The sequence below is a fragment of the Metopolophium dirhodum genome, chromosome 1 (assembly GCF_019925205.1).
Source record: "Metopolophium dirhodum isolate CAU chromosome 1, ASM1992520v1, whole genome shotgun sequence".
In the NCBI taxonomy this organism is placed as follows: Eukaryota; Metazoa; Arthropoda; class Insecta; order Hemiptera; family Aphididae; genus Metopolophium; species Metopolophium dirhodum.
The window spans coordinates 16,492,218-16,564,306 of NC_083560.1; the positions used below are offsets into that span (position 1 = coordinate 16,492,218).

The window sequence follows — 72,089 nt, forward strand, 5'->3', positions numbered from 1 at the left end:
TGTTAAATTTGAATGCAATGATATAATATCATTGTAAAAGAAAAACGATTCTAAGCGAAAACGGTCAGTCAGCCTATGATATTACCAAGTATATTTGATGATATTACTGCGTATTAAGTAATTTATATATTAACCTATTTACGTGGAACCTTGTTTCAAATTATCAATCTTTAGCTATAAAAGTTGAACATTTGATAAATTTTTAACTACAAAATAATTATTAAAATTAAAATTTGATAAATTTTGTCAAAAATCGAACTTTAAATGTCGATAAAAAAAAATTGTGTGTATGAATTTTTAATATTTTTCAACTGCTTTTGTAACAATATATCAAGAGCCTTGCATTAAATGTTCATGAAAATTTACCCAACAAATACAATTTTATTGACAATTATAGAAAAAAAAACTAAAAAAAATTGAAAACTGACAATATCCGTAAACAGCTCAAAATGAGTCAAAATATTTTCAAAATTGTATGGTGTAAATAGAAAATGAAAATATAAACATTGTATCTACAGTTATTCGTTTTTGAATAAAAATAAAATTACAAAACTGCTACATGAAAAATCGAGTGAACATCAAATATTGTAAAAATATGAATTTCAAACGCTTATAAAAATTTAATTTGATTTGCTTGTAGACAAACTTATGAGCAGTGCCGCAATAACCGGGTGTGTTGTGTGTGTTAAACACACGGGTCCTGGGCTCCAACCCATAATGGGGGGGGGGGGGGGGGGGGCAATGATAAAAATGTAAAAGTATATAGAAAGAAAAAAATAAAACCATTTTGTTATAATAATAATTATTAATAAAGATTGAACAATAGATCGGTTTTGTTTTATACACAACATTATCAGACATCAACGTTTCTTTTGCGGACTGTATAACTGAAATTAAAAAAATTTGGTTGCAATTGATAAAAGTGCGTCACACGAAGGAACGCGCATTTTGACCGGTTTAGTGTGAGTGTGTTTACGCGTTTCAATTATTGGTGCCTATTTTCGTTATGCGAGAAAAACGCATTTTATATTGCACGTTTAAAAGGCGGGTCTTCTACGGTCGGTGTTTTGTTGGTCGGTCAATAAGCTATCCATTTTGATAACGTATGTGAAAACTTCGTTGCGATATTTATTTGAATAATTAAATTTATAAAATAATAAATAAATTATGGCCATGATTTTTTAAAGTGAGTACAGTATTTATTTTTTAGTTTCTAATTGACTGTTAATGTATGGTATATGTTCAATTTATTTGTTATTTGATAATTATTTATATTTAAAATGAATAAAAAAGGCTACAAATTATTACATTTATTTATTTGTAAATACATAAATACCTACGCGTTTTAATTATGTTAACCTTATTTTGTACGAGTAAAAACTCAAAATTCCAAAGTATGTTTTCAAATTTGGAAAAATTAATTTTACAACAGTCGATAGATTAATTTTTCAATTTTAAAAAGTAAGGGAGGGGGCCCATTCATTTTATTTACACACGGGCCCAAATTGGCGTAGTTGCGGCACTGCTTATGAGGTATCTTGTATATTACATTTTCAAATCTTAGATTTAAAAAGAAAAATTTTGATGAATTCTCAACTCAAAATAATATGCTAATTTTCGTGATTTTTCCGTATTTAGTCAAGATTTGAACTTTAAATGCTTATAAAAAAAAATCGTGACTATGGATACTATGGAGCATTTAGCTTATAAATAAGAACTAAGGACTGAGGATTTTTAATATTTTTCAAAAATGTCATTGTAACAATAATGTAGGAGCCTTGTATTAAATTTTCAAGCTGTTTTACCCAACAAATAACGTTTTATTGACATTCATAGAAAAAATTCTAATAAAATTGGAAACTAAAAGTGTTCCTAAACAGTTCAAAACAAATCAAAATATTTTGAAAATTTTATAGTGTACAGAAAATGTAAATATAAACAACGCACTAACTAGTCTTACCCACTTTCCCATCGAACAAGATACTGTTGAAGAAAATCGAAGCAGTTTTGCTGTGCCAAACAACCGTGACGACAGACACAAAAATGAAAATAAAAAAATAAAAACACCATCACTGTAAAATCAACACATCGATCGATTCGCTCGGAATCTAAAAATATCAAATCAAATATAATATTATTTCGCGCCACTACTGTGTATAATATAATATAGGAATACCGTGTTTCACTAACTTACTTATCTATTAAAGACGACCAGAGATCGGAATTATTTATTGTAAATAAGAAGCCGAAATATTTTGTAAAAATACTTTTACTTGTAACCCGTTGGCCGTTACTTACTAGACATCACACGGCAGACCGGTACGTAGCCAGAGCTCGCCGAAAACAATAAATAACTATGCGTGTGTAGTGTGTGTACCGTGTGTCGGGCAATAAATTGTGGATTATCGATTTACGCCACTTGGCGGTATTTTCGATGTAAGGTCCGGAACGGATTTCACCGCCTCGGTGTTTCCAGCGAATCTAGACGTTAACGGTCTATATATAGTTGTATGGATTTATTTATAAATCGGTAGATATTAGGTATCACGGTACCGATGCACTGTTTTATTAATACGAATTATGATGGTTGTCGCCGATCTATGTTCGATTAAAACGAAATTAGATAGTGAATATTTCAAACTGTACAGATTGTCGATGCGCATTGAAAAGATAGATAAAAATAATTTTCAGTTCGGCGCCCCGGGCCGTCCATAGCTCTCGCCGACCCCGACCATAGCGCACTTCGAAAATTATTTCTATACGCGCCACTGCCGGTTATGGAATAAAAACAGACACACACACACACACACACACACACACACACGTCATTGTCAAATCGATACGCCGTCAATATTCTAAAATGTACAAAAATAAACACGGTTCGGGTTTGCCGATAACGCGTTCACGCAGACGCGCCTTCGACCGCCTAACAATATTATAGGTCCACGGGAAACGTTGGTTTCCGGACGGGTCGCAGGAGACGACTTTGTGCCCCGAGGCAGAAGCTTACGGGACGCGACTATTATTGTGCGGCGATACGAATGGCGAACGTAAACAATCGTTAGGTCAGATTAATATCCGGTAATTCCGCGGAGAAGGAATATCATTCGCTATCATCGTCCCGCCAAGAATATCAGACGCATATTATTATTATTATTATTATTATAGAATATTATTGTAAATTCTATTATAACGTTTATTTGTGTACGACGTGAACGGGTGAAGACGGCGGCGGCCGGCGCGCATTGATAATCGCGGCAATCGCGCGATCGGTGCACGCGGACAAACACAATTACTGTTTACTTCGCGGCCTCACGCGTTAAAGTCTCAAATCTCTTTCATATTACTTTTCGTCGTCGTTTGAAGTCGAAACGCCGTCCGTATTTACTTCGCGCGGCCACACGCGTTAAAGTCTCAAATCTCTTTCGTATTACTTTTCGCCGTCGTCGTCGTCGTCGTTTAAAGTCCAAACGCCGTGCGGAAATCGCCGTTCCGCTATAAGTATCGCTGGGTACTTACTCTTTGGTGTTTCCATCGTACCCGCTGCTGCGAGCCGATCGCGTTATTTATGTAAGTATACGAACTTTGTATGTTGTGCACGATCAGTATTCGGATAGGTACTTGGTTTCGACTTGTTAATTGTTATTGCTTAAGTTTTACGGAGACTAAGACACTCAAGTACCTTTGGAAATTAATTTACTTCACTTTTTAAAGCCCTTGACTGTTGTAGGTATTTACTGTAGTGATAAGTTTACGTACCTACCTAATTACTGTATTGAGTTACACCCAAATGTCGATTATTGTTATTGTAACTGTTGTGTATTAGTTTTGTCAGATTGAAATAAAAAAACAATTATTTTTTTTGTAATTATTATGAATTTTGACATACAAAATATCAGCTATAAAAAATTTAAATTTTTTCATCTTATAACTGAAAGCTTTGACTAATAATTAGATATTAATAGAATAAAATAAATAAAGCATGCGAATCGTATTTTCCTAATGCCGTACCATAGGTAACGTCATAACTAAAGACTGGATTTAATATGTTTTTACACATCGTTACTGTCTATGCAGTCTTATGAGAGTAAAAAATGTGGATGATTTGTTTAATTCTGAATGCTTAGAAAAAAGTTTCTTTAGCATATTTTGGAATATTTTGTAAATTGTGAGAACAAATTTGTATTTATTTTTAAATTTAATATTACGGTAGGTACCAAGAAAAATTTTTTTTGAACATTTACAATTTTTTTTTACTATTTCCAACTCTTACTAAAGTGCAATAGTATTCCATTAGAATACCCAACTTTTAATACCTAATTAATACCTCACTATTAAAATAATATTGAAAAAAAAAAATTTTAAAATGCATATTAAAGCGAATAATGATGTTTGTTGATTATTTTTGCATATTTTTGCTTTTTTTTGTATATTTTGCATATTTTAGCATATTTTTTTAAATTTTTAAGAGAATATAATGAGAATACTAGCATCATATTTTAAGTATTTTAAGAGAATATAAATCCGGTCTTTACACATAACAATATCCAGTGATATTATTATTTCTGTCAACACAGCCATAAATTATTCTAGCTGTTATACCTATTTGTGCCTTTTATCGAATTACCGCCAACCTGCAAACTGTTTGCTTCCAACCCAGTACAATAATGTTGTGTTCTTAAACAATGTTAATTAGTAGTTAGGTGCCTACTAATTAATTACACGTCCACGACATGCATACCGTATACCTTCATGGCTTATGGTATGATAATTTAATATATATAAATATAATATACTAATTTCTTATTGTGAACAAACACTGGGTAACATATTTTGTAGGTCTTGTGTTTTACCATATCTACTATGATTCACTTTATGATGTAATCTATCAGTTGGTAGTTTGTTGTGAGGATAAGATGTATCCTCACAACAAGAATATAATATAACTGTAATATAATAATATTTATTTGGCACCAAAATACTAATATAGCACCTATACACTATACAGGTATACAAATAATAGATAATATACATTAGTCATTAGTTCTCTTTTTATAAGCAGAGCTTGTGTTTAAAATTGAGTTATAATGCAGTATTTTATTTTTTAGATTACGAAAATTTAAAATAGAATAAACTACTGGGCAGTAGGTACCAACAAAAGTAAATAATTATAGGTATAATAGAAAAATTAGTATTTAAAACAGTTGTTACTTGTTATAAGGTACTGGATGGTTATATAAACTATAAAGCTTAAGTATTGACATGAACTTTAAACCTCTTTAAAAGATTTCCAAAGTTTTATACCCACATTAATTAATTTGCCAAAAGTAGAAGAACACAAAGTTTTCTCTACTCCTAGTACCTACTATACTTATGATTAAACATAATGCCTTTAAAGTTAATAGAGTACCTACATAAAAAATAGAATTTATATTATCCAACAATAAGTTCAGAATAGAGTAAACTGACAGAGTAAAGTCTAGGTTAACCTATTTAAAATTATTCTTAATAGATTATATTAATTTAATGTTATATTCACTGGGGAGAGATATTATTTAAAATCTGTGCCCCAAACATAAAATTAACAACTGAGCTAATGCAACGTAAATAATTTTAATATTGTGATTAAGAATGTTTCTTAATATTCTAAATTTAGACAATAATTTCCTAATAACACTACAAATATAATATTTACCTATGATCTTTCCATTCAATATTATGATTGATGATCAAAGATATTGACTGAATATTTTATTTAACCGTATAACCTTATAGAGACAATTTTATTTACAAGCTAGCTGATCCCGTGCACTTAGTTGCCCATTATTTGTTGTTTTTCCGTTGTTTTTTTTATGATATAACAGTTAATCATAAAAATTGTTATCATAACAACAATTTTAAACCAATGGCAACCAATAATTATTATTATTATAGCTTTGAAACCCATGGCAACCATTTATAAACAAAAATTTCCATCGGAAATTTTCAAAATCCCTGTTTGAGCACTTCCCAGGGTTGGTCCTCTCCCTTTTTAAATTAGCCTATCTTCTGCCCAAAGGTATAATCTATATCTATAATCAACCAATAATGATCCCGTACACTTCATTGCTCATTAAAATTGCCAACTCTATATGAATAATATGTTTTACATATCACCATGGCAACCATTTATATACAAAACATTCCATCAGAAATTTCAAAATAATATATAATTGGTTGCCATGGAAATATGGAGACACACACAGACGGAAATCTCAAAATAATATATAACTGGTTGCCATGGTAATATGGACACACATACATTCATTTTTATATATACATAGATAACATTATTAACTTAATAATTTTTCATTATTAACTTAAATATTGAAACTATACAGTGTACTGTACAGTGATATTTTTAACTGGATTTTAGAATTATTAATGCAATTATAATATAAGAATTGATTAGAAAAAACTTAGTATTTTTTGAGCACATTCCATATGCCTAATATTAATTTATATAATACATTTTTGTATTTTTAAAGTAAATATATTTTACTTTGATTGAACACTACTTTAAATGATTGAAAAATATGTATTTAGATTGCGTATGAATTATATGTAGGGAAAGGATATTAATTCAGTATAAAATTAAACATATTTATATATTTAAATTGAAAATTAGATAGAACTTAATAAAAATAATACATAAAACAAATTAAAAATTAAAAACCAATTTTATAAATAAATATTATCTTTTGTTGGAGGCATTTTTGTCAGATTATTTAATTTAGTAGAAAAATCTTTGATTTTTGATGAGCAAAAATAATAAGATACAACATTTATTTATACAATATTACTCAACTGTACAAACATATTTTTATCCTTGATTCGTACTTGTGAGTTGTACCACATTGTGTTGCTATCTGCTGTTATTTGTATTACCTAGTTTTAAAATTAAAATAATATTAATATACAGTTGGTTGTTTAAATTTTAAGTATGTTTATTTTCTTTTATAGATTAAAATTAAAAGTTACGTGATATGTTAATAACAACATTTTAAATGGACATTTAGAAACTTGGGAATGATTTGATATATTATTTTTAAGTTGGAATGCATATTATACATATTATACTACTAATTCCTCGACTAATTCACTATTTAGATTTTGAATAATATTTATTTATTTTTTATCTTTATGTTTAGATAATATTATTTTCAAACAAAATCAAAAATAATGTCCAGGACTACTGCGTATGATAAATACATCAAACATAATAAAAGGTAATTTGTATTACAATGTATATGATACTTAAGTATTTTATTACTAAGTCCAAGGGCAGTCTTAAATGATTGCCAGTTGCTTATTTTATTTTATGTTTTCCCTTTATTTTGAACTGACCATCATTAAGTAAATTTTCCATAACAATATTTTGCTTGTTATCTTGGTTAATATGAGATCAGTATTTCTTAAAATGGATAGAACTTAGCTGGTCAAAATTAACTAATTTTGTTAACTTGTTAAGTTAAAAGTTATTTAGAAAACAAAAGTAACTTAACTTAGTTAAAAAGCCGTTACTTTTTATTTTTCATATACAATTAATAATTATGCCTATTTTTAAAACTAACAAATAACTGAAATAACCCTAATTTAATTAAGGTCTTACAGTTTTAAATAAATGGAAGCATTAAATTGAAATGTTGTAAGTACTTATATACTTTGATACTTTATTCAATGCTAAAGTCCAGCAAAATAATTAAATTATTCAAAATGTCACATTGGCCCTTCTTGCACCTAAACACAGATTTATAAATAGAATATCTGATATTTGTGAATATTAATATATTTTTTTTTATATAAAAATAATTAAGTAGGTATTCCATAATAGAATATATTTTAAATCTGTGGTTATAGAAAAAAAATAACTTTATGTGACAGTAAAATTAATTAACTCATAAGTCATAAGTTACTGCATAACATGGAAAAAAAATTAACTCGTTATGTAACTTAACTTTTGAACTCGTTACCAGTTAATTAACCAGTTATCGACAAAGTAATCGTTCACAAAAAATTTAATAACCTCTTTAATTACTCCTATAGTTTTTTGTATATTTATCACTGCATTAAAGCCATTTACAATCAGATTAAGTCTATGCCAAGCACAGTTAATAGTTATTTCAAAAAAGAATTTGTCTTGGTAATTAGGTATTATCATGGTAATATTTATTAAATTACAAGTTCATATTATTTTACAGGGGGTGACAAGTGCCCTATCTTGCCCTACCCCAATGGGCAGTGACTGTAGGTAGTGACCTATTGTATTGTTTTATCACACTAAGAATTCATATACTATCTGTAACATATATAAATTATTTATTAATAGTTTATTCCCGCGAAGGGCAAGGTTATAGTTCACACAATTTTAAACATTTCAATACATAATTAATCAACACCTACATTTAAGGCATAATTTTAATATTGCCTTATCTTCAATAAAAAAGTCAAAATACAGAAATTTAACTTTCGACAAACTGCCGGTGTACGAAAACGGTGTGCACTCTATAACTCAGTTACCTACAATATTCATTTACTCAGTACCTACTCTATAATTTTTTTAGAATTCTGTCTGTGGGAGATTGATGATCCAATTGTCTAGTTTCATGTCTCGTAAACAGAATTTAAAATTTAATATCTCATTAAATAGATTAGATCATGAATTATATTATATTATGAATTAGATCATGTTAAACTGGTGCTCCACTTTCAAAATATAATTGTAATTGATTTTTAATTGTCAGTTTTTGTTTACTGTGATCAGTAACTAAAACATAGTGAGAAAAATTATCCAATTTGTGAAATAATAACAATATTATTTATGCTCATTCATTCAATATTAAATGTATTATAAATTATAATATTATGTACAGGATGATATAAATATTCAAATATATGAATTTATAAAATTATCATAGCTAGGTAACATAATTTGCATAATAAATATGCTTTGGTAACATGAAAAAAGAATTCTAAGAAATTTTCACGATGCAACTAATGAATTATTAAAAAATACATCACTGAATATGTTTGTTGGTTAGCACTTAGTACTATTATTAAAGAAATTTGCTGTCGTGCATTTTTTCGAAACAATCTTGACTATCAGTTGTTCTATGGAATACATTTATTAACCTAATAATTTATCTTATCTATGAGTACAGTCAAGATGTAAGTATAATTTAACCTGTATGAGATAATAACTATACAGACTACCGTGTATAGTATTACTGAATTGTTTTGTAGTAAGATCATTATTTATTATAAAAAGTAATTAATTTTATATTTTGGAATTAGGTATTTATTTTAACAATCTAAGAAAAAAACCATATGAAGTTGCTCCTTAAATTTATTCCTTTTATAATAATAATATTAACGACCATACATTTATCAAATAAGAATCGGGCTAAACTTTCAATTCATTTTTGGTTACACATCTAGAATTAGTCATCCGTAATGATAACTATGTTTCTTATAGCAAGCTATGTAATAAATTAAATATTAAAGTCAATTATAATGTTTAAGCAGTTAGTTATTATAGCCAAGTATATTCAAATATAAATTATTGTTTCAGTTACACAAAAGATTCTAAATATACAATATCAAGTATAAGAGCTCAGATAATAACTGAAGATAATGTAATTGCATCAACACCAACTAAACAAAAAGTCAAGACAAAAAAATCTTATATTTGTGATATTTGTGATGGACAGTTTTTACATAAAGACGGCTTAATATCTCACATTAAGAATCATATGCAAGAAAGAAAAATTGAATGTTCTACTTGTAATAAACGGTTTTTAAGAAAAGCACATCTCGAACTTCACATTAGGATTCATACTGGTGTAAAAAAATTCAAATGCAATGTTTGTAATAAATCATTTGCACGGTTGGATAATTTAGAAACACACAGTAATAAGCATACGGGAGAAAAACAATTCAAGTGTGGTATTTGTAATGTATCAATTTCACATATAACGCTCTTGAAACGTCACAATAAGACGCATACTGGGTATAGACCATATAAATGCGATTTTTGTTCTAAATCATTTGCACGAGTGGATAATTTAAAAGATCACATGAACACTCATACGAGAGAAAATCAATTTAAATGTAACGTTTGTGATAAATATTTTACATACAAAGCACTCTTAAAACGTCACAATATGACTCATACAGGGTATAAACCGCATAAATGCAATTTTTGCAATGAATCATATTCACGGACGGATAATTTAAAGCGTCACATAAAGAGGGTTCATTCGAAAAAAAAACAATTTTAAATATAATATTCGTAATAAATGGCTTCTATGTGAAGGACACAAAACTTCACATCACATACATCGAATACAACATTTTTATACAAGTTTTTCTCTTGTAATATCATTAGGTAGTCACCAAATTATTCATAACGTTCATTAACCTTTTAATTGGGATACAGGTAAAAAATATTTAAAACAGAAAGCACATACAAAAAGTTTGGTGAAAAATCATAACAATTATTATTTAATTTAATAGATTAAAGATAAAGCAGAAGGAATTATGGGAGTTCCACCTTCCTTTCTGAAAAACATATTGTTATATGTATTAATTTTTGTTATTTTATTATATTTGAGTTAAAAACATAGCCTAGTTTATAAGACATGTGTTGAGAAATGTTATTTTAATTAAACATATGTCATCAACTTTCATTATATTATATTATTTAATTTAATAGATTAAAGATAAAGCAGAAGGAATCATGGGAGTTCCGCCTTCCTTTCTGAAGAACATATTGTTATATGTATTAATTTGTATGTTATTGTACCAAGTTTATTTTATTATATTTGAGTTAAAAACAAAGCCTAGTTTATATAACATATGTTTAGAAGTGTTATTTTAATTAAACATGTCATCAACTTTAATTATATTGTACTATATATCTTACCATACAATAATTTGTTATTTTCTAAAATATTTTTTAAAATTACATTGTCTTGATTAAACAAATGGTGGTTTATCTTTTTATTTTGTAATACCTTGACATTTAGTAGAAATTAAGCACATATACATAATATTACATACTACAGCTTAAATATAATATATTATATAAAGTGATTCTTTAACATAGCACCCTTTTATTTCAGTATAATATTTCTTAATGATGTTCGTTCACTGACATCTGCTGCAACCTAATCAAAATAGGTTTTGGCTTAATAGACTATGGGCAGGTAGTTAATATACAAAATATTGGTATACTGCATCCAGCGAGAGAACACAACTCGTTTGTGCATGTCTAGGTGAATTTCTCCCACCACGCGAGAATGCTAGTAAGTAGCAATAAGTTTTATTTTATTTTGAGGGAAGACGGTACCATGGTGAACATGTTATGATAAATAATGATTCAGCCCATTGATATATTTTTTATAACCTGCCCACCGCATCACCAATGAAATTTGTCTGTAAACACAAATTGAAAAAAACTGATAAAGTGATAATTGCATTCCTTACCATAAAAGTTACCCTTACCCACCTAAAAAAATTTCACCACGATGCCTAGGAGTCAGGAAACAGTTTTGATTCACCTGTGTAAGTAAATCTGTAGCTGAATGAGTTACTGTATATGATATGTATGATTATATATATATCATACTATCACACCATCATGTTAAAGGAAAAGAATAAAACCATTACTCTCGTTTTTATGAATTAAAATATTATTGAATAATATTGATAATGCTATTACTGGACTGTAAAAATTTTATTAATTTTCTTGACTTCTAGAGATTAGTGCTTGCTAAATAAATACAACTGTTTCACTAACATTGGGATTGCCATATTGATATACCCTGAATCCTCTAAAACTTACATGTTTTGATCAATTTATGTTTAGATTGAATTTTTTCTTTTTATAAAATATAAAGTAGTTGTTCCACCATAAGACCTAAAAATAAAACTAACTATCTTAATTTCATTAAATATTTATTGAATCCTATTTTTTTATCATTATAAATGATTCCAAGTTCAACCGTAAAATTTATAATGGATTCAATATCGCTGAAGCTTTATTGGCACATAGTTAATTATGGTAATCCTTCATACTTTTATGATAATTACCTATTTAAAATACTACGAAAACACATGTAAATTAATTTGATTATTAGGTATAAGTTATAAATTATTATGTATTTTAAAAGTTAACAAAGTTACTATTAAACTCAATTTATAAAGACTAAACTATTTCAAAGAAAGTTTATTATTTAAAAAAAATTATATATTTGTGTTTTGCTTAACTATTATTTAAGCATACATTTTTATTATATTTAATTAAATTATCGTCTCCAAAAGCTTAGGATTGTGGAGGAGAGAACAGTTCTTATTTATAAGGTAAATTGTACAAATTTTAGAGAACTGCGTAAATATAGGTATCCTTATTAAATGAATGAATTTATTAATGTTGAATCAAATAAATAAATTAATAATAATAAAGACAAAACATTGTTTGAGTACAGTGCAATTGATAGATATAGGTTTTTACAAACAATTTTCTAACATAACATACTTTGGAAATGATCATAATTATTATAAAAATGATTAATAGGAATATCATATTGCATACATAAATGTATACCTAGGTATATTAAATACATTATTTATTTTTTACAAATAGAATAATTATTGTTGAACACTTGAGGCTACCTATCCTTAGTAATGAATGTGTAGAAGTTCTGAGCAAACTTAAATATTTCTCAAAGATACCACTCCATACACCAATTGTGTATGTATTTACTGACTTTGCAATAGCACAGAAATCTATTTTCATGTTGTTAGGTGATAAATATTATTTAATGTTTTAAACCTGCTGAACATACTCGTTAATTTTATAATCGCTAAATCAATATTGTTAAACATGTACTTCAAAATGTTTCATTACCTATGTTTAATTGTTTTTAATAATAATTTACTACTTTGACATGATTAAAACAATGCTTACTTGTTATAATTTACACAATACATTATTATCAAGAAATAATAACCTCATACAAACAAATATTTAGTATTCTTAAAGATAGGTATATTAAGTTAAATACATTTTATTATTTGAATTGTGACATATAATCAGTAATTACGAATTTCAAAGTACCTACCTACCTATATTGTATTTTGTAACTAGATAGGTAAGACTGTAGCCAATTTGTAGGAATACAATTAGTTATTAATGTAACATAATTCACTGACCTATCTAAGTTTCAACTAATCGTGTAATGTGCGACGTGCTCATCTCAGGAAAAGAGTTTAGTATGGCTTATATTTTATTTAATGTTAACAGATATAATATAGATAATACTACAGTATATTATATTTACTAAATTGAAATTACAACATTAAATATAATATATAAAGACAAACAATATTTAATCATATTAAAAGATGAAAATAGTAAAAATATTGGTACGTAGGTATACCTACTAGGTAGTAATATAATATAGGTAACAATCAAATATTATGTTAACATGCATTTTTTTACATTACTGATCAGCTATTTTTTCAACTCGCATTTAAATAATGGAGAGAATGGCTCTTTTTGATTTCAAAAAATTATTTAGAATTGATTGATGAAAATTTAGTGCTTGATCACCTATTTCAGGAAATATGATACTCAAACTTTAAATTCAAAAGACGTTAAAAAAATATATCAAAATTAAATAATGAACAGACAATTTGTTCAATTTATACCATACCAATAAATTCAGCCTTTTACTTATAAATTAAAAAATATAATATAGGTAATCGGTAATATAATGTAATTAAATTCACTCAGATCAATTCTCCACTTTTAGTTATATAAATACATTGCCAGGCCTGTTGATTTATATCAAACAAATTTATTGTACTGAGCGACTAGTTTTTATTCATTAAGGTTACATACTTTAACTGTTCAAGTATTTTTAGGTAGTTTTATATAGTTATTAGAATTAACAATGATCAGTATTATTATCATACCAGCTTATGAATTTTAAATGTTGTGTTTTGATTTAATCAAAATCATTTGTAAATATTTCCGAATAATTCTAATATAGTTTTTAACTATTATTCTGTTAACCATGTTTCATATAAAATATTATATATTATTAGTAATTCATGTATTTTTATTTGTATCTAATAAAAAGTTAAAATATTAAATTATTGTTGTTTTTGCCAAAATATTTAATAAAAAGCATTAAGTATTAAACAAAATTTTAATTCAACATCTATTTTCAAAATTGTTATTATAAAAAAGAAAAGTTTAAAGTAGTTAAGTACTCGATATAAAACAAACAAATTAACGAGAACAACAGCTAGTTGCTAGAGTAATAGATGGGATAACAGATATGGTGGTATCAAAAATTGTAAACCTATTTTATCTTATTTATTAGTTACCTACAACCACGATGTAGAGAAAATATCTCTCTCTAGGTACATCGTGCCTACAACATTTTCCATTAAGGTTTACAACAGATTGAACATATTTCCTACTTAATAATGATTATCGTCAATAATCCTGTAAATAGGTAGGTAATTATAAAAATACAAAATATGTAAAAAATAAAAATGAATACATACGTTTTATTTTTAATCGGATTAAGAAATCTGCATTCAATAAAATGACGTATTTAGATGAAAATCCACGTCCCGATTATTAGTTTCAATGTGAATGCGTATGTTCAAGCCATAGAAGGGTTCTTCAGCAGCTTATTGGATTTGCGTCTAGTCACGACTCACTATCGACGAATTGGTAAACACGATTAAAAACCGAATTATTAGATTTATATTATATTTATTTGACCAACTAGCCCAAAAACGGAAAAATCAAAATACGGAACTGGGTGGGCCAAAGGACAGGTAACATACAGCGAAATCTCTAAATACCGGCATTCTCGGTTTTAATAAAACCTGAAATTTTGTCAGATATCTACAGGTGTTTGATAGGTGAGGTTTCACAGTACATAATATAATATCTTATAAGTCTAGTGACTACATAATATTGTAGTCCATACTACGTTACTATTTACCACGATAAATTTGTCATGATATTTACTACAGAGACGAGAGTAAACAGCACAGTACGACTCGTTACGAATGTCGAATACTCGAATGTTCCGACCGGTGATCGCGCGAATCGAGAGATAGTGTTATCTTATCATCTTAAATACTGATCGGTCGGCAAAGGTACGATCCGCGGCGTTCGTAACTTCACGTCAGACGGTAATATTTGTGATTTTGTGTTTACTGATAGCAGTGGTGTGATAAGACGCACGTGATTCCGAACGGTGTTATTCGGCAAGACGTCAGTCAGCGTCCCGTTCGTTGTTGGTTAATATTTCAATTGCTATGATTTTCACTCCTTCGCTGCACATCATTTCAGGTAAATCAATCGTGGTTTTAAGGTCGTTTCACACGAAACGAATGTCCCCTCGGCGAACGCGATTTGAAATCGCCGCGAACATTCGCTCAAAATTAAACGAGACCGATTTCTTGCGATTGTTCGCCACTTCGTATCCAAGCGATTATTTTCGTGTGAATACCGTGACTTAAGTATAGCTGTTTAATTTTTAGCGAATGTTCGCGGCGGTTTAAAATCGCGTTCGCCGAGCGAATATTCGCTTCGTGTGAAACCACCTTTACGACTCGACGAGTGATAATGTACGCAAGCTACGACGGTCAACGATCGTTGCAACCCGTCAAAACACTATCGTCGCAGAGTTGGAAATCTCTTTCGTTTCAGTCTGCGTAAATTATACCGCGGCGGTGATCACGAATCGGCGGACTCGTCATCGTGGAAATGTACGGTCTAGGAAATTTGTTGTTATTATTATTATTATTTTTTTTTTAGTTTGAAAACATTAAATATGGGTATAACCAAGCAGTACTTGCGTTACGTTCCGTGGAAAAATTTCAACATCGTTTGCCATCCAGACTGTAACGTAGTCTTTGTCACGCTAGACGGTATTTCTGACAGATATGTTGCTGTTGGTGCTTGCGAAAATGTTATCATTTGGGACTTGCGATTGGAAAAATTGGTAAACATGACATGTTATAGTTAGCTAAGTCATTCTTTTAGTGTCACTATATATATATTTGTATAATATGATATATATGTATATAATATATATATATGTTCATTGTCAATCAGGTTATGACAATCGAAGATGAAGACATGAAAAATAATACATCGAAAAAGATTTCTGTCGTTAAATTGGCCACTACATCGGAGGGTAAACATATTGCTGTAGGTTATTCTGATGGTTTAGTGAATACTTTTAATTTGGCGACTGGCGAACTTATTGGAACATTCCAAGGTCATCGTTCTGCCATTACTGCACTAACATATGACACTCATGGACACATGCTCGCTTCAGGTTCCAAAGTAAGTTTTTTTTGTTTGAGACTATAAACTATATTATTACGCATGGTCTATTCATTTTTCAGGATACTGAAGCAGTAATTTGGGATGTCATAGCTGAAAAAGGATTACATAGGTTGTCTGGTCATAAGGGTGTAGTGACAGGAGTCCAATTTATAAACAAGTATAACCTTGTGGTGACATCATCAAAAGATACTTATATCAAATTTTGGGATTTAACCACTGGGCACTGTTTCAAGACATTGGCAGGTCACATAACTGAAGTAAGATTTATTTATGAATAGAGTTCAAATTTTAATGCAGAAAAACAAGTTTGAAAGCTCACTGCGATCCTGCTAATTTTTTTGGTTTTAAAACAAATATTAATACAAAGCAATAAACTATAGCTCCAAATACTATTTAAAAAGAATTTGGTAACCTTAATATTTTGGATGGTTCGAATCTATATTAAATACTTATACAATAAGTGATTACTTAACTATCGTAATTAAATAATAATAATAATAATTTATTTTATATCAAAAACAATAATAATAACACATTAATTAATTAAAATATTAAATTATTGTAAATATATTTATAGGTATATGTAAATTATTCGGTTTTTGATTTTTTTCTATTAAAAGCTATGCTTGTGCTTAAAATAGAGAGAATTCAAAAACAATTTTGAGTAAAAAAGCGATATTAAATAAAGCTTCAATAAAATTAATATAATAGCAATGAAAGAGAAAAAATGGGGAAAAATGAAATAAAATTTTATAAATACATAACATCCTAGTAAAATAAAAAATAATATTTGATGAATTTGAATTTTAACTAAACTACACTGAATAATCGTAATGTGAAGTATTCTGAATTTATGTTAAGAAAACATACTTAATATTAATTAGAGCCATGTTTAGTTTTTAATATCTAAACATTGCTTTTTTCATATTAATAATTGTATACAAAAACAGTATATGATTCATATTAAAATTATTGCGCAAATTTAACAATAAATCAGAATGACAAAAGAATTCAATTTTAAAATGCATATTATATAAAATGATGAGATAGACTACTTAAATATGAAGTACTGAATTCTGTGTTCTGTGTTATCTTATTGAACCTTATTACTTAATAACCAAGATATATCTTGTGTGAGTGTGTGAAGTACTTAACAAATATATTTTTAATCATGGATTTATTTTTGGATAATCAACATTATATGGAATTAGGTCGGGAGTTAGATTTAAGATTGAACAATTGTTGAAAAATACTATCACGCAATAACTTAAAATTAAATTTCAGTATTTAAGAAGTACGCAACTAGTGCAATTATCCAAAAACATGCAATAGTTTTATGCATTTTCACTCAAATATGCAAAAATAGAAACTTTTATGACATGTCTGAAATATGTTCCATTTCTAATCAGAATAATTATTCTAGGTGAAATATATAAAAATTTGCATAATTTCTATCTGGGTCTTATTTATGAGTATAAAAACATTAAACATATTAACTAGATATATTGTTATTTTTATTAATATTATTACGCTTTAACATATATTTTTATAAGAATGAATTTGAAAAGTTTATCTAATTAGATTATAATAATTTTTTTAATTTCTTATATTTTTAAATATTTTATTTAGGTATGGACTTTGTCTATTTTACGTGATGACGATTTTGTTGTTGCCGGAAGCAATGACGCAGAACTACGTACATGGAAGATATCAAAAATGAATGAAGAAGAATCAGAGATTAAAATGTCTGAGCTTTTGCACTCAGATAACTTACTAGATTTTGCTGTTAGTGTTTATTTCACTAGTTTGTAATTATTATGACTATATACAAAATAGAAAAATAATGATTTATATAATTTTTAGTCTTCAATAAAATGTGAAAAAAGTGGATCTTTAATGAGAGAAGGTCCTGGTCGTGTCGTATCTTCAGCTACAAATAGTACAAACCATGTTCTTTGTGTTCATGGCCATGGGAAATTGCTGGAGTTGTTTATTTTTAGTGGAGAAGGTGAAGCATTAGAACGTTTGCGTAATCGTCAAAGAAAATTTAGGAAAAAGGCTTCTAAGTAAGTTAAATATATAATATAATAGTACAGTGGTTTCTTTGGAATATGGTAATTTAATAAACTAGCATAACAGTAAAATACACGTCTAATACGACGGGGATTATATTTATGTAATATATAGCTTATAAAATTGATTATGTTCCAAAGATTTGCTTAGATATTTTGTTCACATTTAGTTAAATGACAATCGCGTTCTCATTTCATATTTAACTATATTATTTTTGTTCTCAGTGTCAATTGTATAAAAAATGTCCTAACAGGAAAAACGAAAACATACCACTTATCTCCTTTTGTAAAATATTGCCCTTAATTATTATAAATCATCAGTGTTGGGTAAATTACTTTTAAAAAGTAATGGAATTACGTTACTCGTTACTTCACATATTTTTATTTAAATTACATTTGCGTTACCTAAAATTATTTTTATCACGTTACGTTACTTTTTCATAAATAAAGTAGTGCGAAGTAGTGCGTTACAAATAACATTACTTTTTTTTTATCTCTAATAACAGTTATCATTTTCTTTGAACCATATTCAATTCATAATATGATATATTTTACAATATATTTTAGACCTACTACCTAGTGATACACTGATACCTAGTATACAAAATTTAAAATAATATGTAAATGTACAATCATCATTCATCTCACCTATTAATTATTATTTATTGTATGGCAATAGTAAAGTAGTTACCTACTACCTAGTTAAATTTAATTGTATACATTTAAACTCAAACTACACATGTTTCTAATACTAAATACAACAATAAGGCAAGTTATTTTCTAATAAACAAGTGAAACTAAATGATACAGTGTAATAATGCTATAAATCATAATACCCAATTTTATTAATACAAAAATACAATTTCATTTATTTTTAATTTTAAAATTAATTTTGACCAACAAACAATTTTCGAAGTTTTGGTCACTTATTTTACCACGGTTTTTTGTACAAATATCACTAGCAACACTAAATATTCGCTCTACCGAAGCACTTGATGGCAATGCGGTATTATTTTTTATGGTTGGCATGGTATTTAAAATTAGCAAGACTCCAGAGAATGGTGTTGTCAAATATCGATCAATTTCTGTGTTGGGCTGTTCTATATCTACATCATCACCATCGAAAAGAAAATCATCTTCGGTTGCAGGTTGCACATTGTCATTGACAATACCTGTTATTAAAGTTTATAGTTTAATAACATTTATCTTAAATATCAAATTTTAATTAATCACCTGTAATTGACTGTAGCTGCTCTACTTCAGCCTTAAAGAATTCTATACCTTCATCTCTTTCAAAAGGTGACATACCTTTAAATTTAAATTTTGGATGGGAGACCGATGATAGTATAATTGGTATTTTTTTAGTCATACTTGTGAATTGTAAATTGATACCGTCTAAACAAGCTTTTGCTAAGCTTTTGCATTTACCTGCCAATGATAAATCTGTTAGTTTCCTTTTCAGCCAACTGATAGTTGGTATTAGATAGCCCATAGCCATATATTTATCTCCTTGGAGAATATCCAATGCCCTCGATAAAGGCTCCATAATCTAAATATAAAAAATAAATAATAATTAATATAAAATGTTAAAAAAAAATTTTTTTTATTTAAGACTTCAATATTTACTTTGCAATAATCCATCATGAAAGCTAGATCATTTTTATCAAATCTTGGTATACCAGATTCATCGTACATGTTGAACCTTAGGTTCAGATTTTTGTAACTCATCACTCAAACATTTGACGGCAATGTATGTTGAATTCCATCGAGTTGTGTTTGGTACATTTATATACACATTTAATGCGTCATGAATAGTATCTGCAACTATAGATGTCCTGCTTTGCTTGTTCCACAAGCCTTGCATTTTTGCAAACGATGATCTCATTTGCTTTTTATAAATGACATCAGATAATGCTTTTTCACTGTCTCTTGTTGCAACTAAGTTCAAAGTATGACTTGCACAGCGATGATGAGGTGGAAGCGAATATTCGGGATTCTGTTCAAGACCATTAGCTAAAATTTCATATATTTCTATCATATCTATTTCATCGTCATTGTCATCTTCACCATCTTTATCATCGTTTTATCATCGTTTTATCATCGTTTTCAACTCTTGATCCAGTATTTCTTGTTTCTGATGACTGTGTATGAACACTTATTTATAAAAAAAAATTAGAATTAATAACAAGGTAAACATAGATTTTTATTTACATTCTTTAAATTGGTTAGTATAATAGTATAAATAAATAATAATTGACATTTTATCTCATAAATAAAATCTTACTTTTTGTAGACAGACCAACAATCAGCAGTGGCACAAACATATTTAAGTTCAATAGACATCAGTTGCTCTTTAAGTTCTATTTTTAACTCCTGTGAAATATTAGATATTCTACTTATCAACGTTTTTCTTGTTAGACATTTCCTTTTAGGAAAACCCATATTCATTAAGTATTTAAATTTTTCTTCTTCGACAATCGAAAATGTGTGATTACCCAGGACTACAAACTCAGTGATCATAGAATCTAACTTTTCTGAAAAATAAAATAAACTATAGATGTACCTTTTTTTCTACATATTATATAATATATTAATAATTTATTTCTCATACAAAATTAGCCATCTATTTTGAAAATAGTAACTGCTATCAAATTATGTAAGTTATATAATTTGATAGTAGTTTATATTGAACCGACGGCGTGGCGAAGCTGTCCCCGCGACGCCGTCGGTTCAAACAAAAAAAAAAAAAAAAAAGTAGTTTAATATAATATAATATGTACATTTTTTTATTTAATTTAATGCCTTTTAGTAAATATGAATACTTACAATAGTGGATTATAAAACTTTAATAATAAGTATAAATGTATAATATAAATTCAAATTCAAAAAATTAAAAAAAAATTCAGTTTGAGATTTTAATTTACTTTGGCTAACATATTGTGGTCGAGAAAATGATTCAGATAATGTTAGTTGCTTTTTAGTTTTGCAACTGTCATCAGTCTCATCTTGTTTGCGCTTACCAAAAGTTTTTTCATTTTTTAGTTGCTCTTCAAGTTCTTTAAGTTTTGAACCATGCTTTATCTATATAATTTAGAAGAGAAAATATTAATTATATTATTAGAAAATTATAATCTAGGTTAGGTTGGTATGCATTAAAAAACTGTGTACACTTTTTAGTAATATTTTTGTCAAATATAGATCTAAAATATCCAAAAAACAAGTACCTACTTAAAATTCAAAAATAATAGTCCATTTTTTTTTTAGATTAATTAAATAAAAACGTATAAATTAACTTAGCAGCTGATTTTTTATGAAGAAACCAAAATATTTAAACAAATTTGAGGAAATTAATATCATAACAATTAAAACCTGTAGGTAACAAAACATTGGCTGTCAGCATAAAAATAATAAAATAATAAAATACTTAATATGTAATAATTATATTTTATTTCATGTAATTGAGTAATTTGCATTGCTTGAATAGGTATCTCAATAACAATTTTTTTAAATGAACTCATGCTATATTAAAATAAGTAGGTAGGTACTACTGTACTAGCCACTAGGTAGTACTTAGATAAAACAATATTCAGTATTTTACGACCCCTTGGTATACCTCTTTATTCTTTAATAATTATGAATTCTACTTACTGTTATGTGTTTTTTCTAATTTGAACTACTTCTTATGGCAGTAGAATATGTTTTGGATTTGATACATAATTTGCATTTCACGAAAAATCTTTTACTATCCGTAGATGTAACTTCAAAATATTTATTATATGTTGGCCACGGTAGTTCGGTGGTATTTGCCACACTTGCTGATACTTCAGTCTCAATAATTTCACTCATTATTTTAATTTAGAGTTAATATAATTAAACTCAAACTAATATTTTATTATAACTATTCACTAGACACTAGAATATTATTTTATAAACGATGTCGTAAGTAATAAGGTATCTAGTCAACTGTTGAACTGTAACTACATATTATCTATTTACTAGAACTTTTGGGTTGTGCGAAGTCCGACGACAATAATTCGGCGTATACTGGGAGATGCGGGTAGTTAATTGTTAAATAACAAAATCAGTCCTTAACGACTAGACCTAATAAGTAATAGTAATACCTATGGTATTCGTAAATCGTATTAATATAATATGTATAATATTTAAACTATATGTCTATATAGTATATAGTATTAATTGGAAATAGTGACTGCAGTCTGGTAAGGTATTAACATCGAGGTATATCAGTTTTAAATTCGTACCTATAGCCATATAGGCATATAGCCATATAGGTTGATAGCCGATAGGTGGTTTATTCATAAGTCGTAAATCATAATTCGTTTTAATTAAATTTTATTTTTAAGCCGAACTCTTTTCTTTCTGATAATGAAAGTAATAGCATTAATTCCTGGAATGTTTAATAATATTGTTAACTATTATCAGAATCCAAAGTAAATAAAATTGATTTTTAATTTTCCTGGAATATCTTATTAGCTTATTTTTGTACTAGGTACATTCAAAACTATTATTTTAATAAGTAACGTGAAAAATAACGCATTAGTGCGTTACTTTATAGAAATTACTTTAAAAAAGTAATAGCGTTACAATTGCGTTACTGTAAGTAAAATGTAATGAAATTACTGCTGCGTTACTGAAAAAGTAATTGCGTTACTGAAAAAGTAATTGCGTTACAGTAATTTGTAATTTGCGTTACGTTACTACCCAACACTGTAAATCATAATCATAAACATTTTTTGTAAGAGTGATTATTTTCTATAAATAAGTTTTCATTGGTTTTACGTCTTTATTAATTGTTAATTGATTATGTTTAATAGGCGCGAAGAAAATGATGAAGATACAGCATTTTTAAATGAAAAAAATCCTGCATTACAAGATGTGGTTCGACGATTACCTCCTATTTTAACAGATTACAAAATAAGGTCTGCCGATTTGGTTGTAAACCAGACTCACGTTAAGGTAATATCAAATCAATTAAAGTTTAGAGATCATGGTCAAATATTTAATGTCTATTCTGTTGTTTCAACAGGTTGTTGTAAGTATGGCCAATAACACTTTGGCGTTTTATTCTTTATCATTAGAAGTTGGTAAAGAAGTAAAATTAATTCGCAAGATTTCGTTACACGGCCATAGATCAAATGTTAGAGTTATATCATTTAGTTCAGATAATTTAGCAATGTTCACTGGAGGTTCAGAGTCTATCAAAATGTGGAGCAGGAAAACTCTTAACTGTATTCGAACTGTTGAGACATCTAGTGCTGTTCAGTGTTTATGTGTACTTCCTGGTGACCGACACATTTTAGCTGGACTTGAAGATGGTAAATTGTTGGTAATTGACATAGCTGCAGGAGACATTATTGAAAGCATTTCTGCTCATCAAAAAGATTTGAAGTCAATTTATATGTTACCAGATGAGGTAAAAAATAATTATATTTATTTTTATTTTTATTTTTCTGATACAATTTTTTTTTTTTGACAAACAACAGTTGGGTTGTGTAACAGGTGGTGGAGATAGTACAGTTAAACTATGGCAATTAGAACTAGTAACTTTGCCGAGTTCTGATAGAAAAGTGTTATCGTTGTTACACTTGAAGACATTAGAGTTAGATGAAAACGTACAGTGCGCACGAGTAAGCCCAGATAACAAATTGCTAGCAGTTGCTCTTTTAGATAACACAGTCAAAATATTTTTTATGGACACATTTAAGGTGAGTGTTATTATTGTACTCTCAGTCTAAATTTATAAGCAAAACTTTTTATGTCAGAAGAACAATGAAAATAATATTTTTTTAGCACTTTATTGATCTTTATGGACACACATTACCAGTAAATGATATGGACATAAGTTACGATTCATCAATCATTATAACTGCAAGTGGTGATAAGACAATCAGAATTTGGGGCTTAGATTACGGAGATTGTCATAGGCGCTTAACAACAGAGTCTACATTGACTAGTATTAAATTTATTCCTATGACCCATCAGTTTTTCACTACAGACAAAAATGGAAACATTAAACATTGGGACGCTGATGTCTTTGAGAGAGTTTTAACACTTCAAGTAATTAAGGAATTTATTATTATTATTTTTCTTTGTTACTATGTATTATATTATGTATTTAATTTGGTTTAGGGTCACCGAGGTGAATGCCGTAATATGTCTGTGAGCGGAAATGGTTATTATGTTGTGAGTTGTGGCCAAGACAATGTTATACGCTTATATGAAAAAACAGAAGAGCCCCTTGTATTAGAAGATGAACGTGAAGAAGAAAGAGCACAAGAAGATGATAAAGAATTAGCCACTGGCGAAGAAACCAATGTATATGGAGGGCCGTCTGTTCTCGCATTACCAACAAAAAAAACCATTTCATCAGAGAAAGCTGTAATACAATTATTTCGATCCATTAATATTGTTCTTAAATATTTTTAATTTTATAATTTTTTAGGCTGAATTATTGTTGGAATGTTTAAATGTAATCAAAGAATACAAAGACAACCTATTGGAAAGTGAAAATAAAGGTGTAGACAAACCAACATTACCAATAATAATGACCGCGTTTAATGTAAAGACCACTGACGATTATTTATTGGAAATAATTAAAAGGATACGCTCTAGGCAAGTCTAATTTACTAGAACAATAATATTTTATCATTTTTATAATTTGTACAACAGCTAATTAAAAATTAAACTAATATAATTTTCATAATTTCTAGTGAGTTGGAAGAGGTTTTATTACTTATGCCTTTTTCAAGCGTATGTTATTTTATGGAAGCGTTAATACCATTGTTAAATCATATGCACCACGGTATTGAGCCAGTTGTCCGGTCACTCATATTCTTAGTACAAACATTGCACAAACCAATATCATCCGTCAATGATATGTTGCCTATTCTAAGGCAATTAAATGTACTCGCTACAAAGAAAACAAATGAATTTAGAGTATGTAACAAATTTACAGTAGTTAAATTAGTGAACAATATTTATTAATCGAAAAACAATTATTTATTATTTAATTTGTGTATTAAATAGGATTTAGTGGGAGAAAATTTGCACTCTTTGATGTTCATAAATAATAGTCAGGAAGAGGAAGAATTAGTATTCAACATAACACAAAATGTTCAAAAGAAAAGAAAACGACAAAAGCAAAAACTATTGAAAACTGTGATTGTTAATATCTAATATTTTTTTTAAATTATTAAAAACGAAATGCATTGTCACATAATTACAAGTTTTCATTATATCATAAGTAGTGAGTTGTGTACAACGTTAATGTTTCATCCAAATTGAGAAAGTAAAATATGGGTTATTGTAATTCTCCCCTTTAATATTTTAAGAAAAAAAATATAAAATATATATACTTAATATGTTTGTTGTTGCACTGGTTAAAATTATTGTTCTATTAACTAATCATCTGTTATGAATTTATGATGCTTCTTGAAAGTCTTAATGCAATTATTGTTCATAAAATAAGTAAATTTATTAATTTTTATAAATTATTATATTGCATCTTGCCTACGTATTATAACACACTATAAAAAATAACATTTAAACTCTATTATATATACTAATAATGTACACAATTTATATATAAATATTTAGTTTTTTATAACTTTAGGAGCTAAAGTAGCGTGATCAATGTCAACTATAGTTGGGATCAGGATAAATGAACACTGACCCTTGCAGCTCGTTGCTCATGCCAACTGTTGTAATCATTGATTCTCATAATTTTACTGTAACTCTACTGTTACGTTAATTTACATCATCATAAAAATAAAGGCAGCCTTACAATATAAAAAAAAAATAAAAATAAAATAACATCCATATTATAAATAATTTGTTATTTTAAAAAACTATTTGAATTTATGATTTGGATACCACTATAAAAAAAATTATGCTTGACGCATAACGAGCAGCGTTTATTCTTTGTGCCCCTGACTATAACTGCGTAACTAAATGGGGCTAAGCAATTAAGTCAAATATAAATATGCTCTGTTCCGAATTGTGATTGGAACATGTCAACTTTACTGCATACATCAACTCTTGGGCGTGTAAAAAATACTTTAAAAATTGCAATTAAATAAAATATAAATAAAAATATAAATATTTACATTAATATATCTATTTAGAAAGTACTAAAAATATAATATAAGAAAAATGTAATTAAGAATAATAACTTGGCAGTCAATTGTATCAAGTAAGTAAGAATGTTAATTTTGTAATACCTACTTCATTTTATACTGAAAAATGAAAAATTGTTTTGAAGAAAAATTACGAATAAAGACCAACTTGAGACTGATCAGTGATATTAATTATTTTTTTAAAATAAATAATAATGCAAATTACACACACTTTTAAATAAAAATATACTAATCCATATAATACAATAATTTATAAATTATAATACATTTTTTGAAATAAATATTCAACAATTTGTTTCTCTGTTTTCTACAAAGATTTAAATCTGTATTGCGATTGTTATCAGCCAATAATGATTGGTCTTACTAATTATCAATTTCTTCAACATCATGCATAGTAATATTGTTTGTTATATTATATTACGTCGTAGGCATATAGTCAAATCAGGCATTTAACTAAATGTCTATTTCATGTCAGGCAAATAATAAAAAAACGTTTTGTATTATTTTAAAAATTTAAATATATTTTCTATCAGTTATTTATTGCTATTTTATTAATATGAAAAACACGTTGGTATGTGAAATAATATGTTTAATTTCATGTTCATTATTACTACTTTTTTTGAAAATGAAACCATAAAATATATGTACAGGTAATAACTAATTAGATGTGATAGACGTATATTATGATAGTACGAGTATAATGTACCTATACCCTATCGTCGCAGTTTAGTCTATATAGTACGAGTAGTGAGTACTATAATATATTCTTATTAAATGAAAATAAAAGTTCCATTGGTGTTTACCTTGGTTGTACGAGAATCTCATCTATACCGTGGGACAAATAATTATAATCTTATCGATTATAACGACAAAAATATGAGGTAACGGAAAAAAATACAGAACATGCGATTGAATTGTACGATAATTTAGTTTAGTACGTGTAGTACTGTTAGTTTAGTACCTACTCATTACGTTTGCGTAAATCGTATGTAGTGTGATCGTGATTGCATGTAATTACCTATTGACATTTTTTGTATATATTTTGATTGTTTTTATTTGTATTTTAAAATATAATATAATGTCACACAGTTGTTTTATGAAAAATTAATATCAATTTACGACAACCATGATAAAAAAAAAAAACAGTGGAGTCAGGAAGACTACCACAAAATATAAGCTCTAAACGAAATCAACGATGCGAAATTGAATCCAGGTAAAACTGAAACTCAAAACCAATATTATTTATATCGTATAATTCGTAAATATGATCTGATTGAAGTAGGAAATGATAAAAATATTAATTTTAAACTAGAAACTAAAACTGAAAATATTAATATTGTACCGTATGAAAACTATTTTGAAAAAATCGAAGAAAGTCATAAAGCAACTGGTCATGGAGGAAGGGATAAGGTTGAGCAGTATTTAAAAAATAAATACAATATTCATCGAATAGTCGAAGTAGGTCTTAGTTCTACAAACTTACCTGCCGAAATTATTCAAAAATAATCAAATGAAGAAGACACTGAAAATATTTTACAAGACAATTCAGAACATAATGTTGACAATATACCTGCAAAGAAAAAAGAAGGTGGGTAAGTGGATGTCGCTCTGCTGTACAGTAGGTGACAAGTGAGTCACTGTAATGGATGGTGTTAAATTTGAATTCAATGATATAATATTGTATAAGAAAGACGATTCCGAGCGAAAACTGTCAGTCAGCCTATGATATTACCAAGTATATTTGATGATATTATTGTGAATAAAGTAATTTATATATTTACTTATTTACGTGGAACCTTGTTTAAAATTTTCAATCCTTACTTACAAAAGTTGAACATTTTATAAATTTTTAACTACCTACAAAATAATTATTACATTTTAAATTTGATAAATTTTGTCAAAATTTGAACTTTAAATACTTATAAAAAAAAATTGTACCTATGTATTTTTAATATTTTTCAACTGCTATTGTAACATTATATCAGGAGCTTTGCATTAAATTTTCACGCTTTTTTACCCAACAAATAAAATTTTATTGATATTTATAGGAAAAAAAACTAAAAAAATTGAAAACTGACAATGTCCGTAAACAGCTTAAAGAGAGTCAAATTATTTTATAAATTTTATCATGTATAGAAAATGCTAATATAAACATTCAGTGAAATTTTCAAGTATCAGCAGTCATTCGTTTTTTGATTACAACAAAATAAAAAAATCGTTACATGAAAAATTGAGTGAATATCAAATGTTGTAAAAATATGAGTTTCAAACGCTCATAAAAATTCAATTTGACTTTCTTGTAGACATTTTTTTTTTGATAAAGGTAGATAAACTTATGAGAAATCTTGTATTATATTTTCAAATCTTAGATTTAAAAAGAAAATTTTTTATGAATTTCTAACTCAAGATAATTTGCTTAATTTTCGTCATTTTTACGTATTTGGTCAATATTTGAACTTTAAATGCTTATGAAAAAAATTGTAACTATGGATTTTAAATTTTTTTCATCTGCCTTTGAAACAATAAGGCCTAGGAGCCTTTTTCAAGCTTTTTTTAATAGGTAACAAAAACTTGTAATTATAATATGACTTTTTTATTTATTTTTTATGATTTCATTTTTAAAACAATAGTAATAGTGGACACGAAATCAAACATATTATTTCACATAATTATTATATTATTATTATTTTATTTTATACGTGTTTTCATATTAATAAATAATACATTTTTTATACCGTGTGTCCGCGGAAACAGGGTACACTTTACCACTCATTACCCTGTACATATATTTCAATTCTGTTTTCGGGACATTAAACTAGACTAATGGATCGTATATTTCTATGACTTACAATGTTTTTAACTCATGTATCTTGCGCATGCGCAATAAAACTTACATTTTTTTAAATGGCAACCTGTAATTTAAATACCATATTCGGGTTAATCGATTTTTTTCAAGCCATTTTGATGTATCAACTTGTGTCTTAAACCCAAAATTGACTAAACTCTAGAGCTAAGTAGAATTAAAAAATTTAAAAATTTAATTTAATTAATTTTTTTTCTAAACACCATGAAACAAACAATCAAAATTATTATTATTAAACTAATTAACTATTTACTATTTATCTTATTTTATTATTGCACATTATGAAACTGCATAATATGGTCTTAATTGGCTGAAACCAAAAGAGAAGAAGTGTATTTTTGTTTCCATCAGAATTATAATTAAGTACCCATCTATTAAAATAATAAAGAGCATTGGTGTTTCTAGTTTTGTTATCTACCTATAACTATTAAAATGTCATTAGCTATTTTTATATTAGGTATTATGGAACTCATTATCAGAGTCATGTGTCAATAGTAAATAGTTAATTAGTTTAATAATAATAATTTTGATTGTTTGTTTCATGGTGTTTAGAATAAAAAAATAAGTACATACAGTTAGAAAAAAAAATTAATTAAATTAAATTTTTAAATTTTTTTAATTCTACTTAGCTCTAGTTTAGTCAATCTTGGGTTTAGGACACAAGTTGAAACATCAAAATGGCTTGAAAAAAATCGGTGAACCCGAATATGGTATTTAAATTACAGGTTGCCATTTAAAAAAATGTAAGTTTTATTGCGCATGCGCAAGATACACGAGTTAAAAACATTGTAAGTCATAGAAATTTACGATACATTAGTCTAGTTTAATGTCCCGCAAACAGAATTGAAAAATATTTACAGGGTAATGAGTGGTAAAGTGTACCCTGTTTCTGCGGTATATAAAATAGCAAAAAATAACTGAGAGAAAATAAATTTAAATTTTTAAAATAATACAAAATGTTTTTTTATTATTTGCCTGACATGTAATAGAAATTTAGGTAAATGCCTAGTCATTTAATTGAATGACTTGGTGGATAGTGAGATTGCATAAACATTAAATTCTTTAACGGGCATAGCTGTTTTCGACCAAAAACGTACCCTTCCCTTTTCGGCCGATTCACTTTTCGACCAAAACAATACGTTTTGTAATATGATATGTAAAATAAATAAAATAATTGATATATAATTTTTGTAAAATTGTGGCAATTATAATTTTAAAAATTATTTAAAGTATAAGTTACATAAAATGTTGTAAAATAAAGTATTGTAAAATAAAATATTAAAAAAAATTTAAATATAAAAACACCTATTATATTATTAACATTAGTTTTGTGTTAATATGTCACACTGTGCATAATATTTTATAAAAAGAATAACATAATAATATACAATTGTTGTCAATAATTATTAAGTCTAATAATAATGTATATCATATAATAGAAAGATATAGTGACTCTCTACAATACGTATAACGATCAGTCTTGCAGGTACATAGTACATACTACATATTATACTGATATAACTATATATTATGGTAGTAACCATCACAGTCGACGATCACCGATCGTATATAATAAATCGTAATAATCGTAATAAAAAAAAAAAAGTTAATATATGGGTATTCTATTTTACAAAAATTATATATAAATTATTTATTCTACATATTATCATATTACAAAACTTTTTGTTTTGGTCGAAAAGTGAATCGGCCGAAAAGGGAAGGGTACGATTTTGGTCGAAAAGGGAATCGACGTTTTTTAAATTTGGTCGAAAAGTGAATCGGCCGAAAAGGGAAGGGTACGTTTTTGGTCAAAAACGGTCTCGCCCTCTTTAACTATATGCCTACGACATATACATATTTTGCAAGACTGTATACAAGGCGATTGTTTTATCATGAACAACTTATTATTTCAAAAAAAAACACTATGTTGTCATATAAAAAAATAAAAACTTAAAGAATTATAAGGAAAAAAATATTTAAAAATATAAACATTAATACTTTTTGAAATAATGAGTGTTTCATTAAAAAATAACCACACTATATATTATGCATATAATGGCAGTTGACTTTTCAGGCTCATAATGTAATGTCCTATCTTTTAATAAGCATCCAAAACAAAATTATTTATTTTATTAGCAATTTCTATTCACCATAACATTTTCGAAATTATTGCAACTCTTTTTTGGGCTATTTAAAGGCTTATAAAATGTCTAGTTTTATTGGTTTTTTTTTTTATATTGTCAATACAAATTATTTTGGCAATCAAAAATGTATGTTATACAACGTTTCTCATAAGTTGATGTTAGTGGAAATTAAAAAAAATCTTGACACAATTCATCAAAATCATGAAAATTGACAAATTATTTCGAATAATATTCATAAAAAATTTTCTATTTATATCTAAGCTTGGAAAATTTTATATAAGATTCCCTTTACGTTTTCCTACGTTCAACAAAAAAAAAGTTTACTGGAAAGTCAAAAGCATTGGACCCGTAAATGAATAAATGATGTTCATTTACTTTTCACACATTGACACAGCCAAAATGTACATTTAATATTAAATGCCTGAACACTACTCCTTAAAATATGGTATGCTTCAACCCCCTTAATATTTATTTAAATAATGTACCTAACTAATTTTCTTATATGTACAATATTAATACATTATATTTGAAATTGATTACTATTCCTTATACTTATGATACTTTTTTACAGTTAACAACATATATTATAATTACATATACAAATTTAAAATAATGATCGATATATAAAAGTAAGATCAAAAATATATAAGAAAAAATCTAAGCCTTTTTTAAAATAAGTTATGTCAATTCAACATCGATCACTATACAGTAATAATTTATATTATATTTGTATAAATTAATTTAACAATATATAATTTCATCCAAATTTAAACTTAAAATACTGTATAAAATAACGTTTATATATTTTTGAAATTTTACATTGTCCGTACAGTACAAACTATTTATAAGAATCGTTGTTTTGAATTTTCAATCCTTAGCTATAAAAATTAAACATTTTATAATTTTTTTTATAATTATAAAATTCCCGAAGGATTTGTTAGAGTTGACGCTGTTGTTGAAAGTTGAAACACGTTTTAACATTTAAGACTTGGCTTTTTCGACTATTTCTAAATTCTCACCAGCATGCGAATATTCAGCCTCAATTATTGGACTTTTATAATATTATTAAACGTGTTATATTAAAAATATAAAATGTATGTTTTAAAATTTTGGAAGCTTGCCTTTGGAAGTTACTAAAACTCCCGGACATTTTTTTCAAAACTCTACTAGAACATTTCCATCGAGATCGAATACCTACTCGAAACAAGATTATGATGAATCGTATATGAATATCCGTTAAAAACAATTATTTTATTACAATAACCTCCATATCAACCTAGATCTCAACTAAATAGCGTCTCGGGGTCAACACTGGCCAAGTGACGAGGTAAATTTATAATTCACGTCCGGGACGTCTAGATAGGATATCTAGGATTTCTAGATTTATATAATAATCGCGGTCATAGGCGGATCTACAGGGTGTGCCGGGTGTGCCAAGGCACACCCTAATGTAAAAAAAAAAAAATCAATAACAATTAATTATAAAGAATATACATACACGCATAACATAATATTATTAATTGAATTTCAGTTTTTTGTAAATTAAACTACAAGTGTTCATAATAAGTCTCTAAAACAATAACTATATATATTTTTACCAATCGTTGTTTTACATTACTAACGAAGCCTGGATGTTTGGATTTTAAATCACTATATCGTGCTTGTTAAATTAGATTCAATGTTATTGTCGTCGACACCAAAACTTAGACTAATAGACATAGTGGAAACCAATAGACCGGTAACTATTTTTAGCTCATAAATATTGCTATTTCTCGGATACCGACACCACGCTGATAACGACGGTCGACGATTAACAAATAAATAATAATACCTACTTTGATCAAACAACTCACATACACAAGGTAACATTTTAATATCATCCTTAACTTTGTATACAACAACGTCGGACGACGGACTTTTGAAAATTAAATAAAGAGGAAGCAGCTGTTTTAGAAGAAAAATTCAACATTTCTCAAGATGAATTAATGGCAGAAATAAGATTGTTAAAAACAGATCAGACTGTACTAACTGGAAATTCAGCAACAACATTAAGTGGATGGATCCAGTGGATGCAAGAAAATGAAAAATATAAAATGTACACTGCTTTTAATGCAGCAATTCAAACATTTTCTGTCATCCCCGTGACAAGTTGCTCATGCGAAAGAGCATTTTCTAAATTGACTCACGTGAAAACGAAGTTAAGGTCAACTCAGTGCCGGCGCTAGGGGAGGACAAATGGGACATAATATGTCCAGGGCCCCGCGCTTGTTAAAGGGCCCCGCAATTTTTAATTATCATCTTAATACCGCGAAACACATTGATATTTTATATAAACAAATTATAAATCCATACATTTATTGACTTATTGTTATATACTACACATAACACATGTATAATATTAATATTATTTCTATCATTAGCTATTTGGAAAATGATATCTAAATTTAGCCATAGTACAAAGTAAATCGTTATCGATACGATGAAGGAGTAATATTTTGAGGATACTCGAGGATTGTAGGACTATAATACTATAATTAATAATATAAATATTTATTATCTCTATAGTTATTGTTTTTTCTGTTCTTTGTTTGGAAAAGCTCTCCGCGTATTGTCGTATGACCGTATTATAGAAGCGGCAAGAGCTATATTCTCAAAACATTTATTTGATTATATTATGTTCAACATTTGAGTATTTGACTGCAATCCGCTTTGCACCTTACTGTATTTTTTCAACAATTTCTGCATAACATCATAAAATTAAGTTTTCATTTTATAAAATTATTATTACAATTTAGTTTAGGTATAGTAGGTATAGCTGTATTAAATAATATGTACCTACTGCGTGCGTATCTAGTGTATCAGGATTAGTTTTAATGTAGTTTATTGTCTACCGCCGCCGCGTCCTTAGATATTAAACAATTTATTATATCATTCAAACATTTTGATGATTTTATTTATTTTTTATTGATGTTTTTATAAGTTGTAATTATTAAAATAAATATAAATTAATTAAATAATAGGCCCACCACGAATTTATTAACTTATAATTTTCAACACATGCATATTATTTTATTATTTGTAAATAATTTTTTGTTAACATATTATAATTAAAAAAAGAATAACTTGATAATATTATTTTTAATGTTTGAAATTCAAAAAAAAACCGCATTAATTTTAAATAATCCTGATTTAAAAAAAGCTAGAATTTTGCCTTCCTCTGGGTACCTATTACCTATGTCCTATATCCCCACAATACCTAGTGCCGGCACTGGGTCAACTACAAAACAAGATCGGTTGGAATCACTCATGTTATTATATGTCGAACAGGAATTAACGGCCAATGTTGAGCCTTTATAAGTTAATACAAAAAATTATACTAGTGTTGTTTTAATTTATTTATTAACTACTTATGACTTATGAACTAATTTACTATAAAATTAAACAATAAATTATTATAATCAATACTTACATATTACATAGTAAAATAGTTAGCTTACAGGAGGAGGAGGTAGGTAATTAAAACTGTATTTGTTTTGTCGTATATTGCAGACAGTCGTCAAAATAATATTATTTTATATATATGCAATATAGGTGGGGGAATATTTTAAATTGTAAATTATTGACATAGGTCAGGCCAGCGAAGCAATAATGTGCTGAGGCGACAATAATATTTTCTATATAACACCGCCGTACGCGCAGGCACGGCCCCCCGGTTGTCGCTGAGTGATTCGGCGAGGACGTAGTTACGACGTGCGTGTGAAACGCCGATCGTAGTACGGGTGTAGTAAACCCAAAAGCCATTATATTATTTTAAATAAAATAAGTAAAATAATAAATTATACATAGTATAATTTAGGAGTAGAAACGTAGGTATTTAATATAATCCTAAATAACAGGAAACATAGAGCAAAGGTGAAAACAACAAGTTGTTTTACCTAGTCACAAAATAGTGCAATTCAACAATATTAGGGATGTATTAATACCCACAGCTATAATACGATATTAAACAATATCACGTAGAATAAATTATACATTAGTATAATTTATAATGGGTAATGTAGGTAGTAATATGCAATGTAAAATAGGCCTAAATAACAGGAAGCGTGGATCAGAGGTGAAAACAACAAGTTGTTTTACCTAGTCCCATCATAATGCAATTTGACATTACTAGGGAAGTAATATTAGAATATAGATATCACGCCACCAATACGTCATTGTTAGAACCCGCATAAATACGGGTAGAGCACCTACTATTACTTAGAAGATAGTCAGCCCTCGTCGTAGGTCTATCAAGCTTACGACAGTGCTTATAGTTATTTTGTAATTCAAACTTGTAATAATAAAGTGTTATGTAATTGTCATATTTTAAAAGTATAAAAAAGTGTTATTAATTATTTACCTATCTTTCTCAACCACGACTCAAGACGACAACGAACGTGCTACGTCGTTTAAATAATTATTGTATTAGTGTTCAACGTGTCCTTCACGGCGATCACTACACGGGCTAGGCGATCTGAATTTGCTAAGTGTTTTATTTATGTTTGTTTTAATACAATAAAAGTGTTTCCGACCTGAAAACCCGAGTTAAACATTATATTTAGTCGTTCTTACGTTCTTACCTTTTATAGGAACAGCGCCGGGATATACGTATTATGTGTCAATGAAGTTTTATTAAACTGAATAGTGCCAAGGTATATGTAATCTTTGAGTCATTTCAACTTTCAACTAGATAGGAACGAACTATGAATTGACAAGCGCATACCATCGTACCTCAACGAGTTAACAGTGCCATTCTAATTGACTTTAGAGAGTGTCATTAACTAGAGAATACGAGGGTAAGGCGTATAGTTGGTTTACCACGTATTGTCTAATACGGGTGATACCACAGTTTAAACTTGTAAATTTGTAACCATTTCTTTTGATTTTTTTAATAAAAAAAAAAAAAAGTTCATTGTTATCACCAATAAGCTACCAATAGGTAAATATTATACAATAAGTTATAGTATTGGTTAGTAAACAAGTGTCGCATACTTGAAATTTAAAATATTTTATTTTTAGATTAATTTATATATATATAATATAGATAAAAAAAATAACTACGCCGGGCACACTCAGATGTAAAACTCTGGGTCCGCCTATGATCGCGGTAATAATATTGATCATCGCTTGTAAGTTGTACGGTAAATAAACTGTGGACATACTGCCGCGATAAACATCTGATAGCTTATAGATGAAGGTACGAAACTACTAAACTATAGTGGATTTCCGTTATATTTCTGTTAGATATAAGAAATAACAAGAATAAGAAGATACAAAAAAAAATATAATATATTATTTACAAAAATTAGCAATAATGAATTGCAAAACGCGTTACTTATTTTAAATTATTTTGTAAGTTCCTATATATTAATAAGTAGGTATAAGGAATAGGTAATGAAATTCAAATATAATATAATACTAGCCGAATAACGGAAATACTAGCGGAAAAAAATTGTGATTAATCAACTCCTTGTGGGTGTAATTCGCTGTGCATACTGCATAGCCGACATAGGTATGGAAGTAAAATCATATCATATTTTAATTTTCAGCCATTCCGCGTGGCGTTGCCCGTGAGTTTCGCTCATGGTTATTTGCGAACAGTATATGTTATCGGGTAGGAAATTAGTTTGCGGACACGGCGAATACATATTGTACATAGCTTGTGAAATAATTCGCAAAATATATAACCTGCAACCAAAGGCAACCATTAAAAAAAACAAAAATAGAGTTTCGATTTCCACCGTGAATCTTAAGTCCCCTGTTTTACCTGCACCTCTTTAAAAAGCGAATAGAGGAACCACACTAAGTATTCCAAACATCAAGTTCGTACGTTTTGTATTTCAAAACCAATACTGGCAATACTGTGTATTCAATTAAGATATTGCTTACAACCCTTTAATTTCTTCTTTAGGCATTGAATTTCCAAATATCCGTTCTTAGCGGACGCTTACGTCATAATAGCTACATCTATATGCCAAATTTCAGCCAGATCTGTCCGGTGCTTCCGGCTAGGCGATGATGAATCACTCAGGACAAGTCATTTATATATATAGATTAATATTGTATAAGAAAACTAATTACATTTTTTAAATAAATACTAATTACGGGTATATAATATTATATGTATATAGGTATATAATAATATTATAATCATAGGCGTGCGCAGAAATTTGTGGCAGAGTGGGCCAAGTCAATAAAGATTAAGAATAACCTGAACTCTGATGATGGAAGAAACAATTAAAATGTTACATACTTTAATTTACTCACTCATAATCACCCACTATTTAAGGTACAAATCATTCATATGATAAAAACAGATACATATTTTTTTTAAAATTAAATAAAAAATGTTTTAATTGTCGACGAAGTTTTAAATTTTAATTAAATACTATTTCGCAATCTGCAATGGTAATATGCTATCAATTTTATTTTTAAAGACATTTAATTTATTACTATTTATTATCATTGAATACCAATGTTATTTTTCAGCTACCTATTTAATGTTTTATGATTTAAAAATTCAAAAATCGTGATGTTTAGATCATCATGTATTACTATGTATACAAATTTCGGTACGTCTCGCGGCCTCCCCTGTGCGCACGCTTATGAATATAATTATAAATGAAAATTGAATAGACAATTTTGTATTTTCGGACTTTTTGTCCGGGATTCCTAAAAAATAGACCACTTTATGTGGTGTCAAGTGACCGCAGGCATTTGATTTTCATTAAAAACCATTTAGATTGATTCTAGTTTTGAAGTGGACCACTGAATTACATTTTTAAACACGTTTTGGGCATAACAGTTATTTTTCCCTATAATAATATTTGCAATTAGCTACATTTATAAATATAAAATTGTAATTAAATAATTTTCGTAGAGAAATTTGATTTTATTTCACAGATTCAACTCCCTGTGTTAAATTTTTTTCAGTGTATTTCAAATCATTGCAACCAGTATAATTTTTTCTGAAGCTACTATTGGCGTTTTGAAAGAGCTCGCTTCACCCGACGTTTTTAAAATTTCCTTCAAATTGTTGAACCAAAAGCTAAATAACAACAAATTTACAATTTATTACAATTGTAGTAATTAATTCATAGTAATATGAACGTATTGATGAGATTATTAAGTATGAAAATTTTTAATTTGGTTATTTACTTTTGACTTTTGAGATATTAATGACTTTTTGAAGACCTCGAAAAAAAACAACAAAAAAAATAGTACCTAATACAAAATTTTTTTGGTGACATATTTTGTCACAGACTCGAGACTTCTATACTATGTTATAAAAATTTGTATTCTGTGTATGTTACGTATTGTACCTACGTATTGTTATCATTAGTATCAACCATTGTTCGTTATCATACTGCTATGGAGGCATGGCCATGGCCGGACTGGAAGGGTTTCGGCCCACTACTCCCTGTAAGCAAACGGTTAGGTTAAGTAGACATAATATTATGTAAATTAAGCGAATGAAGTAAATAAAAACACAAACCGACAATTTATTCTCTCAGGCATGACGTATACCTCTGTCATCATGGTTAGAACCAATAGTGTTCACTTTCAGATTTAAAAAAAAAATGTTTTCATATAAGTATTGTTAACACGAATATTATAATAATAATACCAATAGTGTAAACTTGAATAAAAAGTGTTGCAGCAACTATAGCAAATACTTCTAATAATCTATATTAATAATATTTTTATGCATTGCAGAAAACGCAAGTGGCCGAAAACAATGTTTATGTTTTTTGGTACTCGAGAACTTCCTTTACAATATTTTTGTACGTCCGCGTGACGTCAAAGCCTTACTTGTACCACAAGAGATGCTAATAGTACCTGGTAATAAAGACATCAATATAAATAATTTTTTTTACAGAAATTAATACTTATTCAACGGAATTGTAATTATTTAAAATACACACAATTTAGTACCTAATACCTATATTATATTTAAAATTATTATTTTTTTCAAAAAACATTTATGAAAATAGAATGTATATAATATATAGGTAGAGTATTATGATTTATGATTCATACTAATTAATATAAAATAATTAATATTAATTATATATTCTCACCAGTCACCTAGTTAATTGAAACCTGAAATTTAGTATAATTTAGTTTTACGGCTATATTACAATTTATAATAGTAAGATTCCCCCCCCCCCCCCCACTAAAAAATCCCAATTGGTTAATATATAATAATAATAACCGGGAAAAAATTGCATGTAGATACTACAAACAACAACAACAATTATTTTTAACTTAAACATAAGAAAACAATTAATATATTGCTAAATTTTAATCAAGAGCGAAGATCAATATTTTTGTAATACAGTTTTACAAGTACTCTTTGTTACGAAAAATAATGAAAATTAGTTACAATTTTATTTTATTTTGTCTAGTCTAATAATTTCAGACGTTTATTCGAGGTATTTTAAAATGTTTGTAACTTTTCAACTTTTCTGGTAGAAAAAATGCTCTGATCATCAACTTTGATGCCCGATGAATGTTTTTGGAAGCAAATTGTATTTTTAGAGGTCGAAATTGAAAATGCTCAGTGCTTATTAAAGTAATTGAAGAAAAAAATGAAAATGTATTAAAATTGTTTGGTAACCAGCTTGGTTATACCGTCCTCACTTGGATTGTATTTGATTAATCAAAATTTTCTTTTTCTATAAATGTCAATGACATCATTGTTATTTTTATAAGCATTTAAAGTTCAAATTTCGTCAAAACCACATTTAATTTGTAGTTCTAAACTTATATTTTATAAAATATTAAATGTGTATAGCTAAAGCTAGACAATTTAATACCAGGTCTTTCATACAAGTAGTTCATACTTTTACCGAAAAAGTACAGATCATTTATGAAAACTGGTATGCAAATACAATGTTTTTTCAAAAAAAAATTTATTCTGGTAAGACATATATGAAACTTACGTCTTATTTACTATAGTTGACAGTTGAACCTTGATAAATAATTTTTGAAAAAATAATAATAATGCAGGCGTGGTTATTTTTTATAATAATAGCATTTAAAGTTCAAATTTTGTCAAAACCATACTTAATTTGTAGTTCAAAACTCATAAAATATTTAATTTGTATAAGCTAAGACTAGATAATTTAAAATAAGGCCTTTTATACAAGTAGTTCATACTTTTACCGAAAAATTACAGATAGTCTTAGGAAAACTGGTATGCAAATACAATGTTTTTTCAAAAATTAATCCATTCAGGTAAGACGTATATGAAATTTACGTCTTGCTTACTATAGTTGACAGTTGAAACTTGATAAATATTTATTTTTTTTAAGTAATAATTATACGGGCAATGGAGTATTGGAGTGGACTTCAGCCTGTTAGCCCCCCTTCCCTTGCGGACGCCACTGCCTATGTACGTATATCGTTTAATTAATTATCTAGTCTTGCGTAGAAATGGGTAAGGTAAATCCAAATGTATTTTTAAGTTTTCACGAAACATATCGGTAATATCGGTTCTTTTACTTTTGATAATACTAGTTAGTACCTACTTACAAGCAGTGGCGTATTTTGGGTGATTTATCGGGGGGTGTCCAACATTTATTGGACCTCTCAAACAAGTCATCAAATACTCTAAATCGAAAGATATTACATTTTCTGTAAGCCCATTAAAATAAATTTTTACAAACTTAGTTATACAGTCGTTGCCACATAAATTGAGATGGCGGCGGCAGCGCTTTTCAGTAGGTGTAGCCCAAACTATAGTTATGGCGTGTGTTTCGCCTCCCCTATTAGTTTATTATAAATGTATACAAATTTATATGGAAACGACTAAAAAAATTACTTTTAGATTCTGAGTGGAACGCTAAATGTATTAATTTAACAATGATGTGTGTTTTTTTTTTTATTTTTTTTTTTTATATTTTTTTTGTGTCTGTCGTAACATTTTAGGACAGTAAAAGTGCTTGGATTTTCTAGTAACTTTTCTGATAGGAAAAGGAATCTAGTTGGTACTTTGGGGGGTCAAAAGTAAAAATGTTCCAGTAGTTTTCAAAAGTGACGTGAAAAACAAAAGAAAAATTAAGGAAAAACGGGAATTTTTACGCAAATCCTGTTTTCGAAAAAATCGATTTTGGTAATTGGTGCAACTCTAAAAAAAATGACCGTAGGTACATGAAATTTTGACTGAATGTTTATATTAGCATTTTCTATACACCATAACATTTTCCAAATATTTTGAGCATTTTAGGAACATTTTCAGTTTCCAATTATTTTATTAGTATTTTTTTCTATAAATATCAATATAATTTTATTTGTTGGTTAAAAAAGCTTGAAAATTTAATGCAAGGCTCCTACTATATTATTACAATGATATTTGAAAAATATTAAAAACCCTTAGTCACAGTTTTTATTTATAACCATTTAAAGTTCAAATCTTAACAAAATACGTAAAAATGACAAAAATTAGCAACATATCTTGAGTTGGGAATTCATAAAAATTTTTCTTTTTAAATCTAATATTTGAAAATGTAATACAAGATTATCCATAAGTTTGTTTATCTTTATCAAAAAAAAAAAAATGTTTACAAAAAAGTCAAATTTAATTTTTATGAGCGTTTGAAATTCATATATTTTTACAACATTTGATATTCACTCGATTTCTCATGTAACAATTTTCTTATTTTGTTATAATTAAAAAACGTATAACTGTAGATACTTGAAAATTTCACTGAATGTTTATATTAACATTTTCTATACACGATAAAATGTATAAAATAATTTGACTCTTTTTGAGCTGTTTACGGACATTGTCTGTAATCAATTTTTTTAGTTTATTTTCCTATAAATATCAATAAAATGTTATTTGTTGGGTAAAAAAGCGTGAAAATTTAATGCAAAGCTCCTGATATAATGTTACAATAGCAGTTGAAAAATATTAAAAATACATAGGCACAATTTTTTTTTATAAGTATTTAAAGTTCAAATTTTGACAAAATTTATCAAATTTAAAATGTAATAATTATTTTGTAGGTAGTTAAAAATTTATAAAATGTTCAACTTTTGTAAGTAAGGATTGAAAATTTAAAACAAGGTTCCACGTAAATAAGTAAATATATAAATTACTTTATTCACAATAATATCATCAAATATACTTGGTAATGTCATAGGCTGACTGACCGTTTTCGCTCAGAATCGTTTTTCTTGTACAATGATATTATATCATTGAATTCAAATTTAACACCATCCATTACAGTGACCCACTTGTCACCTGCTGTACAGCAGAGCGATATCCACTTGCCCACCTTTTTTAAACTTCAGTTTTTTAGTAATACGTAAAAACTTAGACATAACTGGTTTATTTTGCATTTTAAAGTATTATTTTAGAATAATAATAAAAATAACAATATTATTTTAAAAATTTTAAATAATCTTTTTTTTTTTTTATTTATTAAAATTAAAATGTATCAACATATTACATGTTACAACAAGTAAGTTAATTTTTATAAATAACATTAACAATAACAATTTGATTCAGTTATATTTATATATGGTATAAAATATTGTGTGTTTGTGTTTTGATGTACAAATAATCTTAATATAGTATAATAGTTGATGACACATTGATTCGTTATTTCTATGATTCTTACTAACACATTGGAGACCGATTATTTTTATTTTGTTATTGCGTTTGAGACTAGCACCGTGTTTAACTTTAACGCGACTCTTGTTATATGTAAAGACCAGATTTATATGTTTTCACATATCGTTACTGGGTCCATGATGCAGTCTTATGAGAGTAAAAAATGTGGACGATTCGTTCAATCCCGAATGCGTAGAAAAAAGTTTTTTTGCATATTTGAGAATATTTCATGGGTTAGATAATATGTGACCCATTTAGCATATTTTGGGATATTTCGTAAATTGTGAGAAAAATTTTGTATTTATTTTGAATATTAAAACTACGGTACCCAGAAAAAATTTTTTTGAACATTTACAATTATTTTTTTTTATAATTTTCAACTTTTATTAAAGTGCAATAGTATTGCATTAGAATACGCAACTTTTAGTACCTAATTAATATCTCACTATTAAAATAATATTAAAAAAAAATTAAAAAATGCAGATTTAAGCAAATAATGATGTTTATTGATTATTTTTGCATATTTTTACATATTTTTGCATATTTTGTAATTTTTTAAGAGGATATAATGAGAATATTTGAAGGTTTTTTAGAGAATATTAGCATCATATTTTAGGTATTTTAAGAGAATATAAATCCGGTCTGTAGACTTATATGTTACGTTGTAGACAGAACTATTTTTAATATGTTGATGCGAGAAGACGAGCGCCGTTTCTAACGCGGTAGGTACTTGCTTGCACGTCTAAAAGACTAGAACCGTGTTTAGAATGGTGTCGGTATGTGTACAAAAAAATCGATTTATAATATCAATATTTCATCACTTTCTTGATTCTTAATCAAGTAAGTATGGTCATTGAAATGAAAAAAGTCTGAATTTTAAAAACTTCAAGAATTTGTGTTAAATAGGAGAATAAGAACTCAGTAGTGATAACTCAGTAATGATGAGTGGGTGGGTCATTTAGCTAGCTTTAATATAACACCCTGCAAGCGGTATATAATTGTATAAGCGGTTGAATCCATAAAAACATCGTCGTGAACAGTCCCAAAATTTCTATTTTTTAACTTTTCCCTTTTACTATAATAGCTAGAAATTTGGTTGATAACTCATTAAAAAGGGATTATCAAGTAAATACAAAATTTGGAGTTAAATTTTTTTTTTAAAATTATTTAATTTTTCACAGATAAAAAAAAAGAGTTAGTATTTTTGTATTTTTGTTGCGGCTTGCGGGTATTTTAATTATTGTAATGACCCGGTGAAATTCAAATAATTTCTGGATAACCCTGACAAATTGTAGACAATTAAGTCTCTGTGTCGTCGAATCTAATCAAATTAATTTCAGTTTTGCCGTTTATATAGAAACACCATTTATTTTATAATTATTAAAATAAATGATAACACCGATGTCCAATATATTAGGACTTTTTTTTTAAGCCGGAGGTTGTCCAACCATGGAGGACACCCCCCCCCCCCCAAAAAAAAAAAAAAAAAATACGCCACTGCTTACAAGTGTTAAATGTTAGTAGAAATAGCTAAAAGTTTAATATTTATTCAGCGTGGTGGAATTTACAACAATATATTTAGCCAGAATGGAAAACAATTAACAGTGTATGTATATATATAGAAGGTATGTAAAATAATTTGCCGCAGTTTGTATAATGTATCTTATCGATTTTTTCGCAGATTGTAAAATGTAAAATTTTTTTTTGCCGCAGTTTACATATCAATTTTTAGAAAAAATTTCATTTTGCCGCAGTTATACCATCTCCCACGGCCGTACCAGCAATACTGCTAATAACAATTTATTAATAGTATAAGAATTTATCACTGTGTCTGAAATTACGTAATCACCGATTTTAATCAGGTCATTTATCCTGGAGCTGCTGCGCATTGCAGTTTTCTCAGACCTCGGTTTGCGTGTGACTAAAAATTATTTTCCAGCCAAAGCAGATAATTTATAAATTTTTATAATTTAAATCATATAAATACAATCAGAATTATTTTTTGAATATTGCCACTGAGTTTTTGTGATAATACTGCCAACTGCCGAATGCTCAGTAAATTTGTACTGATTCGTAAAATCATTTGACATAAAATATATTAATCACATAATATTATGTCCTATGGTGCTACCTATAGTAAGTTCAACTAGTAGATAATAAACCTGTAAGCATAATTAGATTGATTTTAATATGTATACATTTTTTTTTTTTTAATATAACCGTAGCCCGCGGCCCACTGTCACTATTCTGTAGAACAGTAGCACAGTGGCCCAGACTGTCGCTGGGCATGACAAAATAATAATATGACAAAATAATAATATTTTGTCATGTATTGAGCCATGGAGGTAGAATTGATTGAATTAATTTTGGTCGCGGCTTTAGATAGAATCTAAGACAGTCGATGGATCAAGAATTTAGATTCCATCTACAGGCACTCCCCACAAAATAAGTAGGTACACCTTTAGCAGTAAGTTAGACTTTATATAGGCTTATTATAGCCTCTACTTTATATGGGCCCTGCCGCCCTGGGAATGTCAGCTAATATTTCGTTTTAGTTATCGTCGCGCATGTTCCCCAGACACGGAAAGAAATATAAAAAATGGATAGTGTAGACTGTAGATTACTATAGTCAAAGCGTACAATATTTTAGAGTTTATTCCAAGTGTTGAGAAAGTTATATCGATGCCTGTTTATTTAGTCATGGTCAGGTAATGTGAAGGGATCCGATCCAATATATTAATTTTGAGTTTGTATGAAGTGAATTATTTGTTAATGTTCTTCAGTATCACCAATAGCGAACAACATTGCCGTTTCATCGCAATTAGCCACTGTAGAATGAGTATAAAAGATAGTAGATACCTTGTATTTTGTATTAGTATATAGGTACAAGTGTAAAATGCAAATGTTTTATTTAAATTTTATAACTAGGGCCCCAAGCTTGATGTCTTTTCAGAATTAGAATTTATTCTATTAGAATCTTTTCATAGAATTTTATTTTTACTTTGCATTTTAAGGAATTTATTGCTTTACGGTCATTTTTTTAGTATTTTTGGTGCATTTTATTCATTGAGTTTCCATTAGCTTGTCGATTATCGACGTTCATTATTTGTATCGTTTGTTGTCGCAATCAATGATTATTTAATAAACTGTAGGCAGATACTTTTTTAGGCCCGGTCAATCAGAAAAAAATTCCCAAAAGTCAATCAGTTTATTTCAAATTGCAAAAAAAAATAATTTTGAAGGCTTCTTTGAGAGTAAAAATGTTTAAAGAGCTATCACCTATATTAATTACGAATTATGATACATGAAACATGAATTGTATAAAACGTACATTTTTAAAAATGTTAAGTCATTATAAAGTAATTTTTGGTATTTTTGAGGTCATTTTTTAAGTCATTTTAATATTTTTTTCGTGTTCAAACTGAACAATTTCAAGAACTAATATAATTTCTTAAATATTTGATAACGTATAAGCGACTAAACGTTGTCACCGACTTTTTAGCAGTCGACAAATAGTCGATTGTTGTATTTCGTTCGACTAAAGTCACACCACAATTATTCAAGAATGTCAAATATATTTTATTTCCATGCGATAAAAATTTTATCGCGTGCGACAAAGTTTATCACGATTTCAAGAATTGGCCCCCTCCTCCACGTTTTTGCGTACCTACTTGCAATCAGTGGCAGATCTACGATTTTTTTTTATGGGGGGGTGCTAAAGTTAAGGTCTTGTATTCTGTATACTCCATATATAGGTACTGATAGCAAGACTTTTTATAGGCTTCAAAATTAACGTGCTTAATATTTCAACTTTAAAAACAACACTATAATATTTAATATAGCATAAATTCACTTTAGCTACGCCTGCATTTTTTTTTTTTTTGAAACACACATATTTCAACGAGTTAAGAACGATGGTGCAAAAATAAATAATGGAAATTATTTTTGAAGTTGTATTATTCCAAAGTTTGGGACTTTACGTACTTTACTGTCGCGCCCAGCGCCTATAACAAATTCTGAATTTTTTTTACGTATTTTAATAAGATAAAAATGAAGATGAAGTCAGTAGTATATTTATGTCTTACCGGACATCCTTTTTCAATTTGTTTGAATTAACATATGTAGTTTAAGCATGCTGAAAATGATAGTGAAGTCAGAATTTGCCGGTCGAACTTAGTTCTGAAGTTTTAGCTATTTGAAGTCATTCAAGATGGTTTTACATAATACCTAAGTCTAGGGATATTTTCGATTTCAACTGTCCAAGCAAGTAACCACGCCAAGTGTATATGAAAATACTATAAATTTAAATTTGGTATAACTAAGTCTGACCGTCAAATTCTAACTTCACCATCGTTTTCACATGCTTAACTACATATAGGTAGGCACGTAAAAAAAACCAAAATTTGTTGTATATGCGCTGCGTGCGACAGTACCTAATGTACAGTGTTGTGCACATGCATATAAACGTAAAATCGCAAACTGTGGAAGGATTCAAGAATATAATGCTTCCAAAATTATGGTTCCCGAAAATTATTGTTTTCACCTTCGTTCTTAACTTGTTGAAATACGTATGTTCTAAGAAAAAAAAAAGAAAAAAAGGTGGGTAAGTGGATGTCGCTCTGCTATACAGTAGGTTACAAGTGGGTCACTGTAATGGATGGTGTTAAATTTGAATTCAATGATATAATATATCATTGTATAAGAAAAACGATTCTGAGCGAGAACGGTAACAGTCAGCCTATGATATTACCAAGTATATTTGTTGATATTATTGTGAATAAAGTAATTTATATAAAACCTATTTACGAGGAGCCTTGTTTTCAATTTTCAATCCTTGGCCATAAAAATTGAACATTTTATAAATTTTTAACTAAAAAATAATTATTAAATTATAAATTTGATAAATTTTGTCAAAATTTGAACTTTAAATGCTTATAAAAAAAATTGTGCTTATGTATTTTTAATATTTTTCAAGTGCTATTGTAACCATATATCAGGAGCCTTGTATTAAATTTTCACGCTTTTTGGCGTGTATAAAATTTTATCAATATTTATAGAAAAAAAAACTAAAAAAATTTAAATTTGAAATTGTCTGTTAACAGCTCAAAACAAGTCAAAATATTTTGAAAATTTTAGTACAGGAATTGATAAAATAAACATATTATATAAATTTACAGAGTCTACGGTTATTCGTTTTTTAATTACAACAAAATAAAAAGATCGCTACATGAGAAATCGAGTGAATATCTAATGAACTAAAAATATGAACTTCAAATGCTCATAAATATTTAGTTTGACTTTCTTAAGGACTTTTTGTTTTCGCTAAAAGTAGACAAATTTATAAGGAATCTCGTATTACATTTTTATATCTTAGATTTAAAAAACAAATATTTTATGAATTATTAACTCACAATAATTTGATAATTTTCGTGATTTTTCAATATTTTGTCAATGATTTGAACTTTAAATGCTTGTAAAAAAAACTGTGACTAAGGACTTTTAATTTTTTCATCTGCCTTTAAAACAATAACCTAGGAGTCTTCTATTAAATTGTCAAGCTTTTTTACCCAACAGATAAAATTTTATTGATATTTATAGAAAAAAAAACTAAAAAAATTGAAAATTGACAATGTCCGTAAACAGCTCAAAATATTTGGAAAATGTTATGGTGTATAGAAAATGCTAATATAAACATTCAGTCAAAATTTCATGTCCCCACGGTCATTTGTTTTAGAAAAAAAATTGTGCCTATGTATTTTTAATATTTTTCAAGTGCTATTGTAACAATATATCAGGAGCCTTGTATTAAATTTTCACGCTTTTTGGTGTGTATAAAATTTTATCAATATTTATAGAAAAAAAAACTAAAAAAATTTAAATTTGAAATTGTCTGTTAACAGCTCAAAACAAGTCAAAATATTTTGAAAATTTTAGTACAGGAATTGATAAAATAAACATATTATATAAATTTACAGAGTCTACGGTTATTCGTTTTTTAATTACAACAAAATAAAAAGATCGCTACATGAGAAATCGAGTGAATATCTAATGAACTAAAAATATGAACTTCAAATGCTCATAAATATTTAGTTTGACTTTCTTAAGGATTTTTTTTTTCGCTAAAAGTAGACAAATTTATAAGGAATCTCGTATTACATTTTTATATCTTAGATTTAAAAAACAAATATTTTATGAATTATTAACTCACAATAATTTGATAATTTTCGTGATTTTTCAATATTTTGTCAATGATTTGAACTTTAAATGCTTGTAAAAAAAACTGTGACTAAGGATTTTTAATTTTTTTCATCTGCCTTTGAAACAATAACCTGGGAGCCTTCTATTAAGTTTTCAAGCTTTTTTACTCAACAGATAAAATTTTATTGATATTTATAGAAAAAAAAACTAAAAAAATTGAAAATTGACAATGTCCGTAAACAGCTCAAAATATTTGGAAAATGTTATGGTGTATAGAAAATGCTAATATAAACATTCAGTCTAAATTTCATGTCCCCACGGTCATTTGTTTTAGAAAAAAAATTGTGCCTATGTATTTTTAATATTTTTCAAGTGCTATTGTAACAATATATCAGGAGCCTTGTATTAAATTTTCACGCTTTTTGGCGTGTATAAAATTTTATCAATATTTATAGAAAAAAAAACTAAAAAAATTTAAATTTGAAATTGTCTGTTAACAGCTCAAAACAAGTCAAAATATTTTGAAAATTTTAGTACAGGAATTGATAAAATAAACATATTATATAAATTTACAGAGTCTACGGTTATTCGTTTTTTAATTACAACAAAATAAAAAGATCGCTACATGAGAAATCGAGTGAATATCTAATGAACTAAAAATATGAACTTCAAATGCTCATAAATATTTAGTTTGACTTTCTTAAGGACTTTTTGTTTTCGCTAAAAGTAGACAAATTTATAAGGAATCTCGTATTACATTTTTATATCTTAGATTTAAAAAACAAATATTTTATGAATTATTAACTCACAATAATTTGATAATTTTCGTGATTTTTCAATATTTTGTCAATGATTTGAACTTTAAATGCTTGTAAAAAAAACTGTGACTAAGGACTTTTAATTTTTTCATCTGCCTTTAAAACAATAACCTAGGAGTCTTCTATTAAATTGTCAAGCTTTTTTACCCAACAGATAAAATTTTATTGATATTTATAGAAAAAAAAACTAAAAAAATTGAAAATTGACAATGTCCGTAAACAGCTCAAAATATTTGGAAAATGTTATGGTGTATAGAAAATGCTAATATAAACATTCAGTCAAAATTTCATGTCCCCACGGTCATTTGTTTTAGAAAAAAAATTGTGCCTATGTATTTTTAATATTTTTCAAGTGCTATTGTAACAATATATCAGGAGCCTTGTATTAAATTTTCACGCTTTTTGGTGTGTATAAAATTTTATCAATATTTATAGAAAAAAAAACTAAAAAAATTTAAATTTGAAATTGTCTGTTAACAGCTCAAAACAAGTCAAAATATTTTGAAAATTTTAGTACAGGAATTGATAAAATAAACATATTATATAAATTTACAGAGTCTACGGTTATTCGTTTTTTAATTACAACAAAATAAAAAGATCGCTACATGAGAAATCGAGTGAATATCTAATGAACTAAAAATATGAACTTCAAATGCTCATAAATATTTAGTTTGACTTTCTTAAGGATTTTTTTTTTCGCTAAAAGTAGACAAATTTATAAGGAATCTCGTATTACATTTTTATATCTTAGATTTAAAAAACAAATATTTTATGAATTATTAACTCACAATAATTTGATAATTTTCGTGATTTTTCAATATTTTGTCAATGATTTGAACTTTAAATGCTTGTAAAAAAAACTGTGACTAAGGATTTTTAATTTTTTTCATCTGCCTTTGAAACAATAACCTGGGAGCCTTCTATTAAGTTTTCAAGCTTTTTTACTCAACAGATAAAATTTTATTGATATTTATAGAAAAAAAAACTAAAAAAATTGAAAATTGACAATGTCCGTAAACAGCTCAAAATATTTGGAAAATGTTATGGTGTATAGAAAATGCTAATATAAACATTCAGTCTAAATTTCATGTCCCCACGGTCATTTGTTTTAGAAAAAAAATTGTGCCTATGTATTTTTAATATTTTTCAAGTGCTATTGTAACAATATATCAGGAGCCTTGTATTAAATTTTCACGCTTTTTGGCGTGTATAAAATTTTATCAATATTTATAGAAAAAAAAACTAAAAAAATTTAAATTTGAAATTGTCTGTTAACAGCTCAAAACAAGTCAAAATATTTTGAAAATTTTAGTACAGGAATTGATAAAATAAACATATTATATAAATTTACAGAGTCTACGGTTATTCGTTTTTTAATTACAACAAAATAAAAAGATCGCTACATGAGAAATCGAGTGAATATCTAATGAACTAAAAATATGAACTTCAAATGCTCATAAATATTTAGTTTGACTTTCTTAAGGATTTTTTTTTTCGCTAAAAGTAGACAAATTTATAAGGAATCTCGTATTACATTTTTATATCTTAGATTTAAAAAACAAATATTTTATGAATTATTAACTCACAATAATTTGATAATTTTCGTGATTTTTCAATATTTTGTCAATGATTTGAACTTTAAATGCTTGTAAAAAAAACTGTGACTAAGGATTTTTAATTTTTTTCATCTGCCTTTGAAACAATAACCTGGGAGCCTTCTATTAAGTTTTCAAGCTTTTTTACTCAACAGATAAAATTTTATTGATATTTATAGAAAAAAAAACTAAAAAAATTGAAAATTGACAATGTCCGTAAACAGCTCAAAAAGAGTCAAAATATTTTCAAAATTTTATGGTGTATAGAAAATGCTGATATAAACATTCAGTCAAAATTTCATCTCCCTGCGGTCATTTGTTTTAGAGTTACACTAAAAACCAAAATCGATTTTCTCAAAAACAGATTTTGCGTAAAAATTCCCGTTTTTCTTTAATTTTTCTATTGTTTTTCACGTCGCTTTTGAAAATTACTGGGAAATTTTTACTTTTGACCCCCCAAAGTACCAACTAGAATCACTCTCCTATCAGAAAAGTTACTATTGAAGAAAATCCAAGCACTTTTACTGTCCTAAAAGGTGATGACTTCAAAATTTTATGGTGTATAGAAAATGCTAATATAAACATTCAGTGAAATTTTCAAGTATCTACAGTCATACGTTTTTTAATTACAACAAAATAAGAAAATCGTTTCATGAGAAATCGAGTGAATAACAAATGTCGTAAAAATATTAATTTCAAACGCTCATAAAAATTTAATTTGACTTTCTTGTAGACATTTTTTTTTTTTTGATAAAGGTAGACAAACTTATGGATAATCTTGTATTACATTTTCAAATTGATTTAATTGATTTAAAAAGAAATATTTTTATGAATTCTCAACTCAAAATAATTTGCTAATTTTCGCGATTTTTCCGTATTTTGTCAAGATTTGAACTTTAAATGCTTATAAATAAAAACTGTGACTAAGGATTTTTAATTTTTTTCATCTGCCTTTAAAACAATAACCTAGGAGCCTTCTATTAAATTTTCAAGCTTTTTTAACCAACAAATAAAATTTTATTAATATTTATAGAAAAAAAAAACTAAAAAAAATGGAAACTGAAAATGTCCGTAAACAGCTCAAAATAAGTCAAAATGTTATGGTGTATAGAAAATGCTTATATAAACAGCCCCCCCCCCCCCCAAAGTACCAACTAGATTCACTTTCCTATCAGAAAAGTTACTGTTGAAGTAAATCCAAGCACTTTAACTGTCCTAAAAGGTGATGACAGACACAAAAAATAAAATAAAAATAAAAATGAAATAAAAAAAAAAAAAAAAAACACACATCATTATAAAATCAATATGCATTCATTGTTCCACTCAGAATATAAAATGTGCCTCGATCGATCCCTTGTACATGTTGGAGTGAAAAAAAAACATTTTCTCATGATCACAATATTGCATAACATAATATACCGACGTATGTGCGTGCGAGTGCCCTCCGTACCGCTATACAATTGACCCGAATGGTGGACGCCGTGCACGCACACACACTGATAAATTATTAATATAATAATAAATGTACTAATATATTAATTTAATGTTATTAATAACCATTTACGACTAATGCATGGATCACGGTGCTAGTCTCAAACGCAATAACAAAATAAAAATAATCGGTCTCCAATGTGTTAGTAAGAATCATAGAAATAACGAATCAATGTGTCATCAACTATTGTACTATATTAAGATTATTTAAAATTTTTAAAATAATATTGTTATTTTTATTATTATTTTAGAATAATACTTTAAAATGCAAAATAAACCAGTTATGTCTAAGTTTTTACGTATTACTAAAAAAATGAAGTATAAAAAAGGTGGGCAAGTGGATATTGCTCTGCTGGACAGCAGGTGACAAGTGGGTCACTGTAATGGATGGTGTTAAATTTGAATTCAATGATATAATATCATTGCATAAGAAAAACGATTCTGAGCGAAAACGGTCAGTCAGCCTATGATATTACCAAGTATATTTGATGATATAATTGTGAATAAAGTAATTTATATATTTACTTATTTACGTGGAACCTTGTTTTAAATTTTCAATCCTTAGCTACAAAAGTTGAACATTTTATAAATTTTTAACTACAAAATAATTATTACATTTTAAATTTGATACATTTTGTCAAAATTTGAACTTTAAATACTTATTAAAAAAAAAAAAAAACACACATCATTATAAAATCAATCGTTCCACTCAGAATCTAAAATGTGCCTCGATCGATCCCTCGTACATGTTGGAGTGAAAAAAAAACATTTTCTCATGATCACAATATTGCATATACATAATATACCGACGTATGTGCGCGCGAGTGCCCTCCGTACCGCTATACAATTGACCCGAATGGTGGACGCCGCGCACGCACACACACTGATAAATCATTAATATAATGATAAATGTACTGATATATTAATTTAATGTTATTAACAATCATTTACGACTAAATGAATGGATCTCGGGTGGCGGCGGCGACGAGATTAGAAATTGCCCAAACGATTCTCCTTAAGAGGATGTCTGTCGGCGCACTATTCGTTTTCTCCCTCTCTCTCCGACCCACGCGCAACGTTTAAACGGTTTTGAAACGATATTTAGATAAATCGATATGTCGTACCCTCAAAAATATTACCCTCCGTCTTTTTTGTAACGGGTGTTTTTACTCTGAGATTACTTAAAAACATAGAAAAAACGATTCGGCGTAAATGCGTCTTGTCCATGTTGCGCGTGCATGGTCAAAGATGAGAGAGAACACAAATAGTGCGCTGACATCCGCTTAAATCGATGGCACAGACAAAAAAATAAAACCGTGACGACTGATATATTTTCGTCTCACAGGTATTTGATAATTTTAATTTTAGATTATTATTAACGTGTTCGGTTTTACAAGTCACAATACATACACAGTACTATGTACACATAACTACCATTGATATGGATACCATTATGTTATTAAATAGATTAACATACAGGTGGTACACCATCCATTCATCAAACAAACAAATTTTGTTTTACATCGTTTTGTTAATTTAATTAGACTTTAATTTTTAGTTTTCCATAATATAGAGATCCTCGTTTCCAGAATGTTCGTCCGGAAAAATGTAAATGAGCCTGTTATCCCGGTAAATCTGACGTATTTCGTGATTCAAACAAACTAGCTGAAGGTACTTGCTTCAAAAGTAAATTTAATGAATTGTTTGCTTCGGGTATAATTTTATTATAAACCTATAGCGGTTGGCTGGTTAAGTCCCACACATGTTTAGCTTACATAGTGTACCTACGAATAAGCAAAAAGAAAAAAAAATTCCATTTCAAATTCTATAAAACGTGTTGTTAAAGGAAACAATATTACATGATAATATAATAGCAATAAAACAATAAATTAGGATATAATATAAAAACAGAATATATACTGCAGAAGAGTAAAAATTAAAATCAACATCCTGAATAAAAAAAATATCATTCAATATTTTCAATAATATTGTTAATTTGAGTAGAAAAGATAATATTAAAGATGCTATATTTTTCATTAGAGTGCTTAAAAGACAATTAGGTGAGCAATGTAGAAGAGAGGGAATAATTTATGATACAAGATAACTGTTGACGATAATATTACATTCTAATGTTACAAATTTGTCAGAAAATGGGCGAATATCGATATTATCATTATTTCTCTACGCAGTTCCATTAAGATCCATTATTTTACATAATATAATTTGCTTATAATTTTATTTTTCATGTGACTGTACAATTTGAATATTTTTTTTTTTTGTTTTTAATAATACCGTTTGCTACCTTTAGTAACTTTGTTTAGTTTTTGGACTTTGACGAGCAATAATATAGTCTATTTAGGTAATAATATATATTAGGTACTCTTATAATATAATAATAACATTAATAACATTTAACAACATGAAAAACAAAAATTTTTTGTAGATTTTTCTATATTTTTTTTATTTAACATTGTGGTCATAACAGTAATTTTTATTTTTATATATAGTAACACTTTGTAACAAAACAAAAATTAAAATTAAAGAAATACTTTGGTTATGGTAGAATTCATTATATCTAAAAAGTTGTTTGCGGATGCTAAAACAAAACCAAAAATAAATAAATAAATTGTGATTTAATGCAATAGAATTTTCATCTAAAAACCACCACCGCTTCTTTCCACACTGATTTTGCTTTGAGTTTTGTTATGGAATTCTTCTAATTCGGCCATTCTTGCAAAACGAGAATGGGATATATGACCAGATTTAAGTGCCGACATCATCTAACATAAAACACATCTTATATAAAATATATTAATATGTCATCACTCAAAACTACTAAAATTATATAAATCAAACATTACAAAAAACTCAAAAAAAAAACAAAATAAAAAATAAAAAAATATTTTTAGTTTAATTTTAGCTTTTAAGTCAGCGGTTCTTAAACTTATACGGACCCCTGATGGAAGACTTTTATAATTCACGGACCCACTTATTAATTTTCTCTTGAATATCCTTTTTTTTAAATAAAATATCATGTTATCATAATTAATATTTTAATACTTATTTTATATTAAAAATCATACAAGTATGTACATAAAAACATACGCATTTATAATTACATTTATTACACATTATTTTTCATAAAAATTTAATATTTTATTTTTAAATAGAGCCGTCGCGGACCCGGAGATGAATGTTGCTGACCACAGTTAAAGAACCGCTGTTTTAAGGAATGTTTGAAGCGGTTAATATTAAATGTAAAATGTATACCTGTAAGTATTCATCCAGCTCAACTTGGCCATTCATATTGGTGTCTATTTCTTTCAAAATTTCATGAAGCTCATCTCCAGTTACATTTTCACCAGCATTCTGTTTTAAAATATAAGACCGTATAATTCGTAATCACATCAGATAAAATAATTGATAAAAATAAATACCTTCATACTCCTACGAATGTCATTGATGGAAACATATCCTTTATGATCATGATCAAGAATCTGGAATCTCTTTACATACATTTTGACCTCTTCCTGGGATAGAGTAATTGGAATTTTGTCTCGAGATGCTCTGTTCACGCTCATACCCATTTCAGTGGCCAAGAAATGGTTGGCCATTTTCAATTGTTTCTAAATATTGTTACATAATACATTAATTATTAATAACTTATTAAGTTGTAAAACTATCAAATATCTAACCTCCTTTTCATCATCACTCCAATTTAATTCTTCGGCCATAATGTTTACAATAGTTGGGAGTGCTTCTTGAGCAGCTTGTACATTCAGGAATGCCAATCGTAAACGTCTAGCAATCATATCAACAGCCGTAACAGCGTATTCTCTAACTCCATAACGAATCTATTAAACAAAAATCGGTTATTTAAATTATATACAGAAAATTGTTAGGTATATAATTGTAATGTTTTATTACCTCAGCATCAATGTATGGAAATTCAGGGTGAATTTTATTACCGATTACTGGCCAACGTTTGCCAGTGAGGTTAGCTAATTTAGCTACAGCAAATGCTCTGTCACCATATGACGTAGCTAAATGTTGAGCGACTTCACATTCCAAACCAAAATCTTGCACTAATCTTATGTACATTGTTGGTGTCCATCCATGTGCACCTTCCAATTGGAGACCATCTGTTTGACATTCAGGTTTTGTTGGTTTCAATTCCGGGACAGCTGTAAAAACAATCGTATGTTACATAAATACAATATTTGATAGGTAAAAAAAAATTTTATAAACCTTGTATTGCAGCATCAATAGTTTCCTGAGCCATAGATCTATAAGTAGTCCACTTTCCTCCAGCAATTGTTACTAAATTAGATTTGCTTACATGGACAATATGATTACGTGCCAATGACTGAGTGTCACCTTTGTTTGGATCCGACACTAATGGACGAATACCACCCCATGCACTTAAAACATCACCTCGGCGTACTAAAATCAATTTATAAATATTAATATATAAAAAATAGTTAGGTTATACATTTCAAAAGCTCAATTTAATGGCATACCTTCAACATCTGAGTTAAGATAATTTTTTATTTCGTTCAATATGAACGAAATTTCATCTTCTGTAGGTGTGGGATTATAAGTTACAGCACATGGGCTGTCTGTGGTACCTGATAGTGTATGTTTTTGCCATGGTAAAAAGAATATAACACGACCATCAGATGTTTCAGGATCCAAAAGTCCCATTTGCTCAGGGCTATTAAAATGAGAAATATGTTTAAATCAAAAATATGCTATATTAAGATTATTTTTAAATTACCTGTAATAACCAGGTAATACAATGTGTACACCTTTACTAGGAGTACATATTTCCTTGACATTGTTATCATCCATTTTCCGTACAGAATCAGTAAAAGGCCCAGCTGCATTTATGATACACTTTGCTTTAACATCCCATTCTTTTCCAGTGAGTTCATCTCGAAGGTGTGCACCGCAAATTTTTCCTTTATCGTCTTTAATTATATGAATTGCTTTTACATGATTTGCTACTGTGGCACCATAACGCGTTGCCGTCAGTGCTAAAGCAAGGCACATTCTAGCATCGTCTTGTTGACCTAAAATATAACAAACCCATGAAACAACTAAACAAACTAAACAATTGCATTGTCATTACCGTCGTGGTATACAATAGCTCCAACCAATTTATCTTTTTTAAGCATGGGAAATATTTCTAATGCTTCAGTTTTGGTTAAATAATAAGAACTTTTAACTGTTTTTGAACCTGCTACAAGATCATATGCTTTAATACCGACCCAGTAGTAAGGAACTTTCCACCACCTATATAATCATAATAAATAGTGAAAACACGTGAATTAGATAAAAGAACTAGAACATACTCATAAACTGGTAACATGATTGGTATTGCGTGGGTTAAATGAGGAGCCGTCTTAAGCATTGTTGCTCGCTCATGCAATGCTTCTTTGACCATTTTGTATTGTTCCAAATCTAAATTAAGTATTGCTTTTTGCAAATAACGTACACCACCATGGATGAGTTTTGTGCTGCGACTTGATGTACCTGACGCAAAATCGTCTAACTCGACCAATGCAGTTTTTAAACCTGAAAATCATTATTTAAAGGTTTTAACAGATTAAATAAAATATACAATTACGTTCTACATTTAAATTTGATATTTAAAATGCGCTCAAAAGTTTTACATTAAATATCTTACCTCGTGTGACTGAGTCTATAGCACAGCCAGCCCCGGTAGCACCACCTCCAATAATTAGGACATCAAATTCTTCTGAATGTAAAGATTGAATTTGAGTACTTCTTGGAGGTAATGTCCGTAGTCTTCCAGTTTTTTTACCGGCTTCCGCTTGCACCGTTTGTAATTGCTTTAGTGAAAAATAAATAAATTTCATTAGATGTATCACAAGTAATGATGAAATGTATTTACTTAAAATATATTTTTATTTTTTTTTAAGAACAAAACATTTTTATATACAAACAAATTGATACCTACTCTCTGTAGTACACACCTAATATTTTTATTTAACAAATACACATCCAAAATGTAAATATCTATAAGTACCTACTTACTTAGATAAAAACTTCAATAACAATAAAATAGTAATAAAACAAAAGTAATAGGTACATACTGTTGGATTTTCTCCAGTCAATAACCATGTGGTGAAATATGCCCCAGCGCTAACTGAAGCACCACCAACAATTATATTATAAAGTTTTGACGCCATTATGTAACCTAAAACAAAAATGTAATTTAATTAGTAAATTAAATAATATAATAAGTAACTGTTTTGGACTATCATCTACTTGAAGTAAAAACTAAGACACTGGAAACACCCAAGATTTTACTAATTTCAGTAAAATTGTATAAATGTACCACCCGATGTACTACCTATTTTGGACATATTTTAGCATAGTATCTACAATGTACAAATGTACGATGAATGTGATTAGTGATTTTCAAAGCATGATTGAAATATACAAACACATGATTAAATAATTTTAGAGTTAACGGTTTAAATCGAAATATTTAAATTAAATAAACAAACACTGTTATTTAAAATTCTGAGGCAGATTTACTAATTGGAATTAGGCCAGATACTTTTTTAGCAGACCTTTAGATTAACTGCCAAAAGTCACATCATGTTATGTATAATATACTAATACTTATATATCTATACTCAACAAATTTTAAATATAAAACTTCTTACATAAATAATAGGAGCCAGGAGGAACCTAATACATTTTTTTTTAAGTCAATGTGACATTGAATGATATTGAACTTGTTTTCAAATTTCAAACACTTTCAAAACCACAGGAGAAACAAAATGATTACGTTTTTATATTTGTTATTTGTAGATTAACATAAATAGTTCACATTCTTGAGTCCCGATAAAATAAATTGTGACCTCTGATTGAATATAGATATCTATCTACACCATCATTCATCACTCATCAGTACCTATTTAGTCAGATGACATCAATAGGTAATATATTTAATTAAAGAATTAGTTTGATTTGTATTTCTACTCGATGATGACCTATGACCTAATAAGTTGATGTTCATTTGTTTATTATTCAACTGCGAATATGTTCTTATTTTTTAAACAACAAGCGTTTGAAATCGTTTTTAGACATTTAATAATAATCTGAAAGATTATCATTTTAATACAGCAATAAGTAATCGATATTAACCCATTAAAATGAAATTTAATTTTTAATTATCATAAGAAGATAATATAATATTATATTAGTTTGTAATAATGGGTATGCACACGGGTGTACATAAATTAAAGACATTTTCACAAGTTTAAATAAATTAAAAAATCAATATTCATATTTAGTTTGTAATTATCAGAGTAATTATTATGCTCATTAATATAATAGTGTTAAATTAGCCAACTGCATAATATTTTAATTAATGCAATTTGTCAATAACCAACAGAAATAGAACAAATTAATATTGATATAACAAAAGTATAGGTACAACTCGTCATTTGTTTTAAGTGTGTCAATTACAAATTTCTAATAGCTACAAAATAATGTTGTACGCCTGCCATGGTACACATTAAAATATGTAAATTAGGTATTGAAATGTAGACGTGCACATTACGTGAAATATTATTCTAGGGCTTTTGATGGCGCGTTTAGCACACATGTACCTACCTGACGTACCCAACTAATCAAGGATGACGAGAACAATATCAAGTGTGGATTAGTTAGTACTTAGTTGGCCGAAAAATTAAAAGCCGGAATTAATATTTTTTTATCATAAATCATTGGTTGTTAAATACCTACAATTCCAATAGCTACGTATATTGTTATTTTACTTTACTCTTACCAATACCATTATGTATTATATTCGTACATATTAACTGCACAGTGATTACTTGTTTCCAGGTACCTAATTGATCTTACCGATTTTACCGATTATAATAATTATTGATCTTGTTTTCCCTGTGGGAATTCGAAATTTAGAATCGTATTTAACAATACACATAATTATGTTGAAACCTAGGCCAGAAATAATAAACAATTTTTGAAATCAATGGAAATGTTTTTTTACTCGTTTTTAGTCATTTAAAAAGAGTAGTTCAGTTTCGAGAATATGCCTTAGAATATATTATTTACTAATACTTATCCAACAGCCTACAACGACAAAAACGTGTCAGTCTCGTGTCATAAGCATTGTTCGTGTTCAAAACATTTTTCATGGGTTAACCTACCTACCGTTTGAATAAATTAATACTGATTACTTATGCGTGCTAAAAATTACTAGGAATGAAATTTTACATTAAACAGGCGGCCACCTCTCTCGCCAGTAAAGATTCAAAGATGTAGGTACACACAAGTACCAAAGTCCTTTCAAAAGTTAGATAATCGTCTACAACTATCCAATTCATTTTGAATTCATATTTTTTTTTCGCATACACAAAAAAATGTTAAATTCAAAACGATCAAATATTATTGGCCATTACAGATTACAGAGAACATTTGTGATTGCAGCGAGTAACTTTTTGCCGACAAAATATTTACAGAGATACAAGTAGGTTAGTTTTGTGCGGATGAAATAATAATAAATCCAATAATACATGCGGGGTCCGTCCCTACGGATTGAAATCGTCGAGAAACGTCAATGCCAAATACCTAGGCGATTACAGAACGGTTATAACAATTATTACAATTGTAACAACGTCTGGGCTAGGGAAATAATATGTTATCGTTGAATATTGAGTGATATGACTTGGTACGCATAAACAAATTTTGTCCGACGATTTGGACTTGGGTACGATTTTAGGTGGCGATTTAGTAGATTTTTTTTTTTGATCTGACCGGACGGTTTTATAATTTTCAAAAAATTTCAAATTTCTTTTCGAACCGTAGGTAGGCAGTCGCCGAATATACTAGGTAGAGGTAGGCTAGGTTAGGTTACAGGTATTTTTGAGTTGCGTTGACGAGAACAACAGGTAGGAGGCAGATGCCTAATAACCGTACGAGACTGCTGAGCCAAGGTCGTTTTTTGGCGCAACAACTCGGACGAAAATATTGTAATAAAATCGTAAGACAGTTATACCTCGTGCGATTGTCGGCAAAGATAAAAACGCGAAATTCGCTCGCAGACTCGGGAGGGACACTCGTCACGGAATTCGAATAGTTTTATTATTCGAACGATAATAATTTGAAGAAAAAAAGTAAAAAATATTAATAGATGTTGTTACGATAACGATATCATAAGCTCGTTGCGATGGACGAAAACCGTACACAGTTGTCGCAATAATTAATTACGGTACGTCCGGATGATATTATCATCATAGCACTAGTTAATTGATTTAGACACACGAACCGGGAACCTGCGAAATTGCGCCGAAACTGAGCGGCGGCTGCGGTGGCGGCGAACGGCTGCGACGACCTGCGTAACGCGACGAACACGTCCGGAACACGACTGGTGGTGGTGGTGAGCTTGCCGAGCACGGCGCGCCGACGAGCGTCTAGGCGAGTAACGCGATCGCTTGTATCACTGACCACCGCGGGCCGGGGGAAAAAGAAACGCGATCGGCGATAACACAATAACATTACGATAATGGTTTATATTATTATTATCATATTATTATATCGTCCGTTATCGGCAAATCGAACGATGCCGACGGTTTTGGAGGGGAATCCACGTCGCGCGCGCCCGACGAGACGGCGCCGGCGGCGGTGGTGGCGGGCCGTGTTATCATCGCGGGGCGCCGACCGGACAGGACGGACAGCCGCGGGGCTGGCGATCGGCAGAATATATTATAGGATTTCGGGTACCGAAAAATGTTGTAACAATATTATCATCGTTGTCGCTGTCAGATGACGATAACATTATTGTTATTAATTAGCGATATAGGTATTAGTGTATTACTATTATCGTTGCCCGCTCTCGTCCGATATCGATCGTCGCGAGGTCAACGCTGTCGGCAGTCGCGGAGGCGTGGGCGGCAGACGGGTGGGAGGGACCCGGGCGGCAGAGATCGCGATCAAAAGCAAATAATAATAATAATAATAATCGCGCGACGTTATTACTATTATTTCGTTTTAAAATATTGTAATAATAATTAATGACATTATTGTGACCGGCGGCGGGTACTCACCCCGTTTGCGAGCCGGTGTCGGTCATGCAGTCCGGCGGCGGTGGTGGCGGCGGCGGCGACGGTGACGGTGATCGGCGGTCGGCACTCGACTGGCGGCGTTGGCCGAGTTTTTAAAAATAAACGACCGGCGGGCGCGACGATTGTCCACGGTCGGCGGCGGAGCGCGAAAAAAAAATATAATATATAATATTATCAAAACGATTCTTTTCTCTCTTTCCCGTCCGCGCACGATCGCGACCGACGTCCTCTGCTGCGGCGGCGGCGGCGGCTTTGGCGGCTCGACGTGACATTGAGGGGGGGGGAGGGGGAGAAAAAGTTACATCAGACTCGGCGGCGCAAGCGCGCGAATACCTGTGCGGTGTGCACGCCGCGCTCGTTTGCTATTCCGCGCCGGTTTACGCGCGCGGAGCGCGGCGCACGATTATTATCGTTGTGCGCGGAATTCAATTTTCGCATGATAAAATATTATTACGTTACGCGTTTGCACGCCCGGCCGGCCGACTGTCTTGTGACCGGTACACGGTTCAGACGATAATTTACCGTACACCGTAAATGACGGTTGAACAAAATAATTTAAACCCCCCCCCCCCTACCACTACTCGTTCTTTTCGGTTAATACGGCTAAGACCTGCGGTGCAATACGGTGATATAGTCGGGACCGGATAATGGTTTCGGTAAAGCGCGGTCGAGCACAAGACGGTTTTTGGCTGCGACACGATTTGAGCGTAGGATATCAATTTACGCGGCGTTGCCGCATTCGCGTGGCCGAAATTTTGAAATTTATTATTTTCACGTATTATTTTTACACTGATTATAGTGATACTACCAGGCGCGAGCCGTGGGCTGAGCCCAGCTGCACCTCTATCGGCAACGTTATCGGTTAATTTAGATTGGTTCCGGAGCCAATAGATTTCCGACATTTCGACAATTTTTAAATCGGAGGAAAACATGAGATAAGGTAATTTAAGACACAATTCCAAAATTATTATAGAAATACTATATCGGTGTTCGATAACCTATACTCCGTAGCAGCGGTTCCCGAGCCATAGGTATAATATTAATAATTATATATATTTAAAATAATATTATTATTATATTTTTCGTCGTACATAATAATATATTTTTATCAATTTTAACCGTAGTGTACAATACGTGTACAATTGACGATACGTTTGAATGCAGTTTTATCTTATATATTATTATAGTTCATTGATTATTAATGGGTTCCTGTTATTCGTCATTTTTATCGTATTTATCGTGCACGGCGCGAAAACGTATATTATAGGTATGCTCCGGGTCGTGGCTGGGCAAGTTAATGATTTCTTTTAATTCAGTTAAGTTAAGTTAATATGCAAAATGTTAATTTGTTAATAACAAAAAGTTAAAAGTTAATTTAACTATAGGTTAACTCAGTTAAGCTCAAAGTTAATACACACTTTTTGTTAACTTTTTATTGAGTTAAAAAAAAGTTAATTTGTTTATACAACGCCAGCGTACTTAATTTTTTTTCCAACCCGAAACTAAATCATAGGTTTTAGTGTTTATACTTCATACAGTATTTCCATATAAATTAGATTCGAATGATATAAATTTTTAACTTTAAACGATTTACGATACATATTTTAGATTCTGAGCGAAGCAATGAATGTATTGATTTTACAATGATGACGTGTGTTTTTTTTTTAATTTTTTAATTTTTTTTTTTATTTTTGTGTCTGTCATCACCTTTTAGGACAGTAAAAGTGCTTGGATTTTCTTCAATAGTAACTTTTCTGATAGGAAAGTGAATCTAGTTGGTACTTTGCGGGGTCAAAAGTAAAAATTTCCCAGTAGTTTTCACAAGCGACGTGAAAAACAAAAGAAAAATTATGGGAAAACGGGAATTTTTACGCAAAATCTGTTTTCGAGAAAATCGATTTTGGTTTTTGGTGTAACTCTAAAACAAATGACCGTAGGGACATGACATTTTGACTGAATGTTTATATTACCATTTTCTATACACCATAAAATTTACAAAATATTTTGACTCTTTTTGAGCTGTTTACGGTCATTGTCAGTTTTCAATTTTTTTAGTTTTTTTTTCTATAAATATCAATAAAATTTTATCTGTTGAGTAAAAAAGCTTAAAAATTTAATAGAAGGCTCCTAGGTTATTGTTTCAAAGGCAGATGAAAAAAATTAAAAATCCTTAGTCATAGTTTTTATTTATAAGCATTTAAAGTTCAAATTTTGACAAAATACGGAAAAATCACGAAAAATAGCAAATTATTTTGATTTGAGAATTAATAAAAATTTTTCTTTTTAAATCTAAGATTTGAAAATGTAATATAAGATTACTCATAAGTTTGTCTACCTTTATCAAAAAAAAAATGTCTAGAAGAAACTTAAATTAAATTTTTATGAGCGTCTGAAATTTATATGTTTACAACATTTGATATTTACTCGATTTCTCATGTAACAATTTTCTTATTTTATTGTAATTAAAAAACAAATGACTGTAGATACTTGAAAATTTCACTGAATGTTTATATTAGCATTTTCTATACACCATAAAATGTTAAAAATATTTTGACTCCTCTTTTTGAGCTGTTTACGGACATTGTCAGTTTTCAATTTTTTTAGTTTTTTTTTCTATAAATATCAATAAATTTTTATTTGTTGGGTAAAAAAACGAGAAAATTTAATATAAGGCTCCTGATATATCGTTCTAATAGCAGTTGAAAAATATTAAAAATACATAGGCACAATTTTTTTTTATAAGCATTTAAAGTTCAAATTTTGACAACATTTATCAAATTTATAATTTATTAATTATTTTGTGGTTAAAAATTTATAAATTTATAAATTTTTAACTTTTATGGCTAAGGATTGAAAATTTAAAACAAGGTTCCATGTAAATAGGTTATACATAAATTACTTTATTCACAATAATATCATCAAATATACTTGGTAAAATCATAGGCTGACTGACCGTTTTCGCTCAGAATCGTTTTTCTTATACAATGATATATCATTGAATTCAAATTTAACACCATCCATTACACTGACCCACTTGTAACCTACTGTACAGCAGAGCGACATCCACTTATCCACCTTTTTTGACATGAAAACGAAATAGACTGAAATAGTGAAATATCATAAAACTAAGAACAAAATAAATCAACTTAACTTACTTCTTAAAATGAAAAATTAACTCTTTAATTTCACATTAATTAAGAAAGAAATTTAGTAGGTTAACAGTCAAGTCAATGAAAAGCCAAAAGTAACTAGTTAAGTTTAAAAGTTAAAATAAAATTAACTTTTTAACTTAACTTTTTTTTTTTAACTCGTTAATGCCCAGCCTTGCTCTGGGTGGGCCTCAAATATTTTTTTTTTACAAAATTAGTGGTCCGCGAAACTAAAAAGGTTGGGAACCACTGCTCTATAGTATTCTTGACTTATAAACCATGCAGTATTTTTTTAATTCGTACCATATTTTAATTTCATTATACTCACAACTATTATTATTATTATTATCATCATTATTTTGTTTTTTTTTTTCGATATGTTATATTTTGAATTATTGTAATTATTTAAATAAATATTTTTGTATAATATAGTTTAAAATGGCAACGTTGCAGAGTTTTTTATGCTCAATCGTGTAGGTATTCTTTTTGCAATCCGATTTCCTTTGATACGCCGTCAATTTCGCTCAATCGTGTCGCAAAAAAGGTATTTTATGCTCAACCGTGTCTCGGCCATATTTTTTCCATTTTAGACTGCAGGTTTCCATTTAATACGCAGGATGTAAAACAAAAAAAATTCCCGATAGATCTTTATTAAATGTAATTTATTATTTATTATTAATTTATGGATTTCATATATTTTACATAATATTTATTATTGCATTTTACCTACGTAATTATATACTCCGAAATTCATTTTTGTTCCGTTATTTGACTTGCCGACTTTCTTTTCTACTAAATTTTTCAAGTTGAGAATTGATTCGAGAAGTTCATTTTCATTATTTTGATCCAGTGCGAACATTTCCAATCGTTTTATTTCATGGAGCGCGTTTTTATACGTTCAACATCATTGCCGTACATTATCAGTTTTGTCTTCGGAACTGCAGGATTGACCAACGTCTATATTGAAGTGCGATGTTTTCTGAGTTTTCTATTCATTATTGACTGATATAATTTTAAAACTGTACATGTACATTGTACAAATTTCCATGATATACTGCTGGTACTTGACAAAATTTCGTTTCCATTTCCACGTTAAACGGGTTCCATATTCACGTACGTTTCCCCAGCCCCCCACATATCAATTTTCGTAAATTTTCTTTTGCCAATATTTAGTACGTTATTTGTTTGAATTTGTTTGACCCGAATCAGAATTTGTTTGACATCAGGTACCCCGGAAAATTCAATTTACCTGTGGGGGGCTGAGGAAACGTTTCCCCAGCCCCCCTCATAGGTAAATAATCGTATTTTTGAAATTTTTCTTTTGCCAATATTTAGTACGTTGTTTGTTTGAATTTGTTTGACCCGAATCAGAATTTGTTTGACATCAGGTACCCCGGAAAATTCAATTTACCCGTGGGGGGCTGAGGAAACGTTTCCCCAGCCCCCCTCATAGGTAAATAATCGTATTTTTGAAATTTTTCTTTTGCCAATATTTAGTACGTTGTTTGTTTGAATTTGTTTGACCCGAATCAGAATTTGTTTGACATCAGGTACCCCGGAAAATTAATTTACCCGCGGGGGCTGAGGAAACGTTTCCCCAGCCCCCCTCATAGGTAAATAATCGACTTTTTGAAATTTTTCTTTTGCCAATATTTAGTACGTTATTTGTTTGAATTTGTTTGACTGGTTTTGGAATTTGTTCAATATCGGGAAACCCGTAAAATTCAATTTACCCGTGGGGTCTTAATTATTAGTTTAAATATAATGGCAATCAAATTCAAATTCAACTGAATTTGCCTTTTCAAGGGCAGTCGTTACTCAGAATTGGATTGACATCCAGTACTTGTTTGCTTATAAAATGTTTCTTTAGAACATAAATTGAAAAATAATAACTGTTAATAATAATAATAATCTTGCATAATATAATGCCATAATAGAGCTTTGTTCAAAAAAAATCACCATGTTAATTTATCGAATAATTTTTTAAAACACAAGTTTCAAAAATAAAAATATTGTTTATTAATAATAATAATTATGCATGCAATGCATTTTATCTTTCAAAGCAAAAAAAATTACTAAATCAAATAAAAAACATCTTGATGCACTTTCGAAGAAAAACAGTACTAAGTAGTATTTATATTATATTAACAAAATAAACTTCAGTCACTTAAATAAAATTGACCTAAATCATTATTGGTTTAAGAAGAACTTATAATCATTGTCATCATCATAAAAATTCTCCAATGGTATTTTTGAAAATATAATAATATAATACGTACATTAAACAAATATATATATTACAACATAAGTTTTTAGTAGGTACATTCCTACTTACTTAGGTATTATACTTTATGCAAACATTATGATGTCTTAATTAAATATTAACTTTTATGTTTTTATTTTAAAATCTATATTAATATAGAATAGGTACTTCCTTTTTGCCTTTTTCGACGCACAATAGGGATCTAGTTATAGATTTATACGGTTTTACTATTTAAATTCTACTTTATACATAATAGGTATTTTATTATTTTACAAGGTTCGAGGTTTTTGAGATGGATAATATGAATATGTTAGTATCACTGATCATCAACACTTTTGGAGCATTTGACTATCAATAATCACAATGCTTGGTGTATGATGATAATGCTTTTAGATGTAGAAATAATTAAATAAACTATTCGTATTAATTTGCAAAGTTAATTTTTATAAAAGAATTATTTAAAATTTACAGGAAAGATTTTATGTAATTTAAAACAACTGGAAAAAGTACATTTTGTATTTACTTTAATTTCGTTTTCTATATTTATAATATAGAAAATAGTGTGTTTTGAAGTTATATGGAATTAGTACGGTTTATAAAAAATGAATATTAGGAGTTTGCGGTTAGGTTATTAGCGGTTTGCCGCATAATTTTAAACCAAACACGTATTTATCACGGCAAATATAATGTTTTGATGCAATTTGTAAATAGTTCTTTTTGACCTAATATTGGACATGAAAATAGTACGTTATGCCTCAATAACAGATAATTAAATTCAATTTAACAGTGAAAATAGTTCGTTTTTGTTCAATTTGACCACGACGTTCGATTCCTTGTCCATTTTTTCATATGAATTAATGTACAACTTAATTCATGGCATTTTGAAAATAGTACGTTTTGAAATGTCACACCTCAATTATAAAACAATTATTTTAACAATTGTTTTTATTGTTATCTGTTAATTTGTAATATTCATCTTTTTATTTTAAAAATGGAACCGTACATCCTACGTAGATTATAGTATTATTATTAATTTTAAATCTTATAGTTTATTTTAATTTTAAATTATACTCATGGTGATATTAATATTTGTTTTGTGAACATAATATATAATTATATTTGTATAATGCACTGTGTGCTGCAGTGCAAGTGTCCTTAACAAATTAAAACGTTCTGGAGTTTTGTTCTAATTTTAAGCGTTTATTACTATGTTCAGCTGACAGGCACACACGTTCTTCGATTATGAATATAGGTATAATAATGTGGTAGGCCCAATATTCCTGTATACATTTGCTATTTATATAAATTATAATATGTAATTTGATCTATAATATTGTTAGCGATTTTAACAACTTATTTGGAAGAACCACGTACTGCTGTAGCACATGTTATGAGTGAATCTGTTATTTAATACCATTACCTACCAGTGCTCACTTTATTTGCTCACAAATACTTTATTAAAGGTACTCACAATATTTTTTATTTTTGAGTTCTTATAGACATTATTAAAATTCTAAATGGTTGGTCGAAAACCAGCTCTTCCAGCATCAGTCATTATTGACGCTGTTTTAAAATTTAAAGATAAAATAATACCTACGAATGACGATGGCAAAAAAGGTAAGTAGGAACCTACTTATATTTTAATAGTATAGTTATACAATAAAGGTAGTAGATATTTAGAAAACAGTCAAATAATCATGTAGAATAATTTCAAGATGATTTAAATTTAGTCCAAAATATGAAAAAATTGAGACGTTGACATTCGTCGTACCAAAAGTTTACTGTATGTGCTCAGTTACCGTGAGTAGATATCTGCCTTATAATTAAAACGCTAGATATAAGCCTTTACAAATTTGATCAATTAGACAAATTATTTATTTGTAAATATCTAAAATGCCAGGAATAAAAATTATTCTAGGTGTAGGTAAATTTGATATAAGTATAATATTTTTATTATAATTTTTATCATTAATTGCTTTTTTGGTAAATTAGTCATTTATTAATTATTAATATTCAGAAAATTATTGATTTGTATTTATATTGTCATTTGGGCTGCAAAATGTCGCAATACAATATAATAGTATAATATGCGCTGGGCAATAAATGTATTGATTTTACAATGATGTGTGTTAGTTAGCTAATAATACATAGTTTTTTAGGTCAATTTTATTTAAGTGACTGAAGTTTATTTTGTTAATATAATATAAATACTACTTAGTACTGTTTTTCTTCGAAAGTGCATCAAGATGTTTTTTATTTGATTTAGTAATTTTTTTTGCTTTGAAAGATAAAATGCATTGCATGCATAATTATTATTATTAATAAACAATATTTTTATTTTTGAAACTTGTGTTTTAAAAAATTATTCGATAAATTAACATGGTGATTTTTTTTGAACAAAGCTCTATTATGGCATTATATTATGCAAGATTATTATTATTATTAACAGTTATTATTTTTCAATTTATGTTCTAAAGAAACATTTTATAAGCAAACAAGTACTGGATGTCAATCCAATTCTGAGTAACGACTGCCCTTGAAAAGGCAAATTCAGTTGAATTTGAATTTGATTGCCATTATATTTAAACTAATAATTAAGACCCCACGGGTAAATTGAATTTTACGGGTTTCCCGATATTGAACAAATTCCAAAACCAGTCAAACAAATTCAAACAAATAACGTACTAAATATTGGCAAAAGAAAAATTTCAAAAAGTCGATTATTTACCTATGAGGGGGGCTGGGGAAACGTTTCCTCAGCCCCCGCGGGTAAATTAATTTTCCGGGGTACCTGATGTCAAACAAATTCTGATTCGGGTCAAACAAATTCAAACAAACAACGTACTAAATATTGGCAAAAGAAAAATTTCAAAAATACGATTATTTACCTATGAGGGGGGCTGGGGAAACGTTTCCTCAGCCCCCCACGGGTAAATTGAATTTTCCGGGGTACCTGATGTCAAACAAATTCTGATTCGGGTCAAACAAATTCAAACAAACAACGTACTAAATATTGGCAAAAGAAAAATTTCAAAAATACGATTATTTACCTATGAGGGGGGCTGGGGAAACGTTTCCTCAGCCCCCCACGGGTAAATTGAATTTTCCGGGGTACCTGATGTCAA

General features: G+C 28.6%; 3 protein-coding genes across 4 annotated transcripts; 2 read left to right on the plus strand and 1 right to left on the minus strand.

The window, feature by feature from the left end:
- Positions 1 to 3,072: 3,072 nt before the first annotated feature.
- LOC132935137 (gastrula zinc finger protein XlCGF7.1-like) lies at positions 3,073 to 11,019 on the plus strand. The gene is made up of 3 exons (XM_061001600.1): positions 3,073 to 3,570; positions 7,191 to 7,268; positions 9,611 to 11,019. Exons 2-3 carry the CDS (start codon positions 7,222 to 7,224, stop codon positions 10,317 to 10,319), a joined length of 756 nt encoding a protein of 251 aa, XP_060857583.1. The 5' UTR covers positions 3,073 to 3,570; positions 7,191 to 7,221; the 3' UTR covers positions 10,320 to 11,019.
- A 4,271-nt stretch (positions 11,020 to 15,290) lies between these two features.
- On the plus strand, positions 15,291 to 25,738 carry LOC132936334 (WD repeat-containing protein 3). The gene is made up of 14 exons (XM_061003046.1): positions 15,291 to 15,421; positions 15,890 to 16,076; positions 16,190 to 16,423; positions 16,486 to 16,683; positions 18,056 to 18,211; positions 18,290 to 18,492; positions 23,334 to 23,475; positions 23,546 to 23,932; positions 24,003 to 24,224; positions 24,310 to 24,576; positions 24,649 to 24,897; positions 24,962 to 25,131; positions 25,230 to 25,455; positions 25,546 to 25,738. Exons 2-14 carry the CDS (start codon positions 15,906 to 15,908, stop codon positions 25,693 to 25,695), a joined length of 2,775 nt encoding a protein of 924 aa, XP_060859029.1. The 5' UTR covers positions 15,291 to 15,421; positions 15,890 to 15,905; the 3' UTR covers positions 25,696 to 25,738.
- Positions 25,739 to 55,779: 30,041 nt separating this feature from the next.
- LOC132934857 (glycerol-3-phosphate dehydrogenase, mitochondrial) lies at positions 55,780 to 63,007 on the minus strand. Of its 2 annotated transcripts, none has more exons than XM_061001243.1 (13): positions 62,487 to 63,007; positions 59,545 to 59,648; positions 59,115 to 59,280; positions 58,780 to 59,002; positions 58,557 to 58,720; positions 58,203 to 58,497; positions 57,946 to 58,139; positions 57,674 to 57,868; positions 57,353 to 57,609; positions 57,121 to 57,279; positions 56,863 to 57,051; positions 56,696 to 56,794; positions 55,780 to 56,221 (listed from the first exon to the last, which is right to left on the minus strand). In XM_061001243.1, the coding sequence occupies exons 2-13, from the start codon at positions 59,638 to 59,640 to the stop codon at positions 56,189 to 56,191; spliced, it is 2,070 nt and encodes a 689-aa protein (XP_060857226.1). In that variant the 5' UTR covers positions 59,641 to 59,648; positions 62,487 to 63,007; the 3' UTR covers positions 55,780 to 56,188. The 2 variants fall into 2 exon arrangements, with proteins under 2 accessions (XP_060857226.1, XP_060857224.1); XM_061001241.1 differs by having other exon boundaries at positions 55,780 to 56,205; positions 62,487 to 62,995.
- Between the last annotated feature and the right edge of the window lie 9,082 nt (positions 63,008 to 72,089).

What these genes read in the sequence shown, in the direction of transcription:
- LOC132935137 (XM_061001600.1), top strand. Translation starts at nt 7,222, where the DNA reads ATGTCCAGGACTACTGCGTATGATAAATACATCAAACATAATAAAAG. An exon ending in TACATCAAACATAATAAAAG is followed by an intron (nt 7,269 to 9,610) that starts GTAATTTGTATT and finishes TTATTGTTTCAG; the next exon opens with TTACACAAAAGATTCTAAAT.
- LOC132936334 (XM_061003046.1), top strand. Translation starts at nt 15,906, where the DNA reads ATGGGTATAACCAAGCAGTACTTGCGTTACGTTCCGTGGAAAAATTTC. An exon ending in ACTTGCGATTGGAAAAATTG is followed by an intron (nt 16,077 to 16,189) that starts GTAAACATGACA and finishes ATTGTCAATCAG; the next exon opens with GTTATGACAATCGAAGATGA. An exon ending in AGAGAGTTTTAACACTTCAA is followed by an intron (nt 24,577 to 24,648) that starts GTAATTAAGGAA and finishes AATTTGGTTTAG; the next exon opens with GGTCACCGAGGTGAATGCCG.
- LOC132934857 (XM_061001241.1), bottom strand. Translation starts at nt 59,640, where the DNA reads ATGGCGTCAAAACTTTATAATATAATTGTTGGTGGTGCTTCAGTTAGC. An exon ending in TTCCATACATTGATGCTGAG is followed by an intron (nt 57,280 to 57,352) that starts GTAATAAAACAT and finishes TTTGTTTAATAG; the next exon opens with ATTCGTTATGGAGTTAGAGA. An exon ending in GGAGTGATGATGAAAAGGAG is followed by an intron (nt 57,052 to 57,120) that starts GTTAGATATTTG and finishes AACAATATTTAG; the next exon opens with AAACAATTGAAAATGGCCAA.